Source organism: Pipistrellus kuhlii, unplaced genomic scaffold (genome assembly GCF_014108245.1).
Source record: "Pipistrellus kuhlii isolate mPipKuh1 unplaced genomic scaffold, mPipKuh1.p scaffold_m20_p_16, whole genome shotgun sequence".
NCBI classification, from domain to species: Eukaryota; Metazoa; Chordata; class Mammalia; order Chiroptera; family Vespertilionidae; genus Pipistrellus; species Pipistrellus kuhlii.
Window position 1 is genome coordinate 28,128,799 of NW_023425471.1, and position 60,948 is coordinate 28,189,746.

Genomic DNA, 60,948 nt, shown 5'->3' on the forward strand with positions numbered 1-60,948 from the left:
TTTCTTATTGATGCTGTTTGGGTCAATTTCCAAAAAGAATTAAGTTTGTTCTAACTTGGCCTCTTTGTGAGCAAGTAGAGGAGCTAGGATTGGATAAAGGGTGTGCCTCTTGTGTGAGTTGGCACACCTTCATAATAACTATTCCAGGTTCAATTCCTCCAAAATTTATAATAGTCAGCTTTTGCACATAATTCCAGTTAGTCATTATAATAGACCAGTGAGATACACATTGTCACCTGATTATTTATGTGAAAGCTGAGGTTTAGAGTGACTAAATTATTTTTGAAGAGTTACACAACTAGTTACTAGCAGAACAGAATACAGGTCTCTTGACTCAAAATCCTGAAATTTTCAGCCTTTCCATTGGCTTTACCTAAAAGTTACTGGGAACTCCTACCTATTGTGCTCCTGCCAGGAGCTATCCTGTCTTTAACCATTTCTGAGGACCACAGAAAAAGGACAAAATATGCCAGTGAAAAATCACTTGGCACCTGGTCCATACCTAAAGTAGACAGCACAGAAATCTGGCCTATTGTTTAGACTCTGCTGCCCGCGAGGTGACCTGGTCATAGTGGTTAAAGAGGAATAGAGAGACCTTTCCAGACTACTAAGAAGACCTCCTTTTTCCAGGGACTCTTGGTACCTTGAGAGATGGATCAGTGAACAGTGGACTGGAAAATGGTATCTGCCTGTATTAGTTAATTTGGGATATCATAAGAAAATATCACAAACTAAATAGTTCTAAAAATACATTTATTTTCTTACAGTTCTGGATACTAGAACTTCAATATTAAGGTATTGGAAGGTTTGGTCTCCTAAGGTCTCTCTATGGGGCTTGTAGATGGCCATCTTTCCACTGTGTCCTCACATGGCCTTTCCTCTGGATGCATACATCCCTGGTATCTGTTTTTGTGTACAAATTTCCTTTTTTATAAGGACACCAGGCCAATTCTGTTGGTCATATTTTAACACAATCATGTCTTTAAAGGCTGTCTCCAAATACAATCACATTGTAAGGGTCTTCAATATATGAATGGCGGGGGCACAATTCACTTCAGAACATTGACCTCTCTTCCTCAGGGCTTAGGCTGAAACAAATCTACTTTTTAGTTTTAAATAACTAGAGAAAAGCTGCATAAATAGACATATAAAGGATATATTTTTCAGGTAAAGAACGTAGGGTGGTAAGCATCAAGATATTAATTCCCATCTAGTATCTGCACCTCTTCTCTCCATGTTCCAGTTCCTCTACACCAAACAAACCTAGAATTTCAGGGTTGCTGGAAACCTTACTAGCTTAATTGTGTGTGTGTGTGTGTGTGTGTTTTCTGCTGAACTGTCTTCTTTCTCCTTTTTTTGATATTCAATCCTTTGAAAAAAGTTTGGGCTCTTGACTTTTTAGAAACACATATGCAAAATAAAGCTGGTCTATATTTATATATTTTGTTCCAGAAATATACAATTATATTTTTAAGCATTGGTAATCATAAGTATGGTTGACATATATTTTATATTTCCTAACATAGCTTCAGTTCCAAAAATTTGGTCCTGTTGCTCTCATAACTACATGCACATTTGTCAGACCGATTGTTTAGATCTGAGTTTACTTTGAAAATATACTTTGTATACAAAGTGTATCTAAAGAAATACTTTGGTGAGATGCTAAATGGAGTTTAGTATTCCTTTAAATAACTTTTCATTGTTTTGGCACAAATTCTAAATTCAGCCTGACATACAAGGTCCTCAGTGATATGGACCTGTGCATCTATTCAGTTTCACCTTCTGCTACTCCTCAACATAAATCTTGCACTCAAACTACACAGAATTTTAGTCACCTAGACTTATCTGTATGCTTAATATATCCACATATTTGCACATATTATTTTAGTATACTCTCCTACAATGTCTATGATGCTCTTCTTCTTGCCTATACTTGTAAATTGTCCACTGTCATCTGATATATCCTTAAAGTCTCAGTTCAGATCTGTGTGAATTTTTTGTTTTCTGCCTGCTCCAGAAAGTTGAGCACTTCTGGTTTGCCACTGTGGCTTATACATTGTATATTATCCTATCTAATAAAGAGGCAATATGCAAATTGACCATCACTCTAACACACAAGATGGCTGCCCCCATGTATTCAAAGATGGCCACCCCCATGTGGACACAAGATGGCCACCACAAGATGGCCAGCAGAGAAGGGCAGTTGTGGGCAATCAGGCCAGCAGGGGAGGACAGTTGGGGGGACCAGGCCTGCAGGGGAGGGCAGTTGTGGGGGGACAGAGCTGCAGGGGAGGGCAGCTGGGAGCAACCAGGCCTGAAGGGGAGGGAAGTTAGAGGCTACCATGCTAGTAAGGGAGGGCAGTTGGTGGTGACCAGGCCAGCAGAGGGCAATTGGGGGTCACCAGGCCTGTAGAGGAGGACAGTTGGGGACAACCAGACTGGCAAGGGAGGGCAGTTAGGGGTGACCAGACCTGCAGGGGTGTCCAGATCGGCAGGGGAGGGCAGTTAGGGGCAACCGTGCTGGCAGAGGAGCAGTTAGGTGTCAATCAGGCTGGCAGGGGAGTGGTTAGGAGGTGATTAGGCTAGCAGGCAAAAGTGGTTAGGGGCAATCAGGCAGGCAGGCAGGCGAGTGGTTGGGAGCCAGTAGTCCTGGGTTGTGAGAGGGTTGTCCCAGATTGGAGAGGGTGCAGGCTGGGCTGAGGGGCACAAGACCCTGTCCCATGCACAAAATTTGTGCACTAACCCTATTATATTTGGACATATCATAGTGATGAGTACATTGGGCTAATCGGAACACTCTGTTTATTTGGCTATATTTCTCATTGCACAGGGACCTGACTTAAAGTAAATACTCATGTGTTTTTCAAATAAATGAAATAATGGGAAAAGGAGATTGCCAAAGATGAGATCTTCCCATTTCCCACCTTTTAACATGATCAACACCATTTTTGTGATTAAGTTGATGACATGAGAATGAGGTAGAACTAGGTACAGCTCAGTCTAAGTTTCTAGCATGTTTACCAGTTATAGGATCTGACCTGCTCTAAACTGACTTTCCAATGCTGGGCCCTAAGCAAATCAACCTAAGTTGTCAAATTAACCTCCCCCCCCCCCCCCCCCAAAATAAAAGTTATAAGTAGCAGAAAGGAGGGCAGGATAGCCTGATAGACATGTTCTTAGAAAGACCAAGTGCCATGTTAAGGGGTCCAGGAAACCTGGTTTCTCCCCCTACCATCACCACTCTGGGGTTCCTGAGACTGGGAGTCCAAACATTACCATAGTGGTGGTGAAATGCTAACCTGGAAATTGCCACACATAGGCTTTAGGGAGATAGTATGGGAGGTGGGGGACAGGATGAGAAGACAGACTGATGCAAAAGCTAACTGTCATTCTTAAGCAACTGAGGGGGTAAGAGCTAGAAGTCCAGACTGTTGCTGCAGGGACTTCTCTTTCACAGTGACTCTGCAGTCTAGAGGCTGGGGAGGCAGTTACAGAGGCCATCTCAGGACAAGCCTGGGCTAGAAGGGGTGACAGATAAGCCACTCATTCTTAAGTTCTATCCCCATCCAACTTTTCTCCTTCAATCTATTATTACAACAGATCTCACAGCAGTCTTATAAGGTAGGTAGGGCAACAGTTGTGACCTGTTTTACATTTAAAGGTGTCAAGGCCCAGAGAAGTGGGTCATGAGGCAACTTTTCCCATACTCAACTGTTCAACTCCCCTCACCTAATGATCTTCCCATGCCCAGAGCCTGAGCTCTGTCTGCTCTTACCGGAGTCTCATGTCCATCCTACTTAACAGTTCTTTAATATTTCCATGTCTTCAACTTCTCCATTTCAACCTAATCATAACATTGACCCAAATATGTTAACTTATTTCATCCTTATTTATATTGTATCAGGGCCATTAGTCATTTATCCACTAAATGTTATGTAATAAATCCTACCATGTGCCAGATACTAGGCTAAGCACTAGCTCATACATCAATGAATAGAACACAGTTTCCATTTATTTCAGTTTCCAATCACAAAATGCAGTGTTCAAAACCAGTAAGATGGCTAGAAATAAACATTTACATTGAGCAAACAATAAATTATCCCAAGTGATAAGAAATACTATGAAGGAAATCAGTAGGGTGCTGAGCATGTGAAGGAAAACGGGTAAGGAGAACTACTTGAACTAAGATTCCAAACATAGAGATGTCATTCCATTAAGAAGATATTTTAAGCTAAGAACTAAAGGATGAGAAGGAGTCAGCCAAGATAAGTCCAAAGGCCAGAGATAAGAGTCAGATGTGTATACAGTAGGTTCTTGGATTACATTGGAGATCCATTCCTATAGCACGATGTAGCATGATTTTCGCCATAAATTGAAACCCACCTACATAAGCACCTACGTCACTCACATACACACAGTAATAAAGTGAAACAGTAAAAAAAAATTAAAAGAAAGATAACAATTCCTGACCTTTACTTGTGATAAATACAGTAAATAATAAAAAACATAAAGCACATATGTACAAAAGTAGAAATGACAAAACTTTTTTTATATAAATAAATGGGAGATGGTGACGTAACCACGAGAGGACATATGTTGAGTCCTACATAACCTGAGGATTGCCTGTATAGTCTAGCTGATGAGGGTTGATAGCCATCTGGAAGTAGTGTAGTATGCAAGAATAGCACTGGATGCAACATTAGGAATCCCCTTGCTTTTAGATCTATTCCTGTTAAGAGTTCTTTAAATGGGGCAGAAAAGAACTAACGTCTACTAAGTGTATACTATGTGCTAGAAATGAGCTTGTCCCTTGGCCACACAATTTTTTTTAAAAAAAATTCTTCAGTCTCAGGATTTTTATTTGTAAAACAAAGAGTGGAGACTATTTGGTCCCTGAGGGCTCTTATAGTTTGGAAAGGTAAATTAGTTTAATCTATGACCCCATTTTTTAAAATATATTTTTTATTAAATTGTTATTTTTGTACATATACCATTGCCCCTGCCCCCATTCCAGTACATACCCTCCTTCCCCAGAGTTTTGTGTCTATTGGTTGTATTTATATGCATATGACCCCATTTTTTTTCAGTTAAAAAGCTGAAGCTCTGGAAGATGAAGTGATTTTGCCTCAGGCTGTCCTATAGCTAAGTACATCTCTCATCAATTTGAGGCCTAATCTATTTGGGTAGGACTGAAACAGTCTCATCTGAACTAAAAACTAAATGGATGCACCAGACTCTTGGAACTGCCTAAGAAGAAGTTGTGGATGGAGCACTGCATCTTGGATGGGGGAGGGGAAATAATCTTGTGAGCCTTTGGCAGTATGGTTGTGCCATTGGATGCTAGCAAAGCTTTTCTTAGCAACACACATTTCCAGGAAGAGCAAGCACTGCAATACAGTGTCTTTGGTTGGGGCAGAGAACTTGAAATGAGTTAGCTATAAGGCCCCAAGTCTATGTGCTTTCCTTGGAGGGAACCTGGGGCTTCATATGCATTTCCATTTGCTTCCAATAACCTTCTTTTCTCCTCTTCCTCTTTTTTCTCTGCAACTCAAAGAACTCATAGTGGCTACACCCAGTTTTAACCCCAGGCTCAGGTTTATTCCAACATTTGTTCTAATATCTAGCCCAACTTGAACTAGAAAATAAGAGAAGGTAAAGGAGGGGAGAAGAAAGAAAAGATAAAGAAAGATCAGGTAAGAGAGAGATGAGTAGAAGAAGGGAAGGTGAGGAGAGAAGAGTAAGGGCAGAAAGGAAAAGACAATATTCTTTTCCTGCCTCACCATGGAAGCAACTTCTGTCTTTTCCCATGAAATAGTATTTGACCTTGATAAGAACCAAGTTACCAAGTGCCTCAAATCAATAATGTCAACAGAAATAAAATGTATCTGCAAATCCACTGAATTTTCCGGAGTTCCTCAATCCCATTCATTATTTCTATCAGAGGAGAGGGCAGGGCTTTTTGTACTTAAAGTGAGACCTCTCTGCTCCTTTCACTCCACTTAAAGTAATAGGTTCCTCTAAATTTTCACACCTCCACCAAATAGCATATAACAGATTAGCCACCTGGAAAAGTCCTTAAAGAAACAATAACTCATACTAATCATAGTTAGAAAGAACAAGTCCTCATAGAAATCATAAATCTAATTAAGGTGGAATCTCAAGCGGTTTGACTGAATGTTAAAAAAGTTACAGAAGCTTCATCAACAGGATTAATTTATCTGCAAAAATGATGCAGAAGGGTGGGTGGGTGTTCTGCGTGAACAATGTGGGGGAAAAGAGCACCAAAAGCTGAATGTGGTAATTGTATCCAGGGTAGTGTCTATGGGACACAGACAAAAAATAGGTGTCCCTGAACCTCCTTTTAATTTCATCTTGGTTGAGGAAGTATGGGGAAGGGAAGAACTAATTAAGCTCATCTAATATCTTTTGTTCAGTCTGTGCTCATCAAGCAACTTTCTGATTAATTTGGCTCTCAGAATAGATTTTTCTGAGTAAGACAGAATTTGTTGTTCAGTCAACATGAACATTTCCAGTTGTTTGGGGTTATATTTTCTCTGGAATTAAACCAAAAAAATGAAATAAAATAAACCCTCTAATTATATCTGTTTCCTGTGAATTCATGGAATATGATCAGGTAGGCTTCAAGTGTTTTGTCAAAAATGAAATGTGTCTCAGGGTGAGAGATCTCTGCTTAAAAAGTAAGCCCATATCCTTAAAAGGTATTTCTGTCTCACTTTGTAAAGTTATAGTGCCAATCTCATTATTTTACAGAAGGGGACACTGAAGCCCAAAGAGGGTTAGTGATAAAGCCAGGATTTAGGACTGTTAGAGCCTTGTCTAACCTTACCTTTTATCCTACAACATTCTGTGTATGTATTCTGCAATCTGCCTATTACATCCTAATTCATGAAGAGGAGTTCTGTAAACTCTCAGAAACATGGCTATTAGATCAACTGAACCTAGTTACTTGTCTAGTAACTGCCCAAGGGATGGAGGTTTATTCATAGATTTGCCTTTTGACTTAAGATGGCATACTTCTTCCTTTCAGCACCCTCACCCTTTTCTCCTTCTCTCTGATTTTCATTGCCTCCTATTCCTTACCTAAAGTTACAGGAAGATAAACCTGATTGAAACTGTGTTTGCTTCTTTTCTACTTTTGTCTGTGTATGTCCATGGGAAGGAAGTAGAGGTTTTGAAAATAACCCAGTTGCTGTGCCATTTTATCTTCACCTCTAGCCAGATTCTGATTCTAGCTCTTTCACTAAGAGCCTACTGCATGCTAGGTATGAAGCCTAAGAAAATAGAGACTCTGCCATGTGAAAAGATTTGGACTGGGGTAAGATTGGAGTTAATGACTGAACATGTGTGAAAATAATCTTTCAATAGGTATTTTAATTTTATTTAGCAAGAATTTGCAGAAATACTGCTTCATGCTAGAGCTTTTCTTAGGCTCTAGGAATCCAAAAGCAAGTAAATCAGGCCCCTGCCTGATATAATTCACTTTCTAGCCATATAAACAAATATAACCTAAATACAATGTGATCAGGCCATAATTTAGGTACACAAAGTATAGGACACTTTGCTCAGGAAAGGTTTCCTTGGGGAAGTGATAACTGAACTGGACCTGAAGAACAAACACAGGATCTTCTGGCAAGATAGATGTGATCAATAAAATTTTCAGGTCCACATAGAGGCATGTGGAAAGATCAGAAGTGTACTAGAGTATAGTGTACTTTGTAGTTGTAATATAATATGGGTGAAGGCTGAAGATGTAGGTTGTAGCCAGGTTGTAAAGGGTACTGACCATTTTGCTGTGAAACTTTGAGTTTTAGCTTTGTGAAATGGAGAACCAATGATCCGTTTTTAGCAGTGGAGTAACACCATCAGAGCTGTGTTGTTAAAAGATCTTTCTGACAATAAATACCAAAATTTAAAGAGAAAGATATTGACTGAAAATTTAACATCATGTTCATTCAAAAATTATTTTAATCATTAGTAATATGATTATTGACTCTCTTCATAAAGGCGTCTGGGAACTGATCTTATTACTCTTCACTCATTTAGCTAATATTTTCTAAACAGTAATTTACTCTGTGTCAAAAACTGGAGATACAGAAATTAATTTAGATAAGGACCCTTGTCCTTGAGGCAATTCCAGGCTATAATAAGGCAAAGGCAGGGATATAAAATATCATGTTATAAGGTAGTAAGTGTTTGAATCAATATTATTAGTAGTAGCATTAATTACTATAACAATAGCCAAAACCGATTTGGCTCAGTGGATAGAGTGTCAGCCTGCGGACTGAAAGGTCCCAGATTCAATTCCAGTCAAGGGCATGTACCTTGCTTGCGGGCACATCCCCAGTAGGGGGTGTGCAAGAGGCAGCTGATCAATGATTCTCTCACATCGATGTTTCTAACTCTCTATCCCTCTCTCTTCCTCTCTCTGTAAAAAATTCAATAAAAATATATTTAAATAAAATAAAATAATTACTATAGCAATAATCATGTTAATAAATATATAATGTGGTCAAAGATGACTAATCTTATTTCCTCCATGGATTATCTCTAGGATGATGAGCAGGTTTATTTGAGGATGTGAAGACTTAGACATTCAGGGGTATATGTTCAGTATTCAATTGAATCTACTGATCTGGTGGTGGAGATAGAGAGACTGAACAAGCATGCAGATATATGCACAGACCCACAAAGAAACAAAGAGAGCTCTGGAAAACAATAACATGTAATAAGAAGCAGAAAAAGAAAGAGAAGCTTATAGACAACACCAAGGAGAGTGATCAGGAAGTATGGATGAATCAGAGGACTGTAGGGGAACAAATTCAACAATTTTCACTGATCACTACTTTGGAACAGGTGCCGTTTTAGACAGTAAAGGAAACAAATAACAAAGATGGTCCCTGTTATGTGTTAGGATGGTCTGGCAGAGAGTTGATCTTTATATCTCATGTGAACCATGCTTCTTTGGCTTCTAATGATAGAATTCAGCCTGAAGAGTAAATTATATCCTCTAAACCAGGGCTTTAAGAAACAAGGAATTACTAACAGTCATCTTTGACAGACTTTGAAGGAGATGAGAGCTAGTAGAGAAGCTTTGGCTTTGTTGATTAGGAGTTCATGGTAATTTGGTGACACCAGATAGCAGAGCCAATGAAGAATTGAGATAGAGGACAAATAAAAAGCTAAATTATAGTGGATTAGGAGAGAAACAGTCAAGTAACCTTTAGAAACTACGTTTTCAATACATTGTATCAAGTGGGCATTGGAAAGATATTTGGTTGTGACTTGACTATGTCCGCAAGCTGAGATATCAACAGATAAAGAATAAATAGGATAAATAAATCTGAGAAGCATTTATATTAATGGACTTTGTGAGAGCAAAGCCAATGGATTAATAGAAGCAAGTAAGATGGGAATGGCCTTAGCCTCAGTTCTGAAACCCCTTTGCTTGGCTTAGGGGTCAAAGTGGGAGGTTCAAAATAAGTACTAGATGTGGAGGCTACAGATTACAACTCAGGGAAGAATGCTTGGAGGATAAGTGGGATAAGGGGAGAGGAAGTTAACTTAAACCACAACAGGCATGGGTCAGATTAGATGAAAAGATCAACTTCCTGCCAGAAGAGCATAACTCATGGTAAGAGAAGTGAGATAATCTCTATATTTGCAATTCCCTTAAAATTATAAATAAGTATAGCTCTGCTTTGGAACAAAAATTGGTGTGGTCCAGCCTGGATGTAGTGGAAGGTACTAAAAAAAAAGTTGGTTTGTACTTCAGCACAGTTACTTACTGAATGACTTGAAATAAGTCATTTGAGCCTTCTAAACTTCACTGTTTTCATCTTTTGAAAGAAGAAAACAACTTCCACCTCCTAGAATGGTTGTGAAGATGATTATGTGACTAAAGCATCCAGCACAGTACCTGCAATATAGTAGTAGCCATTAGTCAATTCTTGGCTCTTTTTCCCACTTCATTTTTTTTTTTTAGTCCTATCAACACAGGGGGCAGAGGTCTCAGATTCACCTCTTTCTTTCCCCTGCTGATTCTTAATAGATAATAAGATGGGGAAACCTGTAAATTCTGGGAATTCATGCCACAGTATCCAAGAGCTGACCATCTTCTGGAGAAAGTCAAGCTGACCAGAGAGGCTTGCCAAGCATTGAGACAAGCTCGGGAGCTTCCAGGATATCTGATAACATCAGTGGTCAGATAAATGGGCCTAATATGTAATTACAGACACTCTCAGGTTCTGAAACATATATTGATATATGCTCTCATACTGTATTAGGGGAACAACTAAAAAATGTCTGAATCTCAGCTCTGCTACTTACTAAATATATGACTTTGAAGGGAATTGTTTAATATCTTTAAGCTCCAGTGTCCTCAATTGTGAAATAAGACTAATTCTTATTCTATAGGGTATTGATAGGAATAAGTAATATAATAGACCTGAGAGTATGTGGTACATAACAAGCACTTAACAAAGCTTTTTTATTCCTTCTATTTCCCACTTCTCATTCTGCCAGAATTGAGCAGAGGAGCAGAGGAGTAGAGGAGCAGAAACCCTTCTTGTGCCAATATGTAGCTTTTAAAAAACTTTTTATCTTGTATTAGGTAAAATACAAGAGCTCTCAAGTATACTACTTTCCTGAAACCTCATGAGATACTTATTTATTAGCTTAATTCTGAGGTGGGGAAATGGATAGTGAGAAATACTAGTAATTTACTCAAGGCTAGAAAGTGGCAAACTGAAATTCAAATCCTTGTTTTTAAATTACATGCCAGTAGCTCTTATCACTATAGCACAGGCCTCATGTGACAACCACCAATACCTGTCATCAGTCAAGAATTCACTATGAGCATCTTTGATATTTCTATTTTCCACTTATTCTAGTCATAACACTCTTGAACAGTAAGAAACATTTGGTCATCTACATCATAGCATCTGTTTGGGGGTTAAAAAGTTGAGATTAGAAATTCTGAACTACTTATTGCCACACAAATTTTGATGGTTGACAATTTTTAGATGAGCCTGTGGAAACTGACCCATGCAAATATAGGACAGAAATATTAAGGAGGTATCCTGGTGACTAACCCTAGAGAGAAGTATGTAGGAATTAATTGCCTCCTAAATCAATGCTAAACAAAGTTCTAGCATCCTAGTTCTAGATGTTTAGTTGTGGTGCAAGCTCAAGGGTTTGGCCTAACTTATATTTTGTCCCCACAATATGCACCATCTTTATCCTTGCTTTAGTCAGAGAAAACACTAGGAAGATGAAAATGGTCTGCTATGCCAAATAAATGATTCAAAGGACACCCTCTCCCTCCTGAATTAGAGAATATATATTTTAAAGAAATGCAGTTTTGTTTCTTCCAAATATAGGCAATGAACTATCATAAGTTGGTTCCTACTTCCTGACTTCCCTTTACATTCAAAACTGTTGGCTAGGGGATTAGGTGGGCCACTGTAGGAAATAGATAAGAATAATTGGTTAGGGTGACTCCAGTTATTTTTGTCATAGATGAAAGCTTCTGAAAGACTCTGACTGGGAATAAGATATAGGGAGTGAAGAGTGGAAGTGGAACCAGTTTGTTTTTCTTAGTCTTTAATAACTCCTACCTTATTTACATTGTTTACTAGAAGAAGCAAAGCAAAAGTTCACTTCAGTTTAGCCTCTCTAACGGCAATAAGCTGGAAATTAATTGAGGTTTTTTTTTTTGATACAACTGCCCTTGTAGACTGAGATGATAACTGACTTGAATTTGGTATTTTTTTTTTAGCTACAATCATATTATATATTTTTGTTGATTGCTTCATAAGTCCTACCTTTCATAAATTGTTCCATGACATTTGACTCCTGCCTCTGCCATTTACTATCTATTTAACTTCAGGCAAATGACATGACTTCCTTGAACATCAGCTCCCCATTTGTCAAATGGGGCTAATTATAATATCTCCCTCATAAGGTTTTCATGAAGATATTATATAAACTAGTACATGTAAAGGGCTTGAGACAATGCTTGGCACTTAGTAAGTTCACAGTATGTGTTTATTATTATCGTTATAGTACAAAATGAATCTTTTGGTAGGTCTAAGGACTTTGTCTGGTTTCTCTCATAACACATTTGGTGTGCTTGAATATCTATAGATATCAAAGATATTCTTAAGCTTATATTTACCCTGTTGTATCAGTGGTCTCTCCATTCACACTAATTCATATGTTCTTTCTTACCTCTGTACTTTTTTTTTGTGTTATTTTTATTGATTTTTACAGAGAGGAAGGGAGAGAGATAGAGAGCTAGAAACGTCGATGAGAGAGAAACACCGACCAGCTGCCTCTTGCACACCCCCTACCGGGGATGTGCCCACAACCAACGTACATGCCCCTGACCGGAATCGAACCCGGGACCTTTCAGTCCGCAGACTGACACTCTACCACTGAGCCAAACCGGTTTCGGCGCTACCTCTGTACTTTTATTAATATTCATCCCTCTGCCTGGAATTCCATTCTCTGATCTTATTATCTTTCAAGTGTCTTTTAAAATGTTACCACTTCTGTGACATTTCTAGTCCAAACAGTTGGAATTAGCTTTTCTTTCCATGGCATAGACTCCAAAACTCTTTGTCTTAGAGATGGAAGGGAACTGCATAATTATACCTTCTCTGGCTTCTCTGTCTTATTAGATAAGTATCAAACCCTCAATATAGCATACAAAGCCTCCCAATGTTTACCACTCCTACTTTGCTTTGAGTTATTCTTTCCTTAGCTCAGTCTATTACAGGCCACACTAACCTCCTTATTTTCCTGAACTAGGCCTCATTCCTTCTCATTTTGGAGCCTGACATCTGCTGTTTCTTCTGACTGGAATGGCTTTTCACCAATTATTTGCTCGGTTCACTCCTTCTCATTCTTTAATCTTACTTCAAATGTTACTTTTTCTGAGAGGTTTTCTTGACCATATTCAGGCCTGGTAGATTATGTTTTATTGTTATGTGCTCTCCCAGGTCTATGTGCATCCCCATTTTTTTGGCAATATTTACCTGGAATTAATACCTATTTCTTACCATGCTTTAAGTGTCAATAAGGCAGGCATCTTATGTGTCTTATTCATCTCAGTATTCTGAGTGCTTCCTACTATGCTTAATACTTAGAAAACATTTAATATGTATTTGTTGAGAAAATAAATCTATTCCAACCTCACTGTAGAGATGGAAATATGGAGTCCCTGACTGGCTTATTTAATTTAGCAAGTATCACATGATCTCACTCACATGGTAGGGGGTATGAAGAGATCAACCAAAGAACTTATTTGTGTGTGTGTATGTGTGTGTGTGTGTGTGTGTATATATATATATATATATATATATATATATATATATATATATAGAGAGAGAGAGAGAGAGAGAGAGAGAGAGAGAGAGAGAGACAATGGTACGGTGAAGGCCTGGGGCAGGGGGAAGGTCAGGGTGGAGGGAATCAATGGGGGGAAATAAAGGGAGACATCTGTAATACTTTCAAAAGTAAAGATAAATTTAAAAAAAGAAATATGGAGTCCCATGGAGATAAAGGGTTTTATTCAAGGTCACTCAGAGAATCAGTGGCAGAGAAAAGACTGTAGCCCAGGTCTCCTGATTGTGATACAGTGCTCTTTTCCACACATGCAGTTTCACTATAGTACTTATTTCTTGTACATGCATAAGTATTAGTCTGGCTTTTAGACTAGGCTGTAAATTCCTTGAGGGCAGAGATCACATTTTTTTATCCTCACCTGAGGATGTTTTTGCTGACTTTAGAGAAATAGAAAGAGAGAGTGGGAGAGAGAGAAGAGAGAGATAGAGTGGGAGAGAGAGAGAGAGAGAGAGAGAGAGAGAGAGAGAGAGAGAGAGACATTGATATAAGAGAGAAACATTGATCAGTTGCTTCCCATACACACCCTGACTTGGTATCGAACCTGCAACCTATGTATGTACTCTGACCAGGAATTGAACCTGAAACCTTTTGATGTATGAGATGATGCTCCAACCAACTGAGTCATCTGGCCAGGGTAGGGGTCACATCTTATACATGTGCTGTCCAATATCATAACTATTAGCTAGCTACATGTGGCAATTGAACACTGGAAACATGGCTAATCCAAATTTTGATTTATTGTAAGTATAAAATACACACCACACTGCAAAGTATGTAAAATTTCTTATTAAAAATGTTTAGATTGCTAAGTTGACATTTTAGATGCATTGTGTTAAATAAAATATTATGTTCTCAAAATTACTTTCATCTATTTGTTTTTCAAAAATTTAATGTTGCTCTTATTACATTTCTATAAGATGTATATTATTATTCTGTTGTATACTTATTTTCCCCATTGTTGCCAAGCACAAAGTTATTTTTGCTGCTAACTACTTTGGTGATATCGCTGAGTTTGTGAGGAACCTCATGGTGAACCCTTTGTCCCCAGGCCCAGATGTACATGAAGTTCTTCAACCCGGGCCTGGGAGTGCCCTATACATTTCATCAGCCTTTGGTTTTCATTTCAGAGGAAGCCCCATTGCAATCATATGAACAGCAATAACCAGAGTTGAGATGGACTATGTGGACATCAGCCTCTTGCACAGGAAGTGGTCTCAGCTTTGCAATTGTCCCTGGGGCCTTTTCTTTACCAACTTCTGATAGGAGGTGGGGATAGGTGAGCAGGAAGATGAACCATGAGTTGAAGGTAGGCCTTCTAAGTTCCTTCACAGAGGTGGAGTAAGCTAAGGAATATGGAGACCTTAAACTAAGGAGTTCTCCTTCATTTGCTTATGCACTGACACATTCATTTATTCAACTCAGAGTCTGGAGCAACTATTTTTTCTTGGCCCTGTGAAAAAAGAAAAGGATCAGACACAGTCCCTACTTTGGGAAGTTTTTGGTCTCCTGTGAGAAACAGACACATAAGTTTGCAGAGTTGAAATATTTTTAGTACTTGAGGTGGGCAAAGCAGGGAGTAACTAATTTTGCTGAGAAAGGGGTGGTCAGAGAAGGCTTTCCAGAGATAGTGAGCAGTTATTTTCTCTCTCCATTTTAAAAGATCTAGCTAAAATCCACTTCTCTAAGAACTTTTCTAAATACCACTACCTTTCTGCTCTCTACCCTGGAAGAGTTACACCTTTCTTACCCAGATTTTTTATAGCACTTCATACCTATGCAAATAACTTGCCTCATACTGTAGATAGTCATAGTTCCTTGGGTGCATACTTGTGTTTCTCCTCCCCTCCAGCCCAATGATCCCTCAATATGATGTGATGGCTAAGGTTCAGAAGGCTGTGCATAATTTTTGAAGAGAATTTAGCGAGTTACAGAACCGGGTCTATAAACCACAGACTGTAACCTAGGTTCTAAGATAGGGTCTCTGACTCAAAATTTAGCATTCTTTTCATTCTAGCAATGAGCTAATAAATGAATGTATCTACAGTATGGGATCTCAGCACTGCTTTCCTGAGTCCCATATCCAATTTTTTTCATTAATCCCCCATTGTAAGTGTAGCCAATTCAGAGAACACCCAAAATGGGAGACTTCTTGTATTTTGGATGGACAACAGACCTAAAAGAAAATCCTTGTGCTGCACACATGGCCCTTCCTAGCATGCTTTGTGTTGTAAGGTAAAGAACTTCAAGGAACTCAATGCCCTTTGCACTAATTCAGGTCTTCTGCATAGGTGGCATGATTTGTAGGTCCTCATTGCTCCTAATGCTCTTTTTTATTGTCCTACTGTGGGGTCCAAAGTGGCCACTATTAATTACTATTTTAGGTGAAGACAATGTCTTCAGAGGCTCCTATAAAAAAAACATACAGTAAAGTACCTTAATTAATAGATGAGAAAATAAGAAAAAGTGTGTAGATAAACTTAATCACTATGTTATGTGTAAGGAGTAGGGATCCCTCTGTAAGAAAGTGCCCACAAGGCAATTCTGCTTCCACCCAAGCTTTAGTCAGAAACCAAAAAGGAAAAGGAACTGAATCTTTCTAGATGCAAGATCTGTGGAAACAGGTCATGAGGACTAAGCCGCTACTTTATTCTGAAAAAAGGAAGTTACTGCCAAGTAGTGTGAGTGCAAGTAAATGCATATTCCAGGCTATCCTTAGAGTCCTTAGGCCCTCACACGAAAGCTCACTGTGAGGAAGGGCAAGGATGGAGCACTTCATAAAGAAACCAGGGAATATTTGAATTGAAGAGGTCAGCAAGATCATCTAGTCCAACTTCTGATGGTTAAATGGAAAACCATGGCTAAGAGAGGGAACACAGTTAGCAGATCTGGAGCTGGGGCACAGAACTCTTGGTTCATGGAATATGGTCTTTTCTCTTGAACCTGGATTTATAAGACTATATGTAAATAGATTATTAATTGGGTCATGAACACTTCTCTGATCCTACTCTGGCTATATAGACTAATGACTGGGACTTGCGCACTGCAATCATTGAAGGTGACCCCAAGTATATCCTGAAAGCATTGCAGTAATTGCTTTTCCCATCTGCCATGCCATCGGGATTCATGACATAGAGCACTGCATAATGGGAATTAAGCACCTTCCTTACCGTGAATGGGTACTGCCAAAATATTGCAAAATAAGATGCTAGGAAGCAATTTGCTTCCTTATCATATCTTTTATGTCTCTTATAAAGTCTGACAATTAAGGTTTTGGCACTATTTCTTCATTTTTAAGGTCAACTACTTTTCTCCCCTCTCCTTATAGCCAATGTGGGAGAGTAGAAAAAGCCAAACATTTGGAGCCAGAAAGTCCTGCATGTGGATTTTTTTCTACATTATTTTCTAGTTTTTTATCCTTAGGGAAGTCTCTTTACTTCTATATGCCTCATCTTTCTTACCTATTAATAAGGATAATGAAAATATACTACAGAATTGTTGATTAAATGGGATAACACATGTAAAGCACATACAAAGCTCTTTAATACATATAAATTTCCTTTTGTAAGGTTCTTGGATGCCAGAATATGACCTGTGGTCAGAGCTGTGCCAATAGGACCAGTTCCATAAGCATGGGAGCTATAATGTTTCATAGAGCCCCATGCTTAGAAAGAACCCACATTTGGATTAATGTTCTGCTATTGCCATTTTGAAATTCATTTTTTTTAAATAAGGAGCCCTCATTTTCATTTTGGACTGAATTTTGTCAATTATGCAGCTGAGCCAGGGGAAGTAGAAAGGGTATTTTGGGTTTAGGAGGCATTCTGAGAGTGAGAGAACACACAATTTGGAGTTGATAGAAGTGGATTCAAATTCTAGTTATGCCACTAATTTTCTTTTTGTTATCAGACATTTTCTCTCATCCTTCATAGGCTCAATTTCTCAATTTCAGGATTCCCTCAGTAGCTCTGGGGAATGTCTTTGGTCCATAGGCAGAGGTGGGGCAGCCAGGAGCTTTTCGCTCTGACCCTCTGCAGCTCAGAGAGCCAGTATCTTTTGGAGTTGTCTGGTAGTTGGTGGGGGCATGGTGGTGGGGATTATTGCTGCACTAGCAGACCCTTTCACAACAGCACTGTTTTGTCATTTTGCACCCAGATTTCCGTTGGCTAACCTCAGCCTTATCTTCCTCATTTCTGTTTCCTCTTGAAGACACCAAGGGCTCTTCAAAACACATGATGTTCCTGCTCACAGCATAAAGCCCAGTTCTCTTTGGCCACTGCAGGTTGGTTCATCACCAGGGAACCTGTGCCTCATCTGAGACTAAAGCACCACTCCAGTAACAGGTATAGTATTCATTTTTTCCCCTCTTTGTTTGGATTCCCAAGCTAGAGCTATGTCCATGGCTACCAAAGATTGCTTAGACCTGCCCATCACATTCTCCTTAAACCTTCCTGAGGGATCTTGGGTTAAGGGTGGGGGAGAAGAAGGTTACCATTAGCCATCTATCCTGGAGCTTCAAATTTGAGAAGGGAGAATAATATGTTCTCCCCATATATGCTATTTAGGAGATAAACACATGGAAGTGAAATGTTTTCTGGAATCGGGAGTCAATATATTTGAGTAACAGTCCTGGTTGTGCCATTTACCCATTGTGTAGTTTTAAGCAAGTCCTTTCTCCATTATAAATTCATTTTTTTGCTTCTTCTGCAAAGAAGAGGAGAGGGAAGGATGAGTTAGATTTTGTCTAGAGACACTTTTAGTTTTTATACCTCTTATTTTGATGATTGTAAGTCCTCTGTTGAGAAAGGTCATGAAGGTGATGCTGAGTAAATATCTCTGGGTGAGGCTGAACTGTGACTGAAAGAAATCCAGATTGCTCCTAGTATGAGAAGGCCCATATCAGTCAGTTTCACGGAAGGTCCTGTTGCTTGGTGTGTTAGCATTTCCAGAGTAGAGCAGTGGACAAATGATGACATTTTATGTAGCATGATGAATCAAGAGAAGACCTTTGAAATTTCTCAATATTGTTTCATGTAAATTTCCACTTCTTCTCCCTATGAGTCTGGCCAGCCTTTCTCAACTGAACCTACTTTTCTTATATACACTCTATTGGAAAGGCATGCACTAGAAAATCAAGAGTGGAAATAATACTAATTTCAACTCACCCACCAACCCCTTCCATTAATATGGGGGCAATATGGTTTTTAAGACTCCTCAACTTCTAGTGTACTAAGAAGGAATCTTTACCTTATATCTTTTCCTTTTTGATAAAGTCAGAAAAGCTGTTCAGGAGGCTTTGGACACCTCCAGTTTATCCAGGTCTTCTTACTTGAGCTGTAGCCAATGAGGATGATGATAGATGTAATCACCAGCTGTGTCTCCTTTGCCATCCTGAATGCAAATTTTATTAGTCAGCTTCCTTGGCTGGCCTTTCTCTACTCATAGGTCCAAGGACTGAGCCAAGTGGACTAATTTTTAGGAGACTCTGGAAAGCTCATTGAACTTTCCTAACAACTCTGCCAGGTAAGTCTTCTTATCCCCATTTCCTGAGAATAAATCTGAGGCCCAAGAAAGACTTTATCAATACCATAACTGGCTAGTTGGTGCCCAAAGCACCAACTAGCCAGTTATGGTATTGATAGAATCCAAGATTGCCTGACTCTTTTCACTCTGCCATATCTGTTGACAATGATTTTGCTTTGGATACATTTCTGGATGGCTTGGGATGGATTGGGTTGGTAGAGAGAAAAATGAAGGAATGAGAAATACATTTAAAATTTTGAGGTTTGAAATCACTTCCAAGATCTTAAATTATAGGGGCATGTCATCCCCTTACCAACATGCATTCAATTAAGAGTTATAATAATAAAAACACTGATTCCTCCCCCCCACCCCGCTGAAAGACAAGTTTTCTGCCTTGGCCTCATGGGGCAGTTTTCTATTGTGCCATTTTTCATGACAATATTCAATATAGGCCAATAGATAAACTGCCATTGCTGGGAAAGAGATAAATTTGACACAAACATCTTGGAATATTTAACAACAGGATTAAGTGTTGCCAAGGGAATTCTCTCAGAAATTCCAGGCTTGACAATGCTCCTGGCAGCTTCCTTGTTTCCCCGATGGCTGTGGATTGAAAGATTCCAATGCCTTACTGCCAAGACCACTGCCTGTCACTTGGCTTCCTTGATGATGTATCTCCCTTTCCCCTGAGAGATAAGTATAGCAAAGAGGTAAGAGGATTGATGAAGAATGTAGGAAGGCACAATGGATTAATATATGACACAACTCCAAACTGTGAGCAACCTGTATGACCTTTAGCAACTTTCTACCCCAACACGAGCCTTCATTTCCTCATTTATAACAAGAGTAGCTGAGACTAGATGCTAGTTCTTTTATAGCTGCCATTTTTGAGTACCAATGGTACAAGGGCATATTATTAGGTAAGGCTGAGGTTATCAGAAATGTCTGTTTCATTTGTCTTGACCCTATTAAATCAATTGTCACTAGCCCTTGATTTCCTTCTGGCAGCACAACCACTATTGTCTTTGAGCATTTATTGTGTATCAGACAATGAGCTAAGAACTTTATGTACATTATCTCATTTCATTCTCTCTATAATTTATTAGGTACATACTATATTTATATTGATTTTTTGGGATGTGGAAAAAATGGAACAAAAAGAGATGAAATAATTTACTAAAGTTTTTCAGCTAATTAATGGCAGAGCCAAGATTTAAGCCTATGTTCAGCCTCAATGCTTAAGTTTATATCCACAATATTGTAAAACATTATCTGGGAAGTTTGTGAAGGAAAGGGTCCTGGTCCCTTCTTGAGGTTAGGAAGGTAGGATGATAATGAAATTGTTCTCTCTATGCTACATAGAGGATCCCACTAAAGCTTGGGACCTTTAAAATGCTGTAGTTATAAGACTTTGGCCTGAGGAATCCCCAGCTGAGCACTGGGGCCTCACCTGAAGTCTCAACTGGGTGCTGCCTACCTACCTTCGGAAATCCTCTTTTGATTAGGAGCCTTATGACTATTTTGCTCACTTCCTTTATTCTGGTGCTTTGGCTAGTCCATAGAGTTTTCCTGGAGGCCAGGGTGTGACTTTTCTCTCTCTCTCTCTCTCTCTCCATCTAGGACTACATCTCCAAAGAAGATTTCGCCTCCCCACTGAAGTCCCTGGCCCAGCTTCCTGCAGTGCCACGCTCCGTGTATTTGACAAGCTGAGTTGGACACTCCATGTGGTAGAGTGTCAGTTTGTCAAATACCCCAAGTGCGGCATGTGCCTAGCAACTCCAAGCCAGCGAAGTTGGAGTACAACAATTAGATGATCAGTGGGATAAAGAACACACAACAAATACCAATTAAGCTCTCACAAGTTGGTTTAGGTACCTTTGTGAGACTTTAAGCATTGTGTCTGAGGTTACCAGTGGAAAAGTCAGACAGCTCTGAGAGTCACAGGCCTGGGTGGTGTCTACATACATTGTGGGAACCTGAAGGGGGGAGGGTGGCAGGGTAGCCTTGAAAAGGTATCCAGGGTCCAGGGATGAAAGTGGTACTTGATTCATTATTTTTTCCCTTCACATCCCAGCAAGAAAACCAGAAGTCTCACACAACTATCATGGCAGGACTTAGAAGCCCATTTATCTGATAGTCAGTCTTAGCTCTAAATGCACTTTGACCTTACCTATCTCTCTCCTTTTCCTCGGGCTTTTTCTCCCGAGAACATGATCCCCATTTCTTTCTGCTTATTCAATTCCTTTCCATATTTCCTTGCCCAGGCAAAATCAAGTTTCTGCAGGGACTTTTGAAAAATAAACCTATACTTTTTCCCTTCATTCTCAAATCACTTCTTGCCTGAGTCCTTCTATGAACCCCTTTATCTCCTACTTCCCAATAACACTGCTTAAATCATTAATGATCTTTTTCAGAATAAATTTTTGAATCCCCCCACTTGGTTTATGACAAGACTGTATTTCCTTGATTGCTGTATCTCCATTCCATTTCTACCCCACAGGACTCTGGTTACAGAAAATACTCAATAAAGTTTTACTGATTGATCGATTTTCCACTAGTTCATTAGCTTTTGGCCTTTGGAACACATGCCACCTAGGCATTTTGTGAAGAGAAAAATCCAAGTGTTGTCACCACAATGCTATAGGACATGCAAGGTATAGCTAACATAAATGGGGTTTCTTTCTGATATATTGGGTCAAGGGCTACAGGAGTATATTTTTTAAAAGTTGGTTTAGAGGGCAAACATGTCTTTCAATTAGTTGGTAACACAAAGTTATACAGGTGACTTGTTTCAGGATATTATAAAGCCTTTAATATTCTAATATTGCACTGGAAATTTCCAAGAGGGAGCTATAGAATGAAGCATTTCCCATACCTGATTGTGCTGATTTTTGTTTGTTTGTTTGTTTGTTTGTTTTTGTTTTGCCTGTGGACCATCTCCTGGGTCTACTATTCTATCCCATGGAACAAAACCTGGGAATCTGCCCTAGAAGAACTTTGTACTTTCCCTCTCTTCAGGAGATCTCCTCTTTTTACTTCTCTGCTTTCCCATGACCAGCCATCTACCTAAGATAGATCCTATGTTATCATCCCATTTATGTTTAGCCTTATCTCGCAGCTTTGGGGTAGCCCTATATCAAAGACTCTTTTACTGGCTGTGGAGAAGAATGTTCAGTTTGGGAGCACAGATGATCTCCAGAAGTTTCTCTACTACAATGAATATATTCTCCTAGCAGTTCACAGACCTGAATCTGCTCTCTGTTCTACGACTGACTTGATGTGTTTGACTTTAGACAAGTCACTTTCTTTTTGGACTTCATTTTCTTATCTGTATTATGGGAAACTTAGAATCAATCATCTTTAAGCTCTCCAATACAAGAGACTCTGAGATATCCTTGGGGGTGCATTGGAGGGAGTGGTGCCTGGATCTGGGGCTCCTTTTACCATGGCACATGCAACAAAGATTCTCTTCTCAACCTCAGTAATTCATTTCTCTAAAGATAGTAGCAATAAATAATGACTGTTTTCAAAAGCTGTGAGGGTCTGGACACAGAGATGTTTAACGAAGGAAGCTGAGGTTTCCACTGGGGTGGGGGGGTGTTTCAGAGGATTGTAAACATGATGTGGAAGAAAAGGTTGCTCCTTTCATGAGCATCTGGAGATGACAAAAACGCTCAAGTTTTTACCATGGACTTGGCAGGTTAGTGGTGGTAAAGTGGAGGACTTCTCCTTGTTCACTTTTGTGTACTATTTTGACTTCTATACTCATCCCAAAGGAGAACTCCTGTTGAAACCTGAGCTGACCTTGACATTGCATTGGAAACAAGTGGCAACATGTCAGGTTCCATGGATAATGGATAAGTTGATTTAACATGAATTACATGAGAGAGGGAAAGCAGTATTGACCTGTCCCAGAGCAGGTCCTCACAGAGGAGACTGAAATTTTTTAAAAATTATCTTTATTGTTGAAAGTTGTACAGATGTCCCCTCTTTTCCCCATTTTGGCCCCTTCTACCCTACTCCAGCCCCTACCAGGCCTTCACCCAACTATTGTCTGTGTCTATTGGTTATGCATACATGCATATAAGTTCTTTCATTGATCTCCCCCCCTGCCCTTTTCCTCTGAGGATCCTCAGACTATTTCATGCTTCCATGTCTTGGAATCTATTTCATTCATCAGTTTATTTTGTTCATTAGATTCCACATATAAGTGAGATCATGTGATACTTGTCTTCTCTGATTGGCTTGCTTTGCTTAGCATAATAATCTCCAGATCCCCCCATGCTGTCCAGAGGAGACTGATTTAAAGGTATGCATGTGCGCACAAGTACACACACACACACACACACACACACACACACACGCACACACACACACATTCTTATTCCCCACTCCTATTTGAGGAGAAATACTTCTTTGCTCTGAGCCTCACTCCACATTGTAAGAAGGGACCAGGAGCTAGGGTTGAAGAACACAACTATTCAAAAAATTTTAGGATTACAGGAGATGAAAAACTTGAGAGTGGTGCATCCATACTTTGGAAAGAAGGATAACCCTTTATCTCTATGTTCATAGAATAAAGTTCCTTTTGAAACATCTTGGCAGAACGTGTTACTTGTTAGATCAAGGAATAAGGGAAGGGTGAGTTAAGAAGTGCTTTGAGAACCCCATCTGTGAGGAGGCAGCACAAAACCAAATACTGCATGCTAGCCTGTTCTCTGAATGAAAACTGAAGAGATGGGGAGGGGCCAGCCTGAGGAGAAGATGGGCAAGACTATACAATATGGTGAGAAGCTTGGAGACTATGGAGAATGGTGGCCAATGGGATTTTCCTAAAAACCAACCTGGCTGAGTGATTTAATCTTCTCTTTTAACTAACTGGGTTACTCAAGTAGGTAATATATTCCTCCCTCAACCTATCTATACTTCCCATTTAGCATTAAAAAAAGGTCTGCTGTATGCAAAAAAAAAAGGAAGGGGGAGGGGACTCCTTTTTTCAGGTTTTTAATTGACATGGGAAGAGTCATCCAGATGAAACTGGCAGGACAATTGGGAAGGGGATAATGGAAGGCAGATGAGTACTATTTTACCAAAGAATTATTGTGTTCTAGCTGGGACCACCTCTGAAGTCTGATAAGAGTGGCATGAATGGGAAGGAAGAAAATAAAAACAAAAGGTACTATTGGGGCTCTCAGAGCCCCAACCATATCAACTGGTCTCATTTTAATCATTCTCAGTAGGTCCTTGAAAGAAGACCAATACAACTAAGGTTGTTATTATGATTAGATATTTATTAAGCACCAAAAGAATATCAGAGTAATAGACTTGCAGCGTAAGAGCAGAACTGAACCCTGGCATGTTATATGACAATCACAATTAAAAACAATTATGGCCTGGGGGAAAAATAAGTGATTATGAACATAACTGATCTCCTGAGCTGGCAGAGCTGAGCCTCTCTCTGGTCTTACAGTGACAAGAGGCCAAAGTTAATTGGTGTCTTAGTGCTATGGGAACTTCCCTCTGGTGCTTGGAGAGAAGCAGCAAAAGCCCCAGGCAGAGATACTGGAAAGGCTCAGAGCCCAACTCAGAAACAGGATTGCATGTGTGCACATGACAACTTCTTAGGGCTTACGCAAAGCCAGTCATACTTAGAAATATGAATGTTGGCAGATAAGACATGCTGGGATAGCCAGGAAGATAAGGGGACCATGCAGAAAGCAGGGGTTAAAAGATAATCATGTCAGCAAACTAGTAGGGCAGTTTTAGCAGACACTCTTGCCCTTGATGGTCAGGAGCTCATAATCCCGGGGAACTGTGTGCAGCAGATGAGTGTAGTCATCATTTATCTCGGCGATGATCTGGTACTCCTGGTCCAGACAGGGTTCATCAGAGTAGTCATTGCCTGGAGTCCGGGTAGCTGGCTCTTCGCTGGAGAGGCCACTTTCGCAGATGGCCAACCTCATGGTTTCGCCAGAGTTGCTGGTCTCCCTGGCACGCACCCTATGGCCCAAGAGCCCACAACCCATAAGAAAGAACTTGAGGCTGGGACCCTGGTTTCCAACCCTTCTGCCCTAATCCTTGTCATCAAGAGATTCTGGGAACAGAGTGCTGGTGGACCTGAATTATCCTATGTGTTTGGTGGGTCACAACAGAGCATCAGGAGGTGCTTCAGAAAGGGAAAACTCTGTGCCCTGACTCTGAAGACTTTTGGGCTTAGGATTGTGTCTTTGACAAACCCACTTTCTGCTATAACAGTGACCTACATAATTGAGGGTAAGGAAAGAGTTAGAAGATAGAAGAGGAGAGGCTATCTTACCTGGACACTTCATAGACGTGCTCTAGAAAAGAAGGATAAATCAGGTCAGAATTCTCCAGGGACTATAAATAAGGGCCAAGTATAGACCTTGAGTACCAGTTAAAAGGTGATGGAAGAGGAGACATAGAGGAGGACCTCAATAAGTTCAGCTTTCCAATAACTGGGAGGTATGGGGAAGGTGAGTTGTAACACAGGGATGTATGTCTTGGCCACTATGTTAATGCTGCAATGAACATAGGAGTGCATATATCTTTGTGAATACATGATTTTGAGTTTTTAGGGTATATACCCAGGAGAGGGATTGTTAGGTTGTATGGTTGCTCTATTGTCAACTTTTTGAGGCATCACCAGACTGCTTTTCATAGTGGTTATACCAGTTTAATTCCCACCAGCAGTGGATGAGGGTTTCCTTTTTCCACAACTTCTCCAATGCTTGTTATTGCTTCTCTGGTTGAAAATGGCCACTCTAGCAAGTGTGAAGTGGTATCTCAGTGTAGTTTTGATTTCCATTTCCCTAATTGCCAGTGAAGTTGAACATCTTTTCATATATCTATTGGTTGTTCATATGGAAACAACCAGTGTCCTACAATAGAGGAGTGAATAAAAAAGATGTGGTACATATACACAATGGAATACTACTCAGCCATAAGAAAGGATGAAATAGCACTATCGATATTTGCAGCAACATGGATGGACCTTGAGAACATTATGCTAAGTGAAATAAGTCAGTCAAAAAAGTTAAGAACCATATTAACTCATATGTGGTATATAAAACTTAAACTTATGAATACAAAGAGTAGTGTGGTGGTTGCCAGAGAGAAGGGGTTTATAATATATGATGACAGGAGAAGATCTGACTTTGGGTGGTGGGCCCATGATGTGATATACGGATCTTGTAACAAAGAAACCCACATCTGAAACCTATGTGTTCATATTAACCAATATTATCTTAATAAATTTAATTTAAAAAACACACACACAGGAATGTAGAATTCTTAGGGAAAGGAAGAGGAAACACAATTGGTAACTGTCCTCTTTGGCATACTCTGACACAGGACATTGGGTTGGAGCAGTTATTTAGTGTGATGGGGAGAGGTACACTGGAACTGAATTCACTTCACACTCAGGAATCTTGCTGAAGATCCCTAGGGAGTCCTTGCGGGAAACTTGTCAGCCTGACCAGAGCCTAGACAAAAGGGGCTGAATTAGTCTGTTGTCAAGAACCATGGCTTAACTTAAGCCATTCCTAAAGACACTCACCCTTACCCTGCACCCAGCAAGGGTCCTGAGATAAGTCACTATTGTCCCTTAGGAGGAACATCTATATTCCATGCTGGTTAAAAGGCTCTATAGCCTGGTACAAAGATGAATGTCTCTTGGTACTGTCCTCTAGGGGCATATAATCTTTCAGGGATGCAATCTGGAATGCATGTATTACATCACAACAAATTTAGAGTGGCATGCTGAAGACCGCCTTTTGTCATTTGATAGAGCCTTGTATTTCCATGCCTTACCTCCTCTATTGGCCAGATAGCTTTCTTTACTTCAGAAATTGTGTCTATTGCATTTTTATATGCTCAGCACCTGGCACATATTAGGTACCCAGTAACTACATGTTGAATCTAATGGATACCCCAAGATCATCTCCCTTATAAAGAGGTAAAAATCAGGGATTTGGGAAAGGCAATCCAGGAAGGGAAAAATGCATAAATGTGTGAAGTGTATAGCCTAGTTGCTGTTTGAATTCAGTGACTGGAAGTTAACCTTGGTGTAAGGGAGTGGTGGGAATAGAGAAGGTGAGCTACAGTTATATTACAGAAGACTTTTTAATGAAATGCTACATTTTGACTTCTATTCCCTGGGCCACAAGGTTTTTGTAAGGGAAAATATCTGATATGGTTATAGTTTCTAACCAGTCTCATTGAGACTATGAATTAATATTTTACTTTCAGTACTCCTGGGATTTGTGGCCACTTGAGATATCTCCACTTCCAAATTTAGTCTCATGGTTTATAGCCGTGCTAACTGGCCAAGACCAAAGCTGATACTTAATATTCAGAAAATGGAGATATTCAAAGCTCCCTTCCCTTCTTTGATTGGAGAGAACCAGGTGGAAACCAGGCTATTTGGGATTTGGAACTGCTACAGTGAAATAGACACACTAATGGAAGGTAAAACCGCTAGTGCAGCAGGTATTGAGGTGTAGCTAAATTGTACTTATAAATTAACATCTAAATAATCTTTTCCCATCTCTGTTGGCTCACAGTTGTAAAATTCCCCTGACAACTGCACCTTAATCATGTCACCTGGGATTTGTGGCCAGTTATGGTTAATTAGCAGGGTCTTTCAGAAGAAGGTGGTACTACAGCCAGGCCTTGCAGAATGTAAAAAATTTGGAAAGGGGTAGTATTTCAGGAAGAAGGAACTATATGAGTAAAGGTATAAAGGCTTAAAAATAACTTAGTGAGGTGGGACTCAAAAGAACTGTTGTCCCAGAAATAAGCTCACTACAGACTCATTCATTTGCCTCTCAGCATAATCGTTATGGCTTGTCTCATTTTCAGGTCTTGTAAGTGTATTTCTTGTATCACATGATCTCATTCATCTAGGGGAAATAATGAACGGCACAAACTGATTAACAAAAACAGAACCAGAGACAGGGAAGCATCTATCAGATTATTAAACCTCAGAGGGAAGGTAGGGCAGGGTGGGGGAAAGGAGGAGAGATCAGCCAAAGGATTTGTATACATGCATATAAGCCTAGCCAATGGACATGGACAACTGGGGGTGGGCATACATGGGGTGGAATTTGGGATGGGAATGGGGGGGGACAATTATGTGATACTTTAATCAATAAAGAAATTTTAAAAAAAGAAAATGTATGTATCTAAGCAATGGGAAAATACAGGGAAAAGGGAAAGTTAGTGACAGGTTAAGGAATTTGGACTTTCTTCTCTAGGCCTTGCAAATGCACTAAAAGACACCAAATATTTTAAAGCAAAGGGGTGATATGATTATCAATTAATTATAATCTTTAGCTTTTTTCTTTATTTGTGCACTTTGTGTTAACTCGGATCTTTTAAAAACATGCTGCCTTTATACTATTAAAGTGATAATTTAAAATATTTTATGCAATATTCCAGACAAAATTAATATAGTCAATCCAGTGAAATATTTTGCCAAATTATTAGACTTCATCTCTTTACATTTCAATTGGTTGTTTTGGTACTGTGTAAAACTCAACCTAACTGTAATATTGATGATTTCTCAAGGTAATTGTAACCTTGAATTTATGTTCTAAAACAAAGAACTTTAATGAAGTAAAGACAAAAGGGATAAAATAATTCATTGTCACTTGTAAGTAAGCTCTTTTATTGTATTGAACTCCAGGCTTTGACTCCATGACTTTTATTGCTATGTATCATTATTGATAAACTCCATGCTTCTATATTAAATCCCCTAGATAAATTGTAAGCAAGGTGAGGCCAAAGATTGTGACTTCTCCTTCTCTTTTATCATCATTAGACAACCCATTTCAGAGAAAGCTGTATTAGCCAGGATACCAAAGATTTGTAAATTAGTTTTTGTAAGTTGTATTATTACTGTTAGCTTGCATGTCTGACTTTATTTACCTCTACCCTCACTCTTAAAACAGGCTGGAAACTCTTTGAGGTGCCTAACATAGTGCCAGAATTTAAACTCAACTATACTGCCAAAATGAATGAATGACTAAGAGTCACCGAGTCATACACATCACTCACCTTGCTGGGATGTCTTCCGGAAGAGCATTATATAAGTCATGATGAAGACAACTATACAGCACAGGACAATGATGAGAATTATGGCAAAGATAGGCAGGCCCTCTCCTAGAAGGCAAAATAAGATCAAGTGGTATCTCGTTAAAAATTTGTACAGAAACAGAGACCAAAATAATCAGCCCACACCTATTTATTTTCCATTTTCCATCTTCTAAATTTCTTAGCTAGTCATAAAGACAAACAAAATCCCAGGCCCATGACAAAGACTTGAGAGGCTAGATAACCCAAGTATAAACAAGTTCTTCAAAACCCACTGATTGATGGCTTGATAGGTCTGAGCCATGTTTTCCATTTGGTCAAGACATGAGGTTTTCACCTCCTCTTAAAGAGGAGAAAGTAGTATACTGACTTACCAGCTTCACAAAAAATGCTACCTTATTGAGATTCTTGTCATTTAATTCTGACCACAAAAAAAATTTTTTTTCACTCTCTGGCCAAGAATTCAGGTTTCTTTTTCCTCACACATATTTCCACTGAGTCCCCTGGGTTACCTATTCCAATCATGTATACTCACTGAAGGAAACAAATAGATTTGGCTTTAGGTTCTGGATCTGTTACTTATTTGCTGTATTGATGGTGGTAATAAGAAATATTGATCCTCCAAAGATGTTCACATCCAAATCCCCAGAATCAATATGTTAGTTTATGTTGTAAGGGGGAGTTAAGGTTGCAGATTGATTTAAGGTTGCTAATTAGTTGTTATTAAGATGAAAATATAGCCGAAACCGGTTTGGCTCAGTAGTAGAGCGTCGGTCTGCGGACTAAAAGGTCCCAGGTTTGATTCCGGTCAGGGGCATGTACGTTGGTTGCGGGCACAACCCCGGTAGGGGGTGTGCAAGAGGCAGCTGGTCGGTGTTTCTTTCTCATGGATGTTTCTAGCTCTCTATCTCTCTCCCTTCCTCTCGTAAAAAATCAATAAAATATATTTTTAAAAAAGATGAAAATATAATCTTGAATTATCTATGTGGGCTAAATGTAATCACAAGGGTTTTATAAAAGTGAAAGTAAAATAAGAGTCAGAGAAATTTAAGGAAGCAACATTGCTGGTTTTGAAAATGGTGTGAGGGAACCAAAAGCCAAAGAATATGGGTAGCCTTTAGAAGCTGGACAAGGCAAAGAAACTGATTCTCCCCCAAAGTCTCCAGAAAGAACACAGCTCTACTGACATCTTAAGTTTAGCTAACTGTATCAAACTTCTGCTCTCCATAATTGTAGGATAATATATTTGTATTATTTTAAAGCACCAATTTTGGGGTAATTTTTACAGCAGTCATAGAAAAGTAAATATAGTGAGTTTAGTAAAATTATTGCTAGGTCTTGATTTCCCTATAATTTCAATGAAAAGATTGGATGATGTCTAGTATACTGCAGCTACAATATTCTGAATCTAGATTCGATTCTGGTCAAGGACATGTACCTTGGTTGCGGGCATATCCCCAGTAGGGGGTGTGTAGGAGGCAGCTGATAGATGTTTCTCTCTCATCTATGTTTCTAACTCTCTATCTCTCTCATTTCCTCTCTGTAAAAAATTAATAAAATATTTTTAAACAAACAGGTTTGGGCTATGTCCAGAGACATCTAAGAAACTCTGCAACCAGGAGTGAAAAAGTACAGGAGTATTAAAAAGTCCACCATCAATTATAGGCAGCCAGAGGATGATGTCAGGAATAATAATCATCAAACTATTTAGCACCAATCAATAAAAACAGATGCTTACTATAGAACTAAAGTTTTAGAAGTCCCCTGCAATACTAGGCATCAACATTTTTGTTGAAGAACTCTGAGGTGGTCTGGAGAGTTCTGAGAAACAGAGTAGGGCATCCCAGGTGATAATGGGAAGCTCAGTATTAAAGGGAGCAACAAATCATTAATTAGTATAAAATTATTTTATTATTTTAACAATCAATTAAGTCATACTATGCACAAGAACTCACTATAATCTCCAGGCGAAACACAAAAGAGTTTCTCATTGGGATTTGGATCTCTGAAATCACGATTCAGAGATTCTTGAAACTTAGGAGGAATCAAAAGTCATTTGCAAGCTGCTTAGTGAACCCTGGTGAAAAGCTCCCATTACCTTTATCCGACTCAATGCTCATCTCTAGAAGATCTGGCTGAGGTCATGGATCCATTTCTATTCTTGATTAAAATTTTTGTTAAGTATATTAAAAATGAATCAGCTAATAACTCATCTACCAATTTCCTTAACCCCATCTGACTGTTCATCTCTGGATATAACTCTCACCCTCTTCATTCAACCTACCTTCCTCATCTCTAGGGTCTTCAATCATTATCTGAACCAAAGCATTGGTAGCAGAGTTGAATGACATAGAATAATGTATATTGTGAAAAATGTTAGTTGCAAAGTTTAAAGCCAAAAAGGAAAGGTAGAAGTTGTGACATTGCTCTTACTTGGTCCAGCATTGCTCTCCCCAAGGTGGTGATGCACTTCAGTGGTCCAGCTCCAGGATGAGTTCACTGTGGGCATTACTATGACAACAGGGCATTAGGGTAAGAGGGCCTTCTTCTGACCAGGAGCTTGGATGTAGAGACCAACTGCCAAGTTTGGGATTCTTCTCTGGACATCAGTGCTGAACTTTCCAGAATTTCTGACCATATCATTGACCACTAGTACTATGAGGTGAATTACCTTAGTTTATTACTGTTGGTAGTGGGAAGAAGGCCCAAAGAGAAAAAGCAACTTATTCAAAATCACACAGCAAGTGAGATTAGGAGTAGAATAGAAGTAATCAGTTTTCCTTTTTCTCTTGATATTATTCTAACTCTCTTCTTTTTGCTTCAAGAGTTTTCACAAACATATATATATATATATATATATATATATATATATATATATATATATATATATATATCCATGGTTCCACTTCTTTAGAATCCTTAAATTCTTCTTATTTTTATTTAAATTACATTATTACCTTGTTCTCTTCCTATCTTTCCTTTATTTCAATTACATTATTACCCAGTGACATCTTATTAGCCCGTCTAATGGCACAGGGCCTTGTCCCTTGGCGATCATGACACTATTTCAGATCTCTATTAGTGCAAAATAACCGTATTAAAACTTACTTTCTGAAGAGAATTGCATGGTTGTAGGTGCCTCAGTCATGGTTTTGTTTGGCTTTGAGGAGTCTGCAAAAAAAAAGGGGGGGGGGGCCTCAGTCAACGTTCCTGATAGTCTTGAGTTAACAGTTTAATGACCTAGGAAAATTGGGATTTAAGTAAAGGTCAGTTATATTAATACTTGGACCTGTCTTAATACTTCTCTAATGATGATGGAAAGTTGTATGTTACCTGTTTACACTTAAAATCATTCTAAGGCAGAATTATTAACCCCAAGTTCATAGACACACACACACACACACACACACACACAAAAAAAGTATAGGTAGAGTCCATAGTGTCTTTCAACTTGTATGGAAAAACATTTTTTACTCACTTTGAACAAACATTTTGCTGTTAATTCTCTTGAGAGAAATTTAGGAAATATCACAAAGAAGGTAGCTCTGGGTGATATCAGTGGAAATAGTAGAGTAATGACTTTTGACTATTCACCTATTCACAAAAACAATAAAATAACACAATTTTTTATCATCTTATTTTTTCAGAATTTGAGATATTAACCAATGGTTTGCATCAACCTAGGGAGCATTTATGGAAGAAAAATACCCCAGTCTTTATAAAAACTTGCACAGTTCATGGTATTCTAACTTAATCCAGCCACATTACCTCACAACAGTCCAGTACTAGCCTTGAAATTAAACCCAATTTTAGGTGCTGAAGTAAACATAACATTTAATTCCAAATAAAATTGTTGTTATTTGACTTGTGTTTCACTTTCCTGAAAGACCTGATTCAAAAGGCTTACGCAACATAACTCAACATAATAAAAGCCATATATGACAAACCCACCGCCAACATCATACTCAATGGACAAAAACTAAAACCATTTCTCCTAAGAACAGGAACAAGAGAGGGATGCACACTCTCATCACTCCTGTTCAACATAGTACTGGAAGTACTAGCCATTGTGATAAGACAAGAAGAAGAAATAAAAGACATCCAAATTGGAAAAAAAGGAAAACTGTCCTTATTCACAGATGACATGATACTGTACATAGGAAACCTTAAAGACTCCATCAAAATATTATTAGACTTAATAAATGAATTCGGCAATGTAGCAGGATACAAAATTAACACCAAGAAACATATGGCATTTCAATACATCAATAATGAACTTACAAAAAGAGAGACTAAAAAAGCAATCCCATTTACCATTGCACCAAAAAAAAATTAAGATATTTAGGAATAAACTTAACTAAGGAAGTAAAAGACCTATACGTGGAAAACTATAGGACACTGAAAAAAAGGAGATAGAGGAAGACATAAACAGTTAGGGGTGACCAGACCTGCAAAGGAGGGCAGTTAGGGGTGATCAGGCCTGCAGAGGAGGACAGTTAAAGGCAAATAGGCTGGCAGGGGAGCAGTTAGGCATCAATCAGGCTGGCAGGGGAGTGGTTAGGGGGTGATCAGGCTGGCAGACAGAAGCAGTGAGGGGCAATCAGGAAGGCAGGCAGGCAAGCAGTTGGTAGCCAGAGTCCTGGATTGTGTGAGGGATGTCCGACTGCCCGTTTAATGTAATTTGTTACAATAATAGCATAAGAAGAGGAAGACTATAGCTATACAGAAACACAAACTTTATAAATTATTGAAATTAAATTGGTATAATCCAAAATAGATTAAAGTAAATTAATAATTAATAGTAGTCCTTAGGGCAGCCACCAAGAAAATAACTAAAAATATATGGTATGAGAAACAAAAAGGAAATTGCAAGGTACACTAGAAAATATATATTTAACACCAAAGACAGCAATAAAGAAAAAAAATAGAGGAATAATAAAGACAAGATATAAAAATTAACTAATTTCAAACAAATCTTACCTTATTAGCATTTACATTAAATGTAAATAGATTAAATTATTAAATTTAAAAACAGAGACTGGGAAAATAATTAAGAGAACATAAATTATTATTTTTTCCCCCCAAATGATTTTCCTCTGTTTTGAAACCATGTATGTTTTTCATGGGTATCTTTCAATTAGTATTTTAGATGAAAGTTAATTTTCTAAAGTACAAATTTTTTAGAAGTAATTTACTTGCAGGATATTTTTCCTTACATGATATTTTCCCACTATCACCCCCTTTTTTAATTTAAATATTAGGAGGCTTTTGGACGTTTTATAATATAGTCTTAATAGCTTTTACATTTTTTATATATTTTTATTGATTTTTTACAGAGAGGAAGGGAGAGGGAGAGAGAGTTAGAAACGTCGATGAGAGAGAAACATCAATCAGCTGCCTCTTGCACACCCCCTACCGGGGATGTGCCCGCAACCAAGGTACATGCCCTTGATCGGAATCTGGGACCTTTCAGTCCGCAGACCAACGCTCTACCACTGAGCCAAACCGGTTTTAGCAGCTTTTACATTTTAATTATTTGCTCTAAAATATGACTGCTTTAAGTTCATTACATGTTATGCAATTTTACCATGAGATGAACTGCCAAGTCAAATTTATAGAAAATATCCTTTTATTAACTTTTGGTTGAGAATATGTTTGTATATTTTCAGAAAACAACTCCAAGACCATGTGGATTCCTACAACAGAGGAATTGACAGGAGTGCCCCAGCCATGAAGACAAAAGAGAATCAGTCCAGAGATGGCAGATGCTGAGAATGCCTTACTATACTAGCAGACAGCAGCTGTGCATCGCTGAAGGATGCCCAGCACTAAACCAGAGACTGTCGGACCTACATCAACACCATTTGTCAACCAACCAGATCTGAAATACTATGGCTGACACATAAGGAACTGCTTGACATTGAAATTGGGACTCCAGAGAACTATTGGCCCAGAAAGGAACTCACTACAGATTGATTCATTTGCCTCTCAGCACAACCATTATGCCTTGTTTCAGTTTTGGTCCTTATAAGGGAATTCCTTATATCACATGATGTAACACATCTAGGGGAAATAATGAGCAACATAAATTGATAAACAGCCAAAACCGGTTTGGCTCAGTGGATAGAGCGTCGGCCTGTGGACTGAAAGGTCCCAGGTTCGATTCCGGTCAAGGGCACGTACCTTGGTTGCGGGCACATACCCAGTGGGGGTGTGTGCAAGAGACAACTGGTTGATGACTCTCATTGACGTTTCTAACTCTCTATCTCTCTTAATTCCTCTCTGTGTAAAATCAATAAAATATATATTTTTAAATAAATTGATAAACAGAAACAGACCTGGAGACAGAGAAGCAGTGATCAGACTGACAAACCTCAGAGGGAAGGTAGGAGAGAGTGGGGGCAAAAGGGAGAGATCAACCAAAGGACTTGTGTGCATGCATATAAGCCTAATCAGTGATCATGGACAACAGGGGGTGGGCATACATCGGGAGGAGTTTGGGATGGGAATGGGGGGATGAGGACAATTATGTGATACCATAATCAATAAGGAAATTTTAAAAAATAATAATAATATAAATAAATAAATAGAAATAAAAGAACATAAATTATATGCCATGTATATTTAGGATTTAAAAATGCAAATGGATTGAAAATAAAGGATGGAAATAACAAGTGTTGTAGAGGTTGTGGGAAAAAAGGGAACCCTTATTCATTACTATTGGGAATATAGACTGGTGTAATAACTATGGAAAGCGGTCTTTCAATTCCTCAAAAATATTAATAATAGAGCTACCATATGATCTAGCAATCCAACTACTGGGTGTATACCTAAAAAAAATCAAAAACTATAAATCATGTATTTTCAAAGACATATGCACTCTATGTTCTTTGCAGAATTGTTTTCAGTGGCCAAGACTAGAAATAAGCAGTGCTCCATTGTAGAGAGCACCTGGAAAGTCACATAAGAATTTCTTTAATTATTGTCAGCTGAATCCAGTGGTGTTGACAGAGACATGTCCTGGAAACACACCTTGCCAGAGGCAGGTGTGTTATTAGCCTGACCTTCAGCTCAGGTGCCAGGTGGTGGGTTTCATTATCTAAATCCAGCCAAGCACTAGGAACAAACACGATTATCTGGGCCTACCCAGAAGTGATGATTACAAAGAAGCCACAGAATGCACATAATCTCCTTTGTCTTGGGCTTTAGTAAAACTTTCTGGCATTTTGCTGTATAAAATAAACACACTGTATCAGCTCTGGGTAATGAGCTGTCCATCAGAGGACAGCTGTCCCACCCAGCTCCAGCTTTTTCATTCTATCTCTGTGTCTCTTTCTTTCAATTTCTCAATCCTCAGCAGCCCCTACTCAGGAACTGGATCGCTCTCTAGCTGTGCTGGATGCGGAAAAGAGAGAACTATGTATATCCCATAATAGAGGACTGGATAAAGAAGATGTAATAATACATATACATAATGGGTTACTACACATCCATAAGAAAGAATTAAATAGCACCATTTGCAACAACATGGATGGACCTTGAGAATATTATGCTAAATGAAATAAGACAGTCAGAAAAAGCCCATATGTGCAATATAAAACTGAAATTCATAAACACAAAAAGCAGTGTGGTGGTTGCCAGAGAGAAGGAAGTGGGGTAAGAAGAGGGTCCTAATATAAGGAGACAGGAGAAGATTTGACTTTAGGTGGTGGGCACATGGTGCAAACCACAACTACTGAGAAAACCAAAGGAGCAGAGAGAGCAATAAGGTCATAGAGGCTATCATATATTGAGGCTTGGTACAGAGTCAGGAGCATGAGGTAGTGCAAAAGGTTCCAGCATTTCATAGCTCATCAGTTGCAGACAAAACATTTTTCAGATACAGGTACCTGACCATCATTTCTCTGTGGCCCACCCGACAGTAAAATACTCATGAAAACAATGGGGAAAACAAAACAAAACAAAACAAACTTTTAAGCCTAAGTGTTCTGTACTTATTGCAATTAAAACCTCTGGAGAGAAAAAAGACACAGGATGCACAATGCTCCCTTGCTTTTGTTCCCATCCCCACCATTGCAGAGCAACCTGGTAGAAGCAGCTGTGTGAATTCTGACAGAGCGAGTCACTTAAAAAAGTCTGGCTACAAAAAGGTTGCACCAGGAACATACAGGAGGCAAACTAATCCACTAAGTGGTGCCTTGAGACCTAGGTAACTGGGTTGTAAAACGGATCCCCATCTCCTCGGTAATGTGGAGTGGTTTCCAGAGCAGAGGAGACACCATTCCACAGAGATCCCAGAAGCCTTAGCAGTACAGGTAAAAAAAATAAATAAATAAACACTTGTCCTTTAGCACCACCTACTGGTAATCAAAAGACAGGCCTATACATTTTAACCTCTCAAATATTTTTTTAAAAAGCTTTTATTCCCATGAATGTCCAGAAAGAGAAATAATCCACCAAGCACAGTGTATAAATAAGATATCAAGGAAATTCAGGAAAAGAAAACATATCCAGAAAATAATCTTAACGATATGGACGACTGAGGAGAGACAAAATGGTGGTTGAATAGGCAGATGTGTCCTGAGCCTTATCCCAGAGCAGATAGAAGGAGCAACTAAATCGAATAACAACCACCCAGAATTGGCAAAATAGACAGGTGGTGAGACGATTCACAGCCAGGAAGGCCTGGAGAACAGTAAAATCGGGGATCTGGGCTGGTGAGAGTGGGAGACCTCTGAACACAAAGGGTCAGAAGGAAGCTGCTGGGTACCAAGGCCATGCCCCTTGGGGACAGGCATAACCTCTGACCATGTATAGGAAGTCCACAGGGCTTCTGGTGGAAGGGGATTCTAGACCTAAGCCCACAGCCATGAGAGGCTGAACATGGAAGGGACACCCTGAACAACTGCCGAAGCCCTGTGGTCTGGGGGAGAGAAACTTGCAGTGGCACAGCTCATTCCCCTCTTTTTGATCTTTGCTTTTATTCACTAAACCCAGTTCATAGGACCTTACAAATACAAATACCTGTGGCTGAGGTGTAGGTGGAGGTGTGGAGTTGTGGAGTCTGGGGAGAGACTAGGGAGAAGATCAGGTTCCATTAGGACATACCTGAAACTTTGGGCATAAGCAGCCATTTTCTCTCAAAGAGATAGCCTCCCCTGTAGTTTTAGACAACCAATAAAGCCACACCCAGACTACACCCTGAGTGGTACAAAGAATACAAAAATAAATAAATAAATAAATAAATAAATAAATAAATAAATAAATCTAAATAGTCCCTGAGAGCGCTCAGGGACTGGGCTGAAGAGAGGCCATTTAGTCCCGGAAAGCGATTTGGCAACCTCCCCAACTATAGCCCTGTCAGAAACAGCCACTTGAGAGATTAAGATTGAAAGTGGGCAGGCAGGCTAAGTGGGCAGATTGGTTCCTCCTGCTAACTGTCAAGGTGGTGGAGATAGACACAAACAGAGGAGTGGTGGATCGCTTGGAACTCCAACAAGGTGCTGACTACATAAAAGGAAACTGAGAAGTGGCAGAAAGTACTGAAGAATGGGATCTTAAACCAGCCCCCATTGGGCAATAAAACTTGGTGGATATGAATGACACTTCACTTTTTAAAAATTTTTTATATTATTATTTTGCTATCCCTTTTTTTCTTTATTTTCTTTGTTTTTTTCTCATTTGTTTCTTTATTTTTTATTTCTTTTCACACTATTATTTTATCATTCAATTTTTATTTTTTATTATTTCATCTTATTTTTTTCTTTTTATTTTTTTCTTTTTCCTTCTACCTCCTCTATACTGAACTGAGATCCTCCCCATATTCATCTAATTCCTTAACCTTATTTCTGTATATAAGCTAGGCTTCTACAGATTCTTCCCCCACCCTCTTTTCTGGGTGTTTGTTGTTTGCATTTTTTGGTTTATCTGTTCTGTGGTATTTTCTCCATATATGTGTATATATATAGTTTTCCCTGTTTCTCCTTTTCTTTCCTTTTCCTTTTCTTTTCTTTCCTTTCCTTTTCTTTTTTTTTCTTTTCTTTTCTCTCTTACCACTTTTTCTCTCCTCGATATTATTTGTGCTCTCTTTTCTCTCTCCTAATTCTCTTTTCCCAGGCAGTCACTTATATTGGGGTTATTGGTGCCATGAGTACATTCATGTTTTACTCTGTGTCATGTCTTGATGAGTTGCATTTTCTCCTGTTTGGTCAACGTGATAGAGAGCAAGTCGCATAACCAGATACCCAGACAGGAGACTTCATCCACAGATGGGTCAGTAACTCTCCAGACCCAACTACAGAGGCAGGAAGGTGGCAGCCAGGAGGATGGCAGTGAGGGAGAGAGCATGAGTGAGGGAGGAAACAAAACAAAAGGGAAGTGTGTGGATGTGTTTTGTGTGTGTGTGTGTGTGTGTGTGTGTGTGTGTGTGTGTGACAGATCCCACAGGACCTTCGATGGCTGGTGGATCAGGCTTGTCTAGCTGGGCAGCCTCTGCTAACATTGCAAACAGTCCTGGGGGAGCTGGCTCTAGCACAGAGGCCACACCATCTTGAAGGGGAGAGTTGCTGTGACTGGGAGCCCAGCCTCACATCCACCCAGGCTGCCCTTAGAGTACACCTGGGACTCTATAGCCACCCCTGACAGGGACCTGCTGCCTTGGCTGTGGTCCCATGAAAAAAGAGATTCCAGCCACCCTGGCCATGTGCTCCTGTAATTCCAAATTATGCTACTCTCCAGCTGCCTGACGCTTTAGTACAGTACACCATAACCACATGAATAGCACCCAAACAAGCAGTGCATACCTGTCCAAAGAGCAGCAGTTGTACAAGCATCCTGCCCATGTCCAAGGAGCAGCAGCCCAGCAAACAGCCCTCACCCATCTGAGGAGCAGCAGCTGTGAGCAGCCTGTCCCCCTGTCCAAGGAGCAGCAGCCCTGTGAATGGCCACCCATCCGAGGAGCAGCAGCTGTGAGAGCAGTCAGCCCCTATTTGAGGAGCAGCAGTTACATGCAGCCCACCTCTGTCAAAGAAGCAACATCTGTGTGAGCAGCCCACCCCTGCCAGCCAGAGGAGCCAACACTGCTGAAAGCAGCTTCACCAGGAGTGCCCATCTGAGGACCAGCTGCCACCCAAATAGGAGCAGCCCCAGCATGACTCAACACCTAGATCCTTTGGTGAGAGCACAAATGGGGAGACAAAGAAACCCCCAAAGGAAAGAAAAGGAGCTAAGTGAAATAGAGGCACTCAATATGCCAGAAAAATAATTCATAAAAGGGTCATACAGTTCATAAACTGGATGGATGGAAAAAAAACACACACAACAACTTATGTAAAACTCAAAAGGAAATAAAGAGTGATATAGCTACATTAAAAAACACTATGGACAGTTTCAACAGCATGCTAGGAGAAGTGGAGGACTGAATTAGTAAATTAAAAGCCAGGGTAGCAAAACACACCCAAATTGAATTGCAATTGGAGAAAAAATTAAAAGACAAGAGGAGAGACTAAAGAAGATTTGGGACAACATAAAATGAAGCAACATACAAATAATAGGGGTGCCAGGAGAAGGATTTGAAACCCTATTTGAAGAAAAAAATCTCAGAAAACTTCCCTTACTTGGGGAAGAAAAAAGTCACATAAGTGCAGAAAGTCCCAAACAAGATGAACAAAAAAGACCCAAACGAAAACACATCGTAATTAGGATGGCAAAAGTTCAGGACACATAGAGAATCTTAAAGGCTGCAAGAGAGAGACAGAAAGTTACATATGTGGGATCTCCCATTAGATTATTAAATGATTTATCAACAGTAACACATCAGGCCAGAAAGAAATGGAAGAAAGTTTACAAAGTGATACAAAACAAGGGACTGAAAACAAGAATACTCTATCCAGTAAGGCTATCGTTCAAAATTGAAGGGGAAATAAGGAGCTTCACAGCCAAAAAAGGTCAAGGGAGTTTATCAATACTCAATTCAAGAAAGCAATTCGAGAAATGCTAAAGGGACTGGTAGAAAAGAAGAAGAAGAAGAAGAAGAAGAAGAAGAAGAAGAAGAAGAAGAAGAAGAAGAAGAAGAAGAAGAAGAAGAAGAAGAAGAAGAAGAAAAAGAATAAGAAACACGAGCACAAAAAACACACACACACAAAACACACACACACACACACACACACACATGTACCTATCAATAATAACTTTAAATGTAAATAGACTAAATGATCCAATCAAAAGACACTGAGTGGCTGAATGATAAGAAAATATGATCTATATCTCTTGTAGACAACCCACCTCAGAACAAGGGACTCACCCAGACAGAAAGTAAAGAGTTGATAAAATATCTTTCATACACATGAAAATGAGAAAAAAGCTGGGGTAGCAATACTTTATATTTGACAAAATAGACCTCAAACTGAAGGCCATAACAAGAGATAATGAAGGCTACTTCATAATACTAAAGGGAATATAACACTGGTAAACATATATGCATCCAATACAGGAGCACCCAAATACATTTTTTGATTGATTTTTTACAGAGAGGAAGAGAGAGGGATAGAGAGTTAGAAACATTGATGAGAGAGAATCATCGATCAGCTGCCTCTTGCCCACACCCTACTGGAGATGTGCCCACAACAAGGTACATGTCTTTGACTGGAATCAAACCTGGGACCTTTCAGTCCGCAGGCTGATGCTCTATCCACTGAGCCAAACCGGTTTCGGCCCAAATATGTACATTTTTAAAAAAAAAACTCCTGGAAGATATAAATGGAGAGATCAACAACAATACAGTCATAGTAGGGGACTTTAATACCTCACTGACATCACTGGATAAATCTTGAATACAAAAATCATCAAAGCAACAGCAATCCTAAATGACTCACTAGATCAGATGGACTTAATTGTCATCTTCAGAACATTTTACCCCAAAGCTACAGAATATACATTCTTTTCAAGCACACAAGGGACATTTTCAAAGATTGAACACATATTGGATCACAGGCAAAGTCTCTCCAAATTCAAGAACATTAAAGTCATTTCAAGCATCATTTCAAGCCACAATGGCATAATACTAGAAATAAATTATAATAAAAACAATAAAAAAATCCAAACATTTGGAAGCTGAATAGCATGCTATTAAACAATGATTGGGTTACCAAAGAAAACAAAGAAGAAATTTAAAATATCCTGGAAACGAATGACAATGAAAACAAAACAACTCAAAATATATCGATCACACTGAAAGCAGCCCTAAGAGGGAAATTTATAGCTCTACAGGCCTACTTCAAAAATAAGAAAAAATTATAATAAATAATCTAACTCTACAACTTATTGAATTAGAAAGAGAGCAATGTTATCTCTGATAAGTGTTTAGTTTCCAACATTTACAGGGAACTCGTACAACCTAACAAAAGGAAGATAAACAATCCAGTAAAAAATGGGCAAAGAACTTAAATAGACCCTTTTTAAAAGAGGACATACAGAAGGCCAAGAGACATATGAAAACATGCTCAAAGTCACTAATCATCTGAAAGATGCAAATAAAAATGACAATGAGGTAACATCTCACATCTTTCAGAATGGCTATCAACAACAAATCAACAAATGACAAGTGCTGGCCAAGATGCAGAGAAAAAGGAACCCTCCTTCACTGCTGGTGGGAATGCACACTTGTGCAGCCACTGTGGAGAACACTATGGAGTTTCCTCAAAAAGTCAAAATGGAACTCCTATTTGACCCAGTGATCCCACTTCTAGAAATATAAAGATGCTTAAATTAAAAGTCACACAAGCACAGCAAATCCAAAAAAAGATGAACCCAAAAAGATTCAAATGAAAACACATCATAATTATGATGGCAAATATTCAGGACACAGAGAGAATTTAAAGGCTGAAAGGGAGAGACAGAAAGTTATATACAAGGAATCTCCCATTAGATTATCAAATGATTCCTCTCAACATAAATACTAATCAGAAAGGAGATATGTACCAGTATGTTCATAGCATCATAATTTACAATAGCTAAGATTTGGAAACAGTCTAAATGCCCATCAGCAGATGAATGGATTAGAAAACTGTTGTACATCTACACAGTGGAATACTAAGCTGCTGTAAAAAGGATGGAACTCCTGCCAAAACTGGTTTGACTCAATGGATAGAACGTCGGCCTGTGGACTGAAAGGTCCCAGGTTCGATTCTAGTCAAGGGCATGTACTCTGGTTGCCGGCACATCCCCGGTAGGGGGTGTGCAAGAGGCAGCTGGTTGATGTTTCTCTCTCATCGATGTTTCTAGCTCAGCTGGTTGATGTTTCTCTCTCATCGATGTTTCTAGCTCTCTATCCCTCTCTCCTCCTCTCTGAAAAAATTAATAAAATATATTTTAAAAAATAAAAAAGGAAGGAACTCCTACCATTTGCAACAGCATGGATGGACCTGGAGAGCATTATGCTAATGAAAGAAGACAGTCATAGAAAGATAAATATCACATGATCTCACCCATTTGTGGAATAAGTGAGCAACATAAACTGATGAATAAAAACAGATCAAGACACAGAGAAGCATTGTTAAGACTGCCAAACCTCAAATGGAATGCTGGGAGGGGTTGGGGGAAAGAAGTAGAGGTCAATCAAAGGATCTGTATGTATGCATATAAACATAGCCAATGGACACAAACACTAGGGACATGAGGGCACAAGTGGGAAGTGGGGGGGGGGGGCAATGGGGGATAAGGACACTTATATAATACCCTAATAAAGAAAAAATAGCCGAGACCAGTTTGGCTCAATGGATAGAGCATCAGCCTGCAGACTGAAAGGTCCTGGGTTCGATTCTGGTCAAAGGCATGTACCCATTAAGAGACTGCGAATAACAATTAGCCTCCAGGCAGAAGTAATTGCCCCAACCTGTTGGACAACCTCTCAGCCCAATTATGGATAATTGCTTAAGGCTACTCCAGAATGAATCCAATCAGACTGCAGGCAGAGGCGGTTTCTGGAGGCTTTGAGTCTTTGCCTGATATAATTAGTCAAAAGCAGCAGTTTGGGTTCCAGCCACAGACACCATCCAGAACTGCTCAGCAAGGCAATATCCAGTGGGACCCCAAGCCCCTGCAACTGACATCTGCAGGAAAAGCTCCATTGGAGGAAGTCTGTACAGTTCAGAACAGGGTTCATCAAGTTGGGAGACTCAAGGCAGACCCAGCCTCTGGGCTAAAGAGTACCCAAGCACTCGACAGCTGGCACAATGACATTGGGGTTGAACCTCACTAGCAGCAAGTTGGAGGGGAGATCCCTCCCACACATGGGACATCAACAATCAAGTCCCAATTACAACAGGAGAACCTAAACAATGTACACTAAGAGCATTCTTAGAGCATCCAGCTCAGGTGAAAACAGAGACTACACCACTGGACCCTTTAAGACACTTTGTACATAAAGCCATCCCACAAAGACTGAGAGACATAGCAGTTTTACCTAATACATAGAAGCAAATACAATTCTGGTCAAGGGCATGTACCTTGGTTTCGGGCACATTCCCAGGGGGGAGTGTGCAGGAGGCAGCTGATCAATATTTTTCTCTCATCGTTGTTTCTAACTCTCTATTCCCCTTTCTTCCTCTCTGTAAAGAATCAATAAAATACATTAAAAAAAAGATATAGAGTTGAAAGCAATGGCTATAAAGATGCTTAATGAACTGAGTGGAAATTACAATAGCATGAAAGGGAAATAGAGGCTAATAACAAGAACCAGACAGAAATGAAGAATGATATATCTGACATGAGGAACACACTGGAAGGGATTAAAAGTAGCTTGGATAAAGCAGGGGATTTAATCAGCGATTTGGAAGACAAGGTAGAAATAAATGCTCAATTAGATCAGCAAATATAAAAAGGAATTAAAAATATGGAAAATAGCTTAAGGGAGCTCCAGGACAACATGAAATGTAGCAACATCACATCATAGGAATATCATAGAAGAATGTGAATGTGGAGCAGAGAACCTGTCTGAATAAATAGTGACAGAAAACTTCCCCAACCAGGTGAAGGAAAATGCCACACAAATTCAACAATGCAATCAACATGAATGCAAAGAGACCCACACCTAGACACATCATAATCAAAATGACAAATACTAAAGGCAACAAAAGAATCTTAAAGGCAGCAAGAGAGGCAGGAAATTGCATAGAAAGGAGTTGCCATTAGAATGTCAACTGATTTCTTAATAGAAATACTTTGGGCTAGACAGAAGTGTCATGAAGAAGTTAAAGTAATGAAAAGCAAGGGCCCAAATCCAAGACTACTGTATCCAGTGAAGCTATCATTTAAAATTGAAAGTGAAATAAAAAGCCTTCCAGAAAAAAAAGGTTTAAGGAGTAAATTACCACCAAACCAACAATGCAAGAAATGTTAAAGAGACTGCTTCAAAAAGAATAATAGAAGATAGGGTATCATAGGCTTAAAGAAAATAAAAATAACAATAAATAAATACCTATGAATAATAACATTAAAAGTGAATGGATTAAATGCTCCAGTCAAAAGACATAAGGTGACTGAATGGACAATAAAGCATGACCCATATATTTGATGTTTACAAGAGACCCACCTGATAACAAAAGATACACTCAGATTGATAGTGAAGGATGTAAATATATATATTCCATCACTCTCTTTGGTAGTGGAAATGAAAAAATGTAAAGGGAAAAAAAAACCCTGGTGTATTAATACCCATATCAAACAAAATAAACTTTAAGACAAAAGACACTTTATAATAGTAAAGGAAATGATTCAACAAGAAAATATAACCCTTGCAAACATATATGCACCCAATATAGGAGCACCTAAGTACATTAAAAAACTCTTGATGGATTTTAAGGGTGAGATTGATAGCAATACATAGTGGTGGACTTTAATACCCCACTGACATCATTGGATAAATCTTCCAGATAAAAAATTAACATGGAAACAGAGGCCTTAAATGACACCCTCGATCAGATGGATCTAACTGATATCTGCAGAATATTTCACCCCAAAGGAACAGAATCCACATTCTTCTCAAGTGCACGTGGAACATTCTCAAAGATAGACCACAGATTAGAACACAAAACAAGTCAATATAAATTCAACGAAATTGATATAATACTAAGCATCTTCTCGGATCACAATGACATGAAGTTTGAAATTAACTACAATGAAAAAATTAAAAAATACATTGAGGTTACAGAGCATGTTATTAAACAACTAGAGGCCTGGTGCACAAAATTTGTGCATGGGGGTCAGGGGAAGGGAGGTCCCGCAGCGTGGCCTGCACCCTCTAGCAATCTGGGACCCCTGTGGATCAGACCTAAACTGGCAGTTGGACATCCCTCTATTTGATTTTGACTTTTTTATTTCCCTGTGGTTGGCCATTCCCTATGCCTTGATTTAACAACTGCCCATTTTTATGAAATTTCAATCTACATTGACTGGTGTAGTGGAGCGAAGGCAAGAGAACAACCACTGCAGCCCAGACTAAATTAAAATTTAGGGAGCTTTGCAGAAACCGGTTTGGCTCAATGGATAGAGCATCGGCCTGTGGACTGAAAGGTCCCGGGTTCGATTCTGGTCAAGGGCATGTACCTTGGTTACGGGCACATCCCCAGTAGGGGGTGTGCAAGAGGCAGCTGATCAACAGTTCTCTTCCATCGATGTTTCTAACTCTCTATCCCTCTCTCTTCCTCTCTGTAAAAAAATAAATAAAATATATTTTAAAAATAAAAATAAATAAAATTTAGGGAGCCTTTATCCAGGCAACTGCTCTGCCATTCTCCATGCAGGGGGTGCAGAGAGCAGCAGCAACCATTTGTGTAAGACTGCTTTTAAGCCCATTAACCACATCCTGTTTTTGCAGAACAAGTAACCCAAGACAAAACAGTTTTTCCCAAGCAACATCAGGATCTATTGAAGACCATGTTATTCACAGGGTCATTCTGTTCTTCAGAAAGCTGACAGTGATCTATTAAAGAAGGCCTACATGCTAGGAAGGGGCCGTGAGACCCTATCTCAAGGCCTGGCCTTGTGTCAGCACTGACAACTCTATCTGAGGCATAGTCCACGGCCGCTCTGGAATGGGCAAAAAATCTCACTCTCCAACACAGGCCCAATTATTTCCTTTTTGACATCTAGGACATAAAGTGGTTGAATCTGTGTTGTTTGAATTGGGAGGTGGAATGCTCATGCCTTTCCCTGGGCACCACCTTTTGTCCTTCTTGGTTGCCTACATTCTTTTTGAAATGTCCTGCTCCTCCACAATTAAAGCATATTCCCCGCTGTTGCAGAGGCAGCTAGAAAGTTTGCTTGAAAAGTGCCTGATCCCACATTCTCACATGCTTGAATCATTTCTGTAATGATACTATTATTTCTCAGAGGCATCAAACATTTCTTACAATCACCATTGGCATTTTTATTAGCTAACTAGTGGCCAGGTGGACGAAATTTGTGCACTTTAAAAGGGAATTAGAGGAAATATTTTAATATTATTTGCCCTTTCTCGATAATAAAAGTGTCAGAGATGAAATAAAATTAGTAAAATGTATATGAAAATATCCCTCCTGTCAGAGTCTGGGGCACACCATGGGAACTACAGTCAAGTCCCTGCCCACTGCCCGCATGCACTTCGAAGATGCAGACCCGGATGGGTCCACCTCCATTGGGTGGAATTGAGCAGAATATACATTCTTTTCTAGTGCACATTGAACATTTTCTAGGATAGAGCACATGTTAGGACACAAAATAAGTCTCAATAAATATAAGAAAATTGAAATCATTTCAAGCATCTTCTCTGACCACAATGGTATGAAACTTGAAATCAATTAAAAGAAAAAAAACCCTGAAAAACACTCTAACCCCTGAAGGCTAAATAACATGTTATTAAACAATGAATGGATTACAGTGAGATCAATAAAGATATAAAAAGATATTTTGAGACAAATAAAAATGAAAACTCAAAAACTCAAAATTGATGAAACACAGCAATGCAATTCTAAGAGGGAAATTCATAGCAGCACAAGCCACCTCAAGAAACAAGAAATATTTCAAATAAACAATCTAACCTTACACCTAAAGGAACTATAAAAAGAAGAACAAACCAAGTCCAGTTACTATGATATAAGGAAATGATAAAGACCATAGCAAAAAAATAAATAAAATAGAGTCTAAAACAAACAACAAAAAACCCCACACACAAAAAAAGAAAAGAAAAACAAAACAAACAAACAACAACAACAACAACAGTGCAAATGATCAATGAAAACTGGTTTGCCAAAACTGGTTTGGCTCAGTGGATAGAGCATCAGCCTGTGGACTGAAGGATCCCAGGTTCGATTCTGGTCAAGGGCATGTACCTTGGTTGTGGGCACATCCCCTGTGGGGGGTGGGATGGAGTGCGGGAGGCGGCTGATCAATGTTTCTCTCTCATAGATGTTTCTAGCTCTCTATCCCTCTTCCTTCCTCTCTGTAAAAAATCAATAAAATATATATATATATTTAAAAAGCTTTAAAAAAAAAGAAAAGTAAACAAGACCTGCTACTTTGAAAAGATAACAAGATTGATAAACCTTTAATGAAACTCATCAAGAAAAAGAACAGAGAGGACCCAAATAAATGGAACCGGAAATGAAAGAGAAGAAATAAATGACACCACATAAATACATAGAATTATAAAAAAAATACTATGAACAATTATATGAAAACAAATTGGACAACCTGGAAGAAATGATATAATCTTCCAAGACTGAATTAAGAATAAACAGAAAATCTGAACAGACTAATTACAACAAATATAATTTAAGCAATAATGAAAAAAAAAAGCACCTATCAGTAAACAAAAATCATGGACCAGAGGGTTTCACAAGTGAATTTTATCAAAGATTCAAAGAATTAACACCTATTTTTCTCAATGTATTCCAAAAATTTTAAGAGGAAGAAGTACTTCCTAACTTATTTTACAAGGCCAATATTATTGTGCTTCCAAAACCAAATAAAGACATTAGAAAGAAAGATTATAGGCCAATGTTCTTGGTGAATATAGATTCAAAAATCTTCAACAAGATATTCACAAACTAAATTCAACAAAACATTAAAAAGATCGTATGCCATGATCAATTGGGAATTATTCCTGGTCTGCAAAAATAGTTCAATATACACAAATCAATTAACATGATACATAACATAAAATAAATAAAGGATTAAAATCATATAGTCATATCAATAGATGCTGATAAAACGCAGCATATATTTTGTGATAAAACTCCAGAAAAGTGGAAATAGAGGATCAGACATCAACATAATAAAGCCTATTTATGACAAACCCACAGGTAACACCATACTCAATGGAGAAAAACTAAAAATGTTTCCCTTAAGATTAGGAATAAGACAGGGATGTCCACTTTCATCAATTTTATTCAGCATAGTACTGGAAGTCCTACATACAGCTATCACAGAAGAAGAATAAATAAAAACCATCTAAATTGGAAAAAAGTAGTTAAACTGCCATTATTTATCAATAACATGATAATAGATATAAAGAATTCTGAAGATTTCACCAAAAAAGTACTAGAACTTATAAATAAATTCATAAAGTAGCAAGGTACAAAATAAATATATAGAAATCAGTTGCATTTTTGTAAACCAGTAATGAGTTAAAAGAAAGACAACTAAAAACAATCTCAATTACAATTGCATAAAAAAGACGTATTCAATAGAAAGAAATCTAAACAAGAGTATAAAAAAAAACGTACTTGGAAAGTTATAAAACATTGAAGAAAAAAATTTAAGAAGCCACATATAGTTAAAATGTTCACACTATCTAAGGAAACCCATAGACTCAACACAATTCCTATCAAAACACAAATGGCATTTTTTTCACAGAAATAACACAAATAATCCAAATATTTACATGGAATTACAATATCCCCTGAATGGCCACAACAACCTTGAGAAAGGATGGCAAAGTTGGAAGTATCACAATACCTAATATCAAGTTACACTACAAGCTACACTACATGTGCTCTATTCTAGGAAGTGTTCAATGTGCACTAGAAAAGAATGTACATTCTGATATTTTAAGATTAAATTCTCTTGAAATAGCATTTAAATTCAACTGCTCTACTGTATCATTTAAGGCCGCCATTTCCTTGTTGTTTTCCTCTCTGTAAGATATATCCATTGATTTCAATGCTGTGTTAAAGTTCCCTACTGTGATTGAATTACTGTTGATTTCTCCCTTTATGTCCATCAAGAAAACATCCTGGTGCTGGTATTAAAATAACAAACAAACAAACAACAACAACAACAAAAACAGACTCATACATCAATGAAACATAACAGAAAGCCCCGAAGTACATATTAATTGACCCATGCCTATATGGTCAATTAATATATGACAAAAGAAGCAATAACATACAATGGGGGTAAATAGTCTATTCAATAAATGGTGTTGGGAAATTTGAACAAATAAATGCAAAAAATAAATAAAACATATCCACCATCTGACATAATATACAAAAATAAACTCAAAATGTGTTAGTTAAAATGTAAGACTTGAAACCATTAAATTTCTAAAAAAAAACATAAGTAACAATTTTTTTTTCTTATATATCTCCTTGGTCAAAGATAACAAAGGACAAATAAACAAATGGGACTATATCAAAGTAAAACGTTTTACAGCAAAAGAAGCCATAAGAAAAAGGAAAAGACAACCTGCTGAATAGGAGAACATATGCAGCATGATGCATCTGATAACTGGTTAATAACTAAATTTGTTAAAAATATATACAACTCGCCGGGACCGGTTTGGCTCAATGGATAGAGCGTCGGCTTGGGGACTGAAGGGTCCCGGGTTCGATTCCGGTCAAGGGCATGTACCTTGGTTGCGGGCACATCCCCAGTGGGGGGTGTGCAAGAGGCAGCTGATCGATGACTCTCTCTCATCGATGTTTCTAACTCTCTATCTCTCTCCCTTCCTCTCTGTACAAAATCAATAAAATATATTAAAAAAAAAAAAAAAAAAAAAATATATATATACAACTCAATGCCAAAACACCTACAAATAATCCACTAAGAAATGGGCAAAGGATCTGAATAGACATATACAGATGGCAAGTAGATAAATGAAAAGATGCTCGACATCAATAATCACCAGAGAATGCAAATTAAAATGAAGGCACTTGACCAGCCAGTGCTGCTCAGTGGTTGAGCATCAACCTATGAACCTAGAGGTCATCAACCTATGAACCTGGTCAGGGAACATACAAGAATCACCAATGAATGCATAAATAAGTGCATGAATGTGTCTCTCTCTCTATAAAAATGAAATTTAAAAATATTCAATGAGATGTCACTTCACTCCTGTCAGAATGGTAATCATCCATAAATCAACAAACAAGAAATGTTTGCTGGTGGTCTTTCTTGGCATCTGCAAGGGGTTCAGGAATATGGAGAAGGCACTGTGTGTAAATTAATCAAGAGTCCAGAGATGAAACATAATTTGGGGAGGCATTTGGAGGACCAGAGGAGCTTGGCCAAAGAAACCAAGTTCTCCTATCTCTCCAGACTTATTGCTTTTCCTAAATCAAGGTAGATATACACATCAAAGTTTAAGGTTTGGTATACAGAATCCATTGTCAGATTGGAGGAACTGCCTAAAGCTGTTCAAGTGTTTGTCCAGTAGGAGGCAATAACATGTAGGTTGAAATGCCCTCAGCTGTGGTTATGAGTCTGTTGGGAAGGGACAATGAAGAATTATTGTTTAACGGATACAGTTTCTCTAGAATGATTTTTTTTTAAAGTTCTAAAAATAAATTGTGGTGATAGTTAAAAATAAATAAATAAACAAACAAACAAACAAACAAACAAACAAACAAACAAATAAATAAAGCAAGCATCCTTTTCAGGTTTGGGGAAATGCCCTCAGCCATTTCCAGATGATTCAGCCCTGCTGATATGTTGGAATTGGCTTCCAGCAAGTGTTGTTGAGGATGTGGAGAAATGGGAACCCTCATGCACAGTTGGTGGGAATGCAGATTGGTTTAGCGGCTATGGAGAATATGGAGATTCCTCCAAAAATAAAAAATAGAACTGCCTTATGACCCAGAAATTCCATCTCTGGCTACATCGCCAAAGAAACCCAAAACACTAATTTGAAAGTATACATGCACCCCTATATTTACTGCATCGTTATTTGAAATAGCCAATGTAAAACAGTCAAAGACAAATACCATATGATTTCATTTATATGTGGAATTAAATAACTAAATAAACAAACAAATAATATAGAAATAGACTCATAGGTACAGAGAACAGACTGATAGTTGTCAGAGGGGGGAGGTTTGGTTGGCTCAGTAATAGATTAAGAAGTACTAATTGGTAGATACAAAATAGTCATGGGGATATGAAGTACAGAATGGAGAATATAATCAATAATATTATAATAACTATGTATGGTGCTAGGTGGGCACTTGAAACATTTGTAGGATCACTTTTTAAAGTATATGACTATTTAACCACTATGTTGTTTTAATTAATACAAAATAATATTGAATGTAAAAAATCATATATATGTTATTTACATATATATACATAAAATATATGACTTACATATATATATACATAAAGTATATGACTATTTAACCACTATGCTGTTTTAATTAATACAAAATAATATTGAATGTAAAAAAATCATATATATGTTATTTATATATATATATATACTAGGCTTACATACATATGTTAGGCATATATATATATATACACATATACTAGGCTTTGATAGAGGATAATGGATGGAAGACGGAGTTGGAATAGATGTGGTGAAGACCTCAAGTAGAGGGTTTGCTGTGGAAAGAAGAATGACACGTCTTACTTTAATCCAAGAGGTAATGGGTAAAGAAAAGTTAAGGCAGAGAAGGTGGTTAGTAGAATTCACCTTGATCTTCTTAGATAAGGAGAAGATGAATAACTGATTTAGGAATAGGACAAAAATGAGCAAATTTATTTGCATACGGCATGGGTACAAGAAGTGGATGTCACAGAGCATAAAACTAACATGGGGTAATGCATATCTGTATTTTTTTTTTTTTTTTTTGTGAGAAGAGAGAGCTCGGTAGTCCAAGAGCATGAGGAAAGACACGGTCTGTAAGGCTATCCCAGAACTGAGAAACAGCACAGTGGTTGAGGGAGAGAGATGAGGGGCTGAGAACTATATTAGGTAGATATAAAACAGGGGACCAGATTCATGGGATACAGTTTAAGTAGAGAAGGAGGCAGGTAAAAAAAAAAAATTGAAGTGAAAGAAGCTTGGCTCAGCAAGCAGAAAAGGTGAAAGGTTCAAGTAATTTCTTTGAGCCTAAGTTCCTCATCTGTAAGTAGGGGAAATCATGTGCATTGCTTTATTGTCTATAAGCATGGACTATGATAAGAAATACACAGATTGATTGGTTGTGATCAAGTTCCTGACCAGATGGGCTAGGAACTAACTTACAGAAAGGTGAAAATTACAACTTGTTTCTCCTTAAAGTAGACATTCTTGGACTTTCTGGACATTCCCTGCTCTCTCTGCTTGACCAGATTGTAAACTCTCATAGAACTGGGCCAGTATTCATATAATAATCTCAGAATGAGACAATTCTTGTTTCTCAAAAAATTAACAGACCAAATCGTACAGCATGCACATTGTCATTACAACTCAACTTGGAAAACAAATCCTTTCAGTCAAATGCAGGAGTCTCAAACTAACATAAGTCTGCTAATACAATTGGTGAGATCCAGTTTGATGACATTCCTTATATAAAACTATCCTCAGAGGATAGTGATTTTTAGGAGGTTCTGAGGAAATTTCCCTAAAAGCAGTTTGTTCCCAAAATGTTTTGATGGGGAAACACATCGTTCCTTCTAAAGAATCTCTTGGAAGGAAGCAAGAGTCACTTAGATATATCATTGCTGGGCTGTTCATTTAAACCCCTGTCCCTACTATATATATATTTCAGAAAGGAAGGAAGAGGGAGAGAGAGATAGAAATATCAGTGATGAAAGAGAATCACTGACTGACTGTCCCCTGCATGCCCTCTACTGGGGATGGAGCCCACATCCTGGGCATGTACCCTTGACTGTAATCGAGCCTGGGACCCTTTAATTTGTAGATCAATATTCTATCCACTGAGCCAAACCAACTAGGGCCCTATAGTCTTTATGTACACAGGTTGTAGTACTCCTGGGATAATGCTGTAAGAAATAATCTTGATTAACCAGACTTAGTCTTCATTGCCACCTGAACTATAGAACTTATAGTTGGCTTTTGCAAAAAGGTAGGAAAATTAAAGAAACTACATATCTAGCAAATGTCACTTTTTCCTTTACCATCTTCATCTACTTAACCTACAGCAGGACAAGTATTATCTCCTGTCCTATTTTCCCAAGTCCAAAATTTTTCTTTCTTTGTGATTTTACAACCCAATACCCCTCCCCCTCGCACACATCAATCTCTCTTCTCTGGAATAAAGACATTCTACTGAGGTATACCTAGAATCAGATTGTCCATGGATATGCTCACCAGGAGAGAGGGTTGCTCACCTTTGACCACAAACTTCACAATGTTGCTGCGTTGCTCAGAGCCTACCCGGCCCTTAGCAGTACAGAAATAGGAGCCTGAATTATCCAACAATGCAGGCTTGAAAAGTAAGGTACTCAAGGTTGTTACTATGATAGGTTCTGAGTTGTTTGTCTGTTCCTTGTACCAAACATAACTGATGGGAGGAGAACCCTGAGCCTGGCATTGAAGGCTAATGCTCTTTCCCTGGAGCACTGTGAAGCCATAGCCATTGCCAGTTGTCACTGTGGGCTTGGAAACAGGGACTGCAAAGGGAAGACAAAAGAAGAGGTTATGGTAAATTACAAGAATATGGGAACACAAAGCTGAAACATATTTTCCGAATATAGGGATATGTACATATCTACAAAGGGAACTAAAAGGAGTATATAGGACAATGTAAATAAAAATACCTTACTTTAGAAGATTAGGTACTGTTTTGTATTATCTGGGTTTTGGACTACCTGGAGTTAAAAATCAACTGACTGTAAAAAAGATAATATAGCTTTTTTTAAGCTCGAGTAGTTTTGGGATTGTTTAGCTTTTGAATTACAGGAGATATATGTATAATTGTCAAGTCAACAAAACTCAACTAAGCTGGCCCTTGCATCCCTGTCCCCAGAGCTTCTATGTCAGCATCAATTCAATATCCAATATCCTGATCAGATATCCTCATTTTTATGAATTTTAAGACTCAGAGCCCAAAGAGGACAAAAAGTGTTGATGCAAGAATTTCTATGACGCTCAAGAGATAGAGATTTGAAGGCCAAAGACCCTTCCCAAGATTTTTAAAATTATGCCATGAAAGTGTCCCTGAGGATACTTTGCCTATACACTTACTCTGATGAGCACAAATGTCTCTGGGTTTCTCAAGGTTTTCTAGGATTATAGTCTTTTATTGAATCTTTGCCAATAAGTACTTTCCTATCCCCACAGTGACTCACGTTTCTGGACGCGAAGCTCAATGATCTTATCTCTCACCACTTGGTTGCCATTAGGAGTCTGCCAAGTGACTTCACAAGTGTAGTGGCTCCGGTCATCCATCTCCAGGGTCTTCAGTTGGAGGGACACATCTCCTAGAACCTCGTGGTTAATGTGCAAGCGGCCCCGGTACTTTGCTTGCTGGATATGATCTCCAGAGGAGTCACGTAGGAAGATGGTGATTGGATCTGAGTCACGTCGTACCAGCCACTTTACCAAGACTTGGGTGTGGCCTTTCAGAGGAGCAAAGGTGCAAGGAATATTCACATCCCCTTTCCAAGGCCCTGTCACACTCTCAGGAGCTTCAAGGATGGGATAGCCTGAAGATGGGCAACAGAGGAAGAATACAGATATAGATGGCACACCCACCTGGGAGATAGGGTGGCTCTTCTCCACTAATCTTCCTCCAGCTCTACCAAATCTCCCTCCCCTTTTCCTAAAATTATTCTCATACTCCCCTCCTGTGGAACAAAGCATAATTCTGCTCTGAGGACATCTGGAGCAGCTGAAAATGCCTTTGCTACATGTTTGTATGTTTTCCTTCTAACCTCGAGGGAACTGCGAGGCCTGGCTCATGTTATCCTCTTTGGGAACTTGCTGGGGATTCTCACATAGATCACTCTGTCAAGAACATGGAAAGCCAGTCCCAATTTCCCAATCTTGGAAGTCATTTTTAGTATTGGGTCAAACATGACTTTTCCATCTCAGAATAGAGTTATGGGACAGAGTTAGTAATCAGACTTCTAATAATCTCATGTTATTCCAATTTTACTTTTTTTATTCCCCTCTCCTTTCTTCTACCCATCCTTTCATTTTTATCTTTTTTGTGTTCTTTTCTCCTCTTCTTCCTATTTATTCAATAGTAGAACAAAGGTAAAGTATATGGTAGGCACAGGGCATCACAGGAAAAGTAACATTATACTATTCCTCTTGTTCTTTTATTTACAGAGTGAATGTAACCTCAATAGCATTAACTTATACATTACAACAATCCCTATTATACAAAAAAAAAAAAAAAAACAACCCTAAAAAACATTGAATAGAAGTACCTAGTAAATTCAGGAGAGGAGTGAAAGGCTGCATGGTGAGTAAGAATAATAACACCAATATAAATCCAAGGTCTGCTCTACCATATATTTTGCAGTGTGACCATGGGTAAATTGCTAAACCTGTCTGAGCTTTATCAATAAAATGGAGGTGATAATAAACAGAAGGTTACTATGAAGATAAAATGAGCTCATAGGTGTTAAATAACCTAGCATAGTGGTTGGCATTCAGTAGGTGTTGGATAAATGCCAGTCCTGTCCCATGCTTCAAGGGAAACTTCTCATATTTGTCTTGATTCTTCTTATCCTATAGAAGTCTTCACTATGTTTTCTCTAAGGTGGACAGATCAATTAGATTGGATCAGAGTAAGCTTTAATAATGACCTAAAAGAGAACTTAAGGCATGAGCAGGCAAGGAAGTCACCCTTCACAGCCTGATGGAACCCACCAAATTATGGGCAGGTAATAGGCCATCCCTGGTTTATAGGGTAGCCAAAAAGTGTACAGTAGCCTTTGCCTCCAAAAACAAGGCTGGCATGGAAGTCAATGTGAAATGTTGGCCAAATTAAGCAATACTCCTCGCTTTCCTGGAAGATTGGTTAGGGAAAATCTATTTCAGGAAAGCATCAACACTTGAGTGGATGCTCTACACATTATGGAACCATGAAAACCACCAAATAGTTAGGGACCTAGTACAACAGGTCTTGGGGTGCTGAAGGCAAATTCTAGCAGGTCATAATTATGCAAGAAGTTCATCAGAAGTCTGATGGACCTTGGGGCTTCAGCAGGGTTGAAAATCTGCATATTATTACCTGCTGCTGAACAGCTGTAACCATTTCCCCTAACCTGATAATCTTTTCCTGTTAATGAAACCTTCCCTTTGATATGTATATCTGCTTTCCTAAAGGGCCACTGTGTTTTCCAGTAAATAAAAAGCTGTGGGTCTAGAGATTCGGGGAACTTAGTCACTAGATCTAAGTTTTCATCTGGCTCCCCAAAATGCCTTCCAAATTTATATTTCTTGTATAGTCTCTATTAATTTATGTGCAGCCCTTCTCCAGATTCCTGAATCCTTGCAGCAAAAAGACTGCAGCATTGGAGGACTGGGCAAGATAGTATTTTGGAGATTTCTAGAATTGCATAGATTTACGGGCTTTTAGAAACCACTTAGTCACATTCACTAATGGTATATATGGGCAAGGCTAAGGCTCAGAGAAAGATCATTATCCAAAGATACATACATAGCAGGAACAGATCTTGGCCTCTAGGCATAAAATAAAGGCTTTCAGAAGCTACTACCTTCTTACCTTCTTACTAACTTATTAAACTTACTGAGTGGTTTCTGGCTTCAGTTGAGGCTAAAGCCAGCAATCCCCTTACTTGGGCCTACTTGGCATGGCTTAAAGGGATATTATCTTATCCTTGGATAATATTCCCTGACTGCCTGGAAAATAATTCTCCCATCTGTTGGCTACTTTCTAAAAAATCTTTTCCAAGAACTTTAGAGCCTTGCTTTTTTCCCTCAGGAAAGAACTTAAGTTTATTCAAATATTAGCTCCCTTCAAGAGAAATACCAGGGATGATCATTGACTCAAAAGGCTTTGTTGGAAAAGGGTTTAACTTTAGAAAGAGGGAAGAATACAGGGGCCCATTCTAGTCCAGGAACTGGACTTAGGGGGAAAAAAGTCTGGGGCCTGTGTAATGTTACTAAATAAAAAAAAAAGACTTAGTTTTCTGGGTGTGGACCCCTTTACAGAACTTGGTCTAGATCCCTTTTTGAATCTTTTTCCTCCTACCATTACACAGAGGGTGAGATCTTCCCATGACCCCACATTCCTGTGTCTGGCCACTCTTCCTCTTTTGTGCTGCCTCCTAGATAGATTATTAACTTATATAATAAATGTTTATAAAATATTATAATATTCATAAAATGAAAATATTATTATTTATTTTTATTATGATTATTTCAACATATGCTTTAAGCTTAACAGCTGATTTGGGCTCCTAGAGGCTTTTCAGAAGTGAAGCCAAATAGTCTAAAGAGCTGTCCAGTTAGCAGGGCCCTTTGAGGCCAGCTAACATGATCCCCTCACTGTACAAATGATCTGGGTACACTAAGATCCATGGAGAGGAAGGCATTCTTGGTCGTTCAGTATGTCCTGAATCTCAGGTCTTTTTTATTTGTTTATTTATTTATTATTGTTCTTATTTTTTTTTCCATTGTTTGTTTTTTGTGAAGACCTTTTTCAGGTCTTACAGTGTAAAATCCTACACTCAAATGAAAGCCCTGCTTCAGGTTTGGAGAACCTCAGAGTTTGGGAATGATGTAATAAACATATGAGCTCTCACGTGCATGTCCACACATGATTTAAATTTAACATTTATAAAATAGTTCTATGAGCCCAGCCCTGCCTTTATAAGTCCCACCTCAAACCAACACATTTGAAGAAAGATAGGGAAGTGCACTGTAAAAGGTTTTAGAAAATGAAAATATTGTAGCTCTAGAAATAACACTATTTTTAGGAGCATTAATTATGCCACCAATGCTTTTCCCATTTAGGTGACTTAATTCTAGCTTGAAGTTCTAGAATTTGATGGATCATAGAGCCCCAAGATAGGATATCCTTAATTGAGTCAGCTATGGTAAGCTGGATTCTTTCTGACCATACAAAGGACACAAAACTAATACCATCCAATCTCTATATCTAAAAATATGAAAGATAAAATAAAATAAAATAAAATAAAATAAAATAAAATAAAATAAAATAAAATAAAATAAAATATGAAAGAAACAGGGTGCAGCAAGAATCCCTTTGATTTATCATAGGTTGCATTTAGTTATTATTCAGTCTTATTTTCTTAACAGACTATCTCAGTTCTCACGGATATAAAGATGGAAGAAGACCCAAGGAAGTAATGTTACTAAGGTCAAACCTCTTTTGGAATATGTGTCCAACATTAATTTTCCACTATTACCCCAGACACTCTCAGCCATGTTGACAGGGAAGGGAATTACCCAAGAAGATTGTAAGAAAGTAAGTTATGTGAAGACAACTTGAAGGATGTGGGGCTGTTTATCTTGAATAAGAGATGGGCCAAGGGGACATGATATCTCTTCTCAGTAATGTTAAGGGCTGTCACAGTATAGAGGAAACAGATCTGATCTGTGTATATCCAAGAAGCAGCGCTAGGACATTGGAGAGAAGTCACTGGAAAGTGCTTTTAGTTCAATATCAGGAATAACTTTCTAACAGTTGGAGATTCCTCTGAATAAAATAGATGGCCTGGAAAAGTAGTGAACTAGCAGTCACTGGAAGTGTGTGATCAGATAACAGTGAAGGATAAATTGAGGTTACTTTTTAAGATCCTATCTACCTCTTCAACAACATTCCTTCTTTGGGAGGTATGTGTATTAACAGGGATCAAAGCCTGAAGTTATAATGGTAGAATTTCAATTGAAAGATAAAAGATGGTGGAGGAATTTGGGAAGCATTGCGTACCTTTTGAATGCCCCAGAGATAAAAACAAGAGCCATAAAAGTATTTGGATACTTTCCAAGAAAGGATCCTTTTCCATTTCTATGAAAACTTACCTCCTGGATCCTTCACCACCCTTCAACTACCTCCCTCTCTTCTGACCAAAGCTGAGAGAGTCTGTAGTACTGGCTGAGAAACTCCTGCTCAGCAGAAATAGGCTTTCCTCAGTAGGCATTCAATCCCACCCCCCACACCCCAGTCTTTTGCCTGTGCCACTAGTGGCATCCAGGCGACAATTTTCTGCCTTACCATAGGTGACCATCATTAGGTGGCCCAGGAACAACAGGCCCAGCAAGAGCCCCATCACAGCCAGTGCCACTTCTGTCCTTTCTTCCTGCCTCCTGCTATCAAAGAGGTTCGAACTCCTGATGGCTGCCAGTGTCTATGCCTGATCACTTCCCTTCCTTCCTCATATCTCTCACTTAACTTCCAGTCTCATCTCACATTTCCCTTCCTTCCCTATTTCAGCACAAGTCATATGAGCATTTCCCTCCCTTTCTTGCCTGGGGTTGGAGGTTTCATGGTGAGTGAAGCAACTTCTCTCCCTGCTAGGTTATTGACTTGACTTCTCTGGAGCCAATAGGACCCTCTGACCTTAAAGTTCACAGGATGTGTTTATTCTGGGTTTCTTCCACAAAACTTAGATATTGGTGGATGAGTATGCTTCCTCTAGCATGGGGGCATTTACCTTTCTGGTGGGCCTAAGGAAAAGAGATCAATT

General features: G+C 38.7%; 1 protein-coding gene and 2 long non-coding RNA genes across 5 annotated transcripts in view; 2 read left to right on the forward strand and 1 right to left on the reverse strand.

The window, feature by feature from the left end:
• Positions 1-5,482, forward strand: part of LOC118719770 — a 12,647-nt gene extending 7,165 nt beyond the window's left edge. Inside the window, exons 2-4 of the long non-coding RNA XR_004988260.1 lie at positions 291-301; positions 2,769-2,774; positions 5,471-5,482. This is a non-coding gene — a long non-coding RNA (uncharacterized LOC118719770). The remainder of the gene's footprint in view (positions 1-290; positions 302-2,768; positions 2,775-5,470) is intronic.
• A 12,093-nt stretch (positions 5,483-17,575) lies between these two features.
• LOC118719771 lies at positions 17,576-21,492 on the forward strand. Of its 2 annotated transcripts, none has more exons than XR_004988261.2 (3): positions 17,576-17,768; positions 18,871-19,868; positions 20,569-21,492. It is a non-coding gene; the product is annotated as an uncharacterized LOC118719771 (long non-coding RNA). The 2 variants fall into 2 exon arrangements; XR_006741789.1 differs by lacking the exon at positions 20,569-21,492 and having other exon boundaries at positions 17,594-17,768; positions 18,871-18,948; positions 19,532-20,554.
• Positions 21,493-24,222: 2,730 nt separating this feature from the next.
• On the reverse strand, positions 24,223-60,649 carry VSIG4 (V-set and immunoglobulin domain containing 4). 2 transcript variants are annotated; one of them, XM_045582385.1, is made up of 8 exons: positions 60,477-60,649; positions 55,609-55,965; positions 54,649-54,930; positions 32,170-32,232; positions 31,495-31,572; positions 29,026-29,130; positions 25,265-25,286; positions 24,223-24,966 (listed from the first exon to the last, which is right to left on the reverse strand). In XM_045582385.1, exons 1-8 carry the CDS (start codon positions 60,529-60,531, stop codon positions 24,711-24,713), a joined length of 1,218 nt encoding a protein of 405 aa, XP_045438341.1. In that variant the 5' UTR covers positions 60,532-60,649; the 3' UTR covers positions 24,223-24,710. The 2 variants fall into 2 exon arrangements, with proteins under 2 accessions (XP_045438341.1, XP_036295816.1); XM_036439923.2 differs by having other exon boundaries at positions 24,223-24,948; positions 60,477-60,647.
• Positions 60,650-60,948: the final 299 nt, after the last annotated feature.

Excerpts from the sequence above, each read along its gene's own strand:
- VSIG4 (XM_045582385.1), bottom strand. The coding sequence starts at position 60,531 with ATGGGGCTCTTGCTGGGCCTGTTGTTCCTGGGCCACCTAATGATGGTC. Across the intron at positions 31,573-32,169 it reads CATGCAATTCTCTTCAGAAA|TAATGCCCACAGTGAACTCA; the intron begins GTAAGTTTTAAT and ends CTGTTGTCATAG. Across the intron at positions 29,131-31,494 it reads GGAGAGCAATGCTGGACCAA|GAGAGGGCCTGCCTATCTTT; the intron begins GTAAGAGCAATG and ends TTTGCCTTCTAG.